Source organism: Lycium ferocissimum, chromosome 3 (genome assembly GCF_029784015.1).
Source record: "Lycium ferocissimum isolate CSIRO_LF1 chromosome 3, AGI_CSIRO_Lferr_CH_V1, whole genome shotgun sequence".
NCBI classification, from domain to species: domain Eukaryota; kingdom Viridiplantae; phylum Streptophyta; class Magnoliopsida; order Solanales; family Solanaceae; genus Lycium; species Lycium ferocissimum.
In genome coordinates this window covers 58,199,154-58,271,242 of record NC_081344.1, presented here as the reverse complement: position 1 = coordinate 58,271,242, position 72,089 = coordinate 58,199,154, and the positions used below count along the sequence as shown (strand labels likewise).

Here is a 72,089-nt window from a genome sequence, read left to right as displayed (position 1 = left end):
CTTATTCGTATGTATCTGCATTTCATGTCATTGGTTGGAATGTGCCTTGTGATAGCATAGATATACCTGTTCATATGTCTACTCCAATCGGAGATTCTGTAATTGTTGATTGAGTCTACCGGTCTTGTTTAGTTACTTTTATGGGGTATGACACTTGGGTAGATTTGATGATCCTTGATACGATGGGCTTTGATATTATATTGGATATGTCCTGGCTTTCTCCCTATCGCGTGATCTTGGACCGTCATGCCAAAACAGTCACCTTAGCCATGCCGGACATTCCTAGACTTGAGTGGAGAAGTACTCTAAGTCCCGCCCAAAGAAGATCATTTCCTTTCTTCGGGAAAAAAAGTTAGTAAGTAAAGGGTGTTTAGAGAATTTAGTGTATGTTCCTGATACGACTGTTGCATCTCCACCCTTTGAGTCTATCCCTGTTATGAGCGAGCTCGCGGAGGTATTCCCGTCGGATCTGCCGGGTATGCCACCTGGCGTGACATTGATTTCTATATCGACGCAGACCCGGGCACTCGTCCTATTTCCATCCCACTATATCGGATGGCACCCGCTGAGTTGAGAGAGCTTAAGGAGCAGTTACAGGATCTATTGAACAAGGGGTTCATTAGACCGAGTGTCTCCCCTTGGGGTGCTCCTATGTTACTTATGAAGAAGAAAGATGGGACTATGAGGATGTGTATTAATTACCGACAGTTGAACAAGGTCACTATTCGAAACAATTGCCCTATGCCTCGTATTGATGATCTGCTTCACCAGCTTCAGGGGGATTCGGTGTTTTCGAAGATTGATTTGCGCTCAGGCTATCACCAGTTGAAGATCAGGGCGGAGGATATTCCGAAGACAGCATTTCGGATGAGATATGGCCACTATGAGTTTCTAGTGATGTTTTTTAGGCTTACAAATGCCACGGCTGTATTTATGACCTTGATGAATGGCATCTTTAGGCCGTTCCTTGATTCCTTTATGATTGTGTTTATTGATGACATTTTGGTGTATTCCAAGAGTATAGAGGAGCATGAGAGCCATCTCCATACTGTTCTTGGGTTGTTGAAGAAACATAGTTTGCTTGCTAAGTTTTCTAAGTGTGAGCTCTGGTTGGCGACTATAGAATTAGGCCATGTGATGTCTAAGGATAGGATTATAGTTGATCTACAGAAGATTGAGGCTATGAGGGGTTGGGTGAGGCCCACTACCGTTACTGGGATTTGTAGTTTTGTGGGTTTGACCAGTTATTACCGCCGCTTTATGAAGGGTTTTGCTACCATTGCTTCGTTCTTGACCAGATTGACCCAGAATGATGTTCCTTCTAGTGGACGGATGATTGTGAGGTAAGCTTTCAAAAGCTCAAGCTTCTTTTGACTGCAACCCCGATCCTAGCATTACCTATGGAAGGTAAAGATTTCGCTGTATATTGCGATGCCTCCTGTATGGGTTTGGGTGCGGTGTTGATGCAGGAGGGTAGAGTGATAGCTTATGCTTCCCGTCAGTTAAAGGTTCATGAGAAGAATTACCCTACCCATGATTTGGAGTTGTTGGTCGTAGTCTTTGCTTTGAAGCTTTGGCGACATTATTGATACGGTGTCCATCGTGAGGGTTTCATCGATCACCGTAGCCTTCAACATGTGTTTACCCAGAGCGATCTTAATTTCAGGCAGCGCCGATGGGTGGAGCTCCTGAAGGACTATGACATCTATATTCTGTATCATCCTGGGAAAGCCAATATGGTGGCCGGTGCCTTGAGTCGCAAGGCAGTAAGCATGGGTAGTTTAGCTTGATTGATTGTTTCTGAGCGTCCGTTGACCATGGAGATTGAGACTCTGGCCAACAGTTTTGCTCGTCTTGATATTTCAGCCTCGGGCAGGATTTTGGCTTATATAGAGGCGAGGTCATCTTTATTGGATCGGACCAGGACTCATCAGTTTGAGAATACTCAGTTGAACAAGATCTGAGATAGGGTTTCAAGAAGTGAGGCCAAGGAGGCAATGATTGATCCTGAGGGCATTCTAAGGAATAGAGGACATGTATGCTTCTCTCGTGTTAGTGATTTGATCCTGTTGATCTTATTTGAGGCCCATAGCTCTCGCTATTCCATTCATCCTGGGGTGACTAAGCTATACCGTAACTTGAGACAGCACTATTGGTGGCGTCGGATGAAGAGAGATATAGTTGATTTGGTGGCTAAGTATGAAAATTGTCAACAGGTAAAGTCTAAGCACCAGCGACCCGGTGGGGTGCTTCAGAGGATGCCCATTCCCGAGTGAAAGTGGGAGAGAATTACCATGGATTTTATCACGAGTCTTCCGAAAACCCTTGGCAAGTTTTATTCTATTTGGGTGACAGTTGATCGGTTGACTAAGTCCGCTCACTTTGTTCTAGTTCAGGTTTCCTATACCGCGGAGAAGTTAGCCAAGATGTACATTCGGGATATTATGAGGTTGCATGGGGTTCTTATTTCTATTGTATCTGATTGGGGTACGATTTTCACTTCCCAGTTCTGGAGGGCGTTTCATGAGGAGTTGGGTACCCGGTTAGATCTCAATCTAACTTTTCATCCCCAGACCGATAGCCACTGTGAGGGGACCATTCAGGTGATCGAGGACATATTGAGAGCGTGTGTTATTGATTTTGGTGGTCATTAGGATTAGCACTTGCCCTTTGTGGAGTTTGCGTACAATAACAGTTATCATTCGAGTATTGGTATGGCGCCTTTTGAGGCCTTGTATGGTAGGAGATGTAGATCTCCGATTAGTTTGTTTGATGAGTTCGAGGCCCGACCTTGGAGTACGAATCTATTGAGAGAGTCCCTTGATATAGTGAGAGTTATTCAGGCCAAGCTTTTGGCAGCTCAGAGTCGGCAAAAGATGTATACGGACCGGAAGGCCCGGGATTTGAAATTTGCTATGAGTGACCAGGTTTTATTGAAGGTATAACCCATGAAGGGTGTTATGAGGTTTGGTAAGAGGGGAAAGTTGATCCCTAGGTATATTGGCCCGTTTGAGATTATAGACTATATCAGTAATGTAGCTTATGAGTTGGCATTGCCGCCAGGCTTGGCTGGAGTTCATCTAGTTTTTCATGTTTCGATGCTAAAGAAATACCATATCGACGGTTTCTACATTGTCCGTTGGGATTCTATATTTGTTGATGATAATTAGACTTATGAGGAGGAGCCTATCGCGATCTTAGAAAGGCAAGTTCGAAAGTTGAGGTCGAAAGAGATTACTTCGGTGCAATGGAAGCACTGTCCTGTTGAGGAGGCTACTTGGGTGACCGAGTCCAACATGCGTAGCTGATATCCTCAGTTATTTACTACTTCAGGTATTTCCCTGACTTCCTTCTTTACTTCGCACGAGGCCGAGCGACGTTTCAATTGGTATTTGATGTAACGACTCGTTTGGTTGTTATAGTCTTTTCGACATTTTTACCTTTTTCGAGCATTGACTAGCGCATTTTTACCCGAAATTGACTTCTGGGTAAACGAACCTTTTTAAAAAATTTGACGATTTCGAGAGGTCTGGATAGTTTCTTATGACTTGTTTGTATATTGGGTTTGGTTCCCAATGCATCTGGAAGTGTTTTAGGACTTGGGTTGGAAATTAGAACTAAGGCGTCGGGGGTTGACTAGGTCAATGAGACCTCTATTGGAAATTCCGAGGCCACGAGCGCGTTCGTAGCGTTTTTTTTTTTTTTGGTGTGTGTGTATGATTTGTAAGCAGATGGCCTTGGGAATAGCCCAGGATTTCAATTAAAAACTTAGAAAAATCGGGGGATTCTAGTACCTGGCGCCCACTATGGCGGCACCACTGTCTTCCTAGCCGCACCGTTGTTGCGGTGTGTTGGCCGCTGGGGCGGCCATGTGTATTGCTGGCCAGACTGCTATGGCGGCCTTAAGGGGACTGTAGCGGCCACGCTACCGTCGTGGCGGTGACGAGCCAGGTAATTTCATTAAGTGTGATTTAAATAAGCCCTTAGACCCTCATTATTTCCCATTTCGAAATTAGAGCTTTGGGGAACAGTAGTTGGAGATATTTTGGAGACATTCTTGGAGGTAAATCTTGCCTAATCCTTTACTCTTCCTTAATCACAATCATCTTAGATTTCCCCCTTCCCTTTAACAATCCCTTAGTGATGGAAGTTGAAAGAGGGTTTTGATGAATTTTTCCTTAGGCTCATGTATGAGCAAATTCTTTGATGTTTATGTTAGATTTTGACTAATCTAACCTTATTAATCATATATCTTCCACTTCTAGCGTTGAACTTTAGAATCAAAGACTTAGGGTTTATACCCAATTTGGGGGTTTCGCTTGAAATCAGAAATTAAGCTAATCTTTGAGTTAAATCAGCAATTAGTAGTTGGGTTATGATCACCTAGTACTTAATTTGGCATTTTACTTTCGAATTTTTCATTTTGCCCTTGTGGGCCCGTTTCCCCAATTTCTAAAGCTAGAATTGACCTAATTTGAATAGTAGCAATATTAGTATCATTTTTCATGATTTCTAATTTAGAATTCGATTATGCTTAGACTGCTTTGGTTTTGAGGTTCAGCGGAAAGGGAACGGAAAAGGGTGAGTTGTTGGTCTTTGCGGTTCGACCATCCCGGTAGGTTATGGCTTAACCTTGGTGAGACTATGTATAGCGAAGTGCATATTTAGATTATATTATCAGAGACAGCATGTGAACCTTCGGGTATGAAGTCGGGTTGGATATTGTCTTAGGTTGGGCCCTGTTGTGTGTTTGGGGCTAGCCACCCCATTATGTGTGATTTGATTGTTCTATTGTGCCGGCTTGTGCCATGAGTTGTTGGTAGATATTGAATTATGTTTTATCAATTTGATTATTATATTATTGTCATACCTATTGTTGGTATTTGTACTTAGATATATTATTAGCGTACCCACTGTTGGACTTGTGATTCGGCTATATTATTGGCATCCCCACTGTTGGTACTTGTGATTCGACTATATTATTGGCATACCCCTTTGTCAGTATTTGTGATTTGGATATATTGTTGGCGTACCCATTGTTGGTACTTGTGATATTGAGCATGATTATTGATGCGATTTATGCATTGCACACACTCTCATTTTCATGATACATTATTGAGGTATTGATGATATTTGATGAAACACTTGATGAGCTGGTCTCAATTTTACTTGAGTGATGTGAGATGGCCGATGTCCGATGTTCATCTCGGAATCGTTGATTAAGTGAAATTGATACTTGATAAAACTCTTTTACTTGAGTGGCATAGGATGGCAGATGTCCGATGATCAATTCTGGAATCGTTATTGCACGGATGATATTCGATGTTAGTTTTGGAATCATTGTTAGTGCATAGACTCCGCAGGTCCCCCAGGGTGGTGCCAGTGAGAACCCCCCGTGGGCAAATATCTGGGGTCCCATCTGTCTGTTGGGCAAAGATCCGAGACGGGTGGCATTTAGACTTCGCGAGTCACGTTGGGTTGTGCTACCAAGACGTCGATATTTCCACCCGGAGTACATGTGTACACCGCATTTGCATGGCATTGCATTGCATTCATACCATCATTGCATTGCATTGTATTATGACTTGATTGAGATGTTTGGTGTTGTATTGTGATGTGGATTAGATCGGATATATACAGACTTGACACGTTTGGGGATTAGATGTTTTATGTAGGTGATGACGAATATTTGGAATTGATTATATTGTCTTATACTTGTTGGTTTATTTTCTTATCTTCTTTACTATCTGAATTGTGTTAGCTATGCTTAGTCGGCCGATTATGCCTATCAGTACTGTTCTTGGTACGCATTCTTTTATGAATGTAGAGTATCAGGTCAGATCCACTTCCGTGACGCGTGGCTGATCGTCGCTTCAGCTTTCTCTTGAGTTTTCAGGGTGAGCATGGCCGTCCGCTGCCTTGAAGACTTTCTATCTTTATGTCCTATTATATTCATAGACATAGACACTTTATGTATTAGTATTCCGAATTGTATGATTTCCCTGTAGATGCTCTTGTGTTATTCAGACTAGACCCTGGGGGTGTTTATCGTCATTACGCACTTTTCTACTACTTTTTATATATATATATATATATATATATATATATATATATATATATATATATATATATAAATCGTGAGACTTACGTATTTATTCAATTTCGTTACTTATTTTCATTCATTTATGTATTTATTCATTGTCGGGTTGAGAGTTCACTTACCGAGGTGGGAAGGTAAGTGCCTTCAAAAACTTAGGAAAAATAGGTCGTGACAACAGCGATGTCATCTTTGGTAGCTGAGATAAAGGAGCGCCAGTATGAGGATCCTATTTTAGTTCATTATCGAGATACAGCTCCACAGAAAGAAAAGGCACCCTTTGTGATTGCAGGGGATGGAGTACTCACGTATCGACGTAGATTATGTATTCTTAATGTTTCAGGGCTTCGTCGACAGGTTATGGGGGAAGCCCATTATTCTCTCTATTCTATTCATTCGGGTACAACAAAAATTTACCATGATATCAAGGAATTGTATTGGTAGGATGGCATGAAAAAGGACATAGCGGAGTTTGTTGCTCAGTGTCCAAATTGCTTGCAAGTTGAGATAGAGCACCAGAAGCCCGGAGGTCTATTGCAAGCTATTGAGATTCCGACATGGAAGTGGGAGGTGATTAATATGGACTTCATTATAGGTTTGCCCCGCACTCAGCCTAAGTATGATTCAAATGGGTCATAGTTGATAGACTTACAAAGTCAGCCCACTTCCTACCTGTCCGAACTAATTATTCAGCTGAAGATTATGTGAAGCTCTACCTTAGAAAGATTGTACAACTTCATGGGGTTCCTACATCTATTATTTTAGATAGAGGAGTGCAGTTCACAGCTAAATTTTGGAGATTTTTCCAGAGCGGATTGGGGACTCAGGTGAGTCTTAGTACTGCATTTCAGCCTCAAACAGATAGGCAAGCTGAGCGTACTATATAGACACTTGAGGATATCTTTGAGGGCTTGTGTAATTGATTTTCAAGGTAGCTGGGATGATCATTTGTCTCTTATTGAGTTTGCGTATAACAACAGTTACCATTCCAGTATTCAGATGGCTCCTTATGAAGCTTTATATGGGCGGAGATGTAGATCACTTATATGGTTCAATGTTAGAGAGAATCACCTAGTAGGCCCAGACTTAGTACAGCAAGTTGTTGACAAGGTGAAGGTGATTCAAGAAAGGCTATTAGCGGCACAGAGCTGACAGAAATTCTATGCAGACAATTGGCGACGCAAGTTAGAGTTTGAGGTAGGCTATTGGGTCTTCCTGAAGAGCTCGCCTATGAAGGGAGTGATGCGATTTGGCAAGAAAGGTAAGTTAAGCCCTCGATACATTAGACCATGCAGGATCATTTGTATAGTGGGTAAGGTAGCATATGAGTTCGAGCTACTTTCTGATCTGGAGTCTGTATATCTAGTATTCCATGTGTCCATACTCTGTAAGTGTATAGGAGACCCCTCAAGAGTTGTACCGGTAGATGATGTTCAGGTAACTGAGCAATTATCATTTGAGGAAACCCCTGTGGCTATATTAGATAGACAAGTCTTTCGGTTGCGGACTAAGGATGTGGCTTCTGTTAAAATGCTCTGAAGGAATAATAATGTTGAAGAAATGACATGGGAAGCAGAAAATGATATGAAGACCAGATATCCACATCTATTCTCATCTTCCGAAGAAGTCCAGCCTTCAGGTATGTGATATACTTATTTTGGTCGTGTGAGGGCATGGTTACTATTGTTTTGTGTAGCCCTGTGATTGGTCGTGTGTGGCCATAATGCTGTATATTTTAGCATGTGCCCCTGTATGGCATTGTATTGGGTTGCTGTGTACAGGTTGGATTGACATAGTTATAGAGGAGACTCTGCCGAAATTTTTACAACGCATGACTTGTATGAACATTCGAGGACGAATGTTTCTAAGGGGGAAAGAATGTTATGCATCTCGTTTGCGTCGTAAGAAAGTCTACGGCTTCCTAGTTGTGTATGCCCTTAATACGAAGATTCGTACCCGATTTTACGAGACATTAAGTGCCTTACCTCACGTATAACGAAGTACAAGTATATGATCCTTACAATACGATAGGATTAGAAGTTAAAAGAATTGAATCAACACAAATCGGAGCAACTCGAAGAATTAGGGAGCACTGACGGTGCAAAGGGACGGACCGTCAACATGTTGTCATGGCGTATTTTCATGCCGTCAACATGCCAAGGCCCCTAAATCTCAGGTGATAGAACGACGGTGCACATCGACGGCCATCAACGTGTTGACGAGCCGTCGACCATATATATATATATATGATGGAACTTTTACTTATATATGTATAACACCAGACTTTTTCCTCCTCATTCTATACTCCTCCAACCAGAGACAAACCCTAATATATCCCTCCCAACCTTTCCCAACATATTAGTGAGATTTTAGCAAGATCCGAGCCTCGTAAACCCGAATTAGTGAAGAGAAAGTTGTTCCTAGTGTTCTATTGAAGTTGTTGAGCTTAGGAGTTGGATTTGGAGTTTGATTCCCAGAGTTCCAGTCCCTTTAAGTTATGTGTTATGATTCTTACCTTTGTTATTAAGTTGATTACCAAGAGTTTAAGTGATTTTAAGTGAAGGAAATACAGTTATGAAAGCGGTAAGTTGATTATGTTTAAAGTTGAGATAAGTTGATTGTGTTTAAAGTTGAGATTAAGGGTTGTTTTGGGAGATGTTTTTGGAATGTGTTTAAAGTTGAGATTAAGGGTTGTTTTGGGAGATGTTTTTGGAATGGATTTGATTATATTTTTCTATGTAAGTATTGGTATTGTTATTGTTGGTATTGTTGTTGATGTTTGGGTTGAATTGGAATTTGAAGGATTGTTAAGTTTGCAGAGGAAGTGCTGTCCGAATCTCGTTAAGTTATAAACTAGTTTAAAGGTTGGAATATAAGCACGTTCTAGTCTAATAGTTGGCATACTTGGTCTTGTGTGTAGATTTGTCAAGCCCTGGACATAAGCATAGTTAGCTTGAGAAGCGGATAAGGTATGTTAAGGCTATCCCTTTTATTCATTTTGGCATGATCCTTATGATATGAACGAAAGAAGTTAACGAGCGAGTTCCAAAGACTCTATTCCTAGATAGTATAGGATCCATTGTATCCTTGATTTCATATGTTTCATGTCTATAGCTTCCAGAGATTTATTATATTGACATACTAGCTTCGTATGTTATTGGGAGATCTTATGTTTCCCTAGGGAGTTCAGAGCATCCTTTTACGAGCCTTTCATGCATTTATATATATGTAAAACTATTTTCTTATACCGCACCGCACTATAGTCAGCCGAGCAGGCACGTAGAAGTGCACACCACCGCAGTAGGTACGGTATGAGATTACCCCGGACGCGGGACAATTTGATATACGGATCGGGCTGTACGTTCCACAGCACTAGCATTTATACTATGATATATGTATATGATTTTGAAAGAAAGCATGCATATCTTACGCCGCAAAGGCCCTTTCAGTTATAGTACCAGACACTTTCAGATATTTAGATTAGCTTTCATGTTTCAGATACCTTTCATGATTCTTATGTATATGTTGCTCTTATGCCTTACATCTTTGGGTACATTATTCGTACGGACTCCACTATTGCTTGGGGGGCTGCGTTCATGCCCGCAGGTTCAGATAGACAGACAGGCGGTCTAGCTTAGTAGGACTTCCACCCAGCAGTAGTCAGTGCGCTCCACTTGGTTTGGAGCCAAAGTCTATTTTGGTATGATATTTTGATATGTATATACGGGTATGACGGGCCTTGTCCCATCCTTTCTACAGCTTTGTATTCCATTAGAGGTCTGTAGATAGTTGTATATAATTGGGATGTTATGTAGCCTTGTCGACTTTTATTTTGTTGTACAGTATATGTAGTGGCTTAGTCGGCTTGCACTATTATCTTCAGCATGTATGTATATATATGATTGTGAAATATTTATGCAGAGTCCATTGTGTTGTTCCTACAGGAGTCAATATAGTTCAGTTGTAGGTCATATATAGGCCATCCTGTTATTTAGTGAAATCCAGGTACTAGTATAAGGGTGTCTGGTCAGCAGAAGTTAGGAACTCGTCATGACTTATCGATTTGGGTTTGACACAGACCCTAGGTGTCATATATGCAAAGAGAAAAGGGGGAGAGGCGACTAGGGGCAAATCCCTAGCGCCGCCCCGCTGTTGTTATGTCCCATCACATTTTGAGCATATAATGTGGGAGAGAATGAAGCATTAATGGATTCGTCCTTTTCTCCACGAAATCCGGCCAAACGATCCCTTAAGGTACAACTTCCTCTATTTTTTATGATTTACGCTGATTACAGTAGTATAGGAATGAATTAAACCGTTGATTTTTTTGTTGCTATTAATTTGGGTCGTGTATTGATGGTTTCAAGTGAAGATTTATGGAAATCCACAAGTCCCACATCGGGGTTTTGAGCCATGAGATGAGTTCTGGGGTTCTCTTTATAGAACCCCATTTTCGCTAGAAGAGAAAGAGGTTGGAACTTTTAAAGGCTTGACACTTCTAATTTTTTTTTTTCAAGATTAAGTTCCATCAGTTATTATTAAGCTTTGACTGAAAGGTTTAAGTTTCCTTAGTTCTAAAAATTTTAATATTTTTATTTGTCGTTTGGTATTGGTGTCTGAGTCTGGTGTTGGAAGCAAAAAGGCATCCAAGTCCATTGCTTGCCCCGGTTGCACTTGAAAAAGGTAATTACTTATTAGTTTATTACTTTCATTTAAATTTATTTCCATATTAGTGTTAGTTTGATGAGATTAAGTGTCTTATGTGTGGTTTAGAATGTAATTCAAATCGGTATGTTTATTTTGATGTGTTAATAATGATTTGTGTGCTAGAATTATGGAAAAGGCGTATTGTGCATTATGCTTGGTTTAACCCTATATATCTCATTTAACAGTACCTGGTTTAGAGGATGTCTAAAGGTTTAGCTTTGTTAAGAAGGGTGTTTGGCTTAATTCTTTTTGTTACATCTAATAGTATGTTTGGTTCAAAGGCTAAGGTCAGGATTAAGAGCTTATTAGGTAATGTGTTTGGTTCAATTCTTGATTCTTCCATTTAGTAGTATGCTCTTTTTTTAAAGTTGGGCTCAAGGGTTAAAGATTTATTAGGTGTTTGGACTTAGTCTGATTCTACTGATTCTACTTAATAGTATGTTTGGTTTGAAGTTTGAAGGTTTGTTATGTGTTGTGCTCAGTCTGATTTCTACTTGTCTTACTTGGTAATGTGTTTGGCTTAAAGGGTGCTTAAAGGCTACAGATTGGTTAAGTAAGATGTTTGGTCTAATTTTGTTTATTCCATTTAGTAGCATACTTGGTTGAAAAGTTGGTCTGAAGAGTTAAAACTTAGTATTTTATTCCACATTAGTAATATGCTGAGTTAAAGGCTTTAAATAATGGCTTTGGGGGAAAGGGTCTGAACTTGGTCAAAATGTTCATTAATATTGCACTTGTCTGATTGCTTTTGATTGTAACAAGCCTTGGAAACTATTGAAATAAACCTCTGAGTGGAATTTGACGAGTAGGAATATGCTTAGGATGATTTGAAAGGTCTTTGACACTATCATAACAAATTGGATTCAAGGCAGCCCTGATATGGCCCTTGCTTGGTCCAAAATGGTCAATCAATTAGTTAAATAGGTTTGTTAAGTGGTAGTGATTGTTATACTTGTTTTAACTTAGTACTGAGAAGCTCAAATCCTGGAAAATAATATTAAGAGAGAACTTTAAACATTAGCAGGGTGTTAAGTCTTTTTTTTTTTTTTTACCATGTGTAGAAATGTCTATGAATGTGCTATGCGTAGAAAAAAAAATTCTTTTAAGATTGATCACATAATATGTGATAATTATAAAGATGGGGGGGGGGGGGGGCAATGGGAAATCTTGATACAAGTCTGTCTATCTTGTCTTTATGAAGCTATTTTGGATGTTTTTTTTTCTTGATGTTGTGGATTGAGTTCTTTAAAGGAATAAGTAATTAAGGCTCAGAAAGGGTTAAGGATAATGTCTCAAGATTTGCTAAGGCTAGAGTAATTGGGATTTGAGTCTGTTTCTGCTTCTTTCTGTGTGAATTGGTCCTAATAGAAGAACATGTGTGTTTCTTTTGAGATGCAGTGTGGTATTAAGAGACAAAACCCTTTCATAATTATAACCTTGGTTTGAAGTTTCTTATAAACATTAGCCTGATATTATTGTTAAAATGCTTATGGCGGGTTTGTCCTAGTGCTATGCTTGAAACTTGGCAACAGAAGTCTTTAAAAGATTGAACATAGTTTCATGAGTCAACTGTGGAAGCTTTGTGATAGAGTTAGTTGTTTTAAACCTTCCTATGGTCCTTAGTGTTGTCACTAACATGAGGATGAGGCCATGGGATGGGGGAAGAGTCTTGGGAGACTGAAAGTTGAGCCTGCACATGAACTGGAGGTAGTGACCAGTGGAACCCAGGATCCCTTTTTGCTGAAAGGAGACTCAGGAAAAAAGAGATGGGGAGGTGATGACACCACCCTGTCCTGTTTCCCTTTCAGGAACCTAAGACTGTTTTCTCATCCCTTTTGACTTTCTCCTCATGATCCTGCGAAACACAAGAGTCTCAAGTGGATTAGAAGAACTTAACTATATGTATAAAAAAAATAAAAAAAAAAGCGAAAAAGGGGGGTACACCTAGAGTTAAATGAACTGTTGTCAGTATTTGTAAAGCCTAAGTCCTGTTTGCTTTCACTATGTCTCCTAAAAGGCTTTAAAATCTGGGGAGTTTGCTTGCCTGAATTTTGTTGTTTGAATTAGGTACTTTTGGTAAGGAGGTAGGACTGATAAATGTATTGGTACTGGTCTAAGTCCATTTCACAAGAAACTAAGTGCCAACTTTGTTGCTTATCATTTGCTTATGTTTGTGATCATGTGTCTTTTATATACTTTTCCTTAGCTTGTTCATCCATGACTTGCACCTGGGAATCTGTCCCTTTGGTTTGTTGTTTGCTGTTGTAACCAGTCTCCTTTGTGATGATTGGATCCTCTTGCTTACAAGAACCTGATCCTGCCATAAATCTATCTTTTTTGTTTTTCTTCCCTTTCTTATTCCTTGGGAAAAGATTCTGATTAGAATAAGTACTTGAAGGGCCATTATTAAGGGCCAAAATTGTCTCAAGATTGTTTTGACTAATTGGGAGTGTTTGTTGTGTGCTTGGGTTGATAAAGGAGAGGCAAGTTTTGAAGCTACCAGGTTTAAATGTATGCTCTGAGTCATAGGCTCTGCCAAGCTTTTTTTTATCTGGAATATGTAAATACATTGCCTAAGGTTTCAATTGCTTGTTGTGTCTTCCCTAGGCCCTTTTGTCCCTCTAATCTGAGGTCCTAGTGACTTGCTTATATGGTTAGTGTCATCCCTTGCTTGTCTTGGGCATCAGCCCTTTGAGAGAATGTTGCGTCTGCTTGTTTACTAATTTGGTTGTGTGTACCCTCGGGGTTAGTTTGAATGAGACTTATGTCATGGTTTGAATCTATGAGGAATATAGACCTTCCTGAGATGAGGCTGGAAATGTACCAAGGCCACATGTCCAAAGAACAACCTTTTAAAGGGGCCTTGGGGAAAGGAGAAGAGAAAAGCTAGGCCCAGCCTGGCTCATAACATTTTCCTTCAGATAAGAGGTCCTATGGCACTTCTGTGGTTTGTGGGGTTGGGTGTTCATTGCCAAGAACTCTGGAACCACATGGATTCTGCTCCTAGGCTTAGTAAGACCCCCCGGTTTAGAGTTAGGTGTCCTGGCAAGATTGATTGTAACTTTGACCAAGTGAAGAATAATTGAGCATCTGTGTTCAAGTTAGAAACAAATTGGAAGGGTAGGCAGAAGTGTAAAACTGGGTTGCTCATTTTCCTTGACCTGGTCTTGTTTACTTGTTCCTAAGAGTACATTAGCTGCCTCTAGTTGACTTTAGGCTTGGTACATAAAACTCAGACAAAGGAAGACCTCAGTCTTGCCCCCTTTCCTGCCATGTCCACATCCCTTGATTGGTTTTGTGTGCTTTCTTACTAGCAAGGTGTAAAATGCTCAAGTTCATTTTATGATAGCATGTTAGTGCAGATCTGCCTCCCTTGTGTGCCACAGCTTGTGTGTCTTCTCATAGTTATGTGTCTTTGATTTATTATCCCAGGTCACCCATATCTGATACTGTAGCTTATGTTGTTTTTCTCTCTATGACCATGTTGCTTTGTCCTTGTCCCATTTATGATTGATAGGCTCAGTTGTGTTATCCCCAAGACCGTGTGTCTTATTCTTTGCCCTTTTGGTTCCTTTTAGTTTGTCTTGGGCCTCTTTCATGAGTGTGTGTTTGGCCATATTTTGTTACTGCAAGTCTATGAATTTATTTGCTCTGGTTCTTGAATTACATTGTGTTGTGAACCTGGACAGTTATGTGGTATTTTATCCTAGAATCTACTTGTGTTCTTGGTGGAAAAATTAGTGTGGGACAAGGTAATTTGAGGTAGCGTCTACTCTTAGCCTTTACTGGTGACCAGCCATGCCTGGGGTTCATGAAACCCCTTGAAACTTGTGCGGCATCGGGAATACGGAATCGACGACTCTCCCTTCCTCTTTGTTACCAAAGACCTACCAATAGGCCTTGTGGCATCCATATATAAGCATTAGCACAGCTGCCTTACTTCATTGACTTGTAGAATATGTTTGATATATATGTATATATTTGATATATATTGCCTTTTTTTTTAGTATAATCGTGATAAGTTCAAAAATTATAAACTAAACGGTTTCCCTTTTTCTTTTTCTCCCTCACCACATGATCACTCAGGTCGGGTTAGCCTGCCTATTAAGCCTCGGGCCCAATAAGGGAAATTCTTTCGTCGAAGATATTGAGTCCGCAAAGACCAATTAAATAGCTTAGCGTGTAGAAGGCCCAACCATGGGTGAAAATGGTTGGCTAGGGGCTTGGTACGCCCCTAGTCTTTACATTTCCTTTATTTGCTTCTTGTCTTTCTTCCATTTTGAGCTTTTATGTATTTGTAAACTTGTAAAAACTCATATCATAGTGGAATCATTATTGTGTGAACTAGTAGTCTTAGGACAACGGTACTTATGCCGTTTAGATTGACTCTAAGTCCCCAAAACCATTTCTTTCAAAAACCCAAATTTAGCGTAACGGTTTTTTTAAAAAAGAAAAAGAGAGGATTAGTTAAACTATTTGACACGTTTTTAAATTTAAAAACAAGGACGAAAAGAGTATTTCAAAAGCCACAAATGTTGCGATGTTGTTCAAGAAAGACGGACTGGTTTTCAAAAAGCTGAAGCATTTTTAAAGAACAAACCAAGTTTGTTTCCAAACTAAGGCTAAAATAAGATAAGTGTTTTAGATCAATTTCAAATGACAAAATCTGATAAATATTAGGCCAAAAACCCCCCACTGATTTTAGCAGAAAAATGAATAAGGCCAGAACTGGCCAAAACAAAAAGGGGATTTTTGGGCCAAGGCCCATTCACGGATAAAAGGGGATATCTCAAAAAAAAAAAAAAAATTAAAACCCAAAGCTCATTTGGGCCCAAAAATAGGTAGGCCTCTTCAAAAAAAAAAAAAATATATATATATATATAGTATTGGGCTAAGCCCAAACACGAGACCAATTTCACAATTTGCCTTAAACAATGCATTTCCTAAAATAAATACATTCGTATTTATGAGTTCTCGGACAAAGTGTTCCCAAGCATATTACACGGATCGAACCAAATAAAGTATGAGTTAAGCATGGACAAAATTAGACATCTAACAGATTATAAGTTTATATTTTCAAATAACATGTATAAAGACGACAACTTTAAACTCATTTTCCAAACGAAATACATCATCCGTATATATAAAAGGGGAAATTATTTTATCCGGATATCATAAATCCGAATCTACGTACCCTATATATAAAGGAACATATTCAAATTCTTTTTCAAAATGATATGCAAAATGACAAGATTTTTGCGAGAATAAACACTAAATAGACAGTTCATGCAAATACTCATACTTTGAAATTCGAAGGTCAACCGTATAGTACGTATCCTTAATACTGGGGTGCCTAACACCTTCCTCAGGGGATCATCAGAACCAATACCTAGAACTCTGGATTACGAAAGATTTTTCATTGTATTTGAATAAACCCTTCACCCCCGGTTCTCCTAATTTCCTAAAAATCATGTGGTGACCCTTTTCAAAAACATAGTCCGAAAGAGCACCAACGAGTTCGTAGTAGCTTTTATGCCTTAACCCGCATAAAAAGCAAACTGTTACAGGAACCACAACCTTAGTTCCTTTACCAATAGTTTACCTTTTGTAACAACAACCCTTAGTCATTCATGAGCAAACTTCAAACCAATTACTATTATATTCCCCTCTCCCTTGAAATATAGACTAATAGTTGAGCATTACACTTAACAAATATATTTCTTCATTGTATTTCCTGTGGGATTCAGCCCCAACCTGGTTGGGTTTTATGTTTGACAGCTACTGCTTACTCCTAATATTGAAGGTTTAATTTCGGCGTATCACTAGGGTACCTATAAATTATTAATATATGTAACTTAAAAATAGTTTACGAAAATAAGTGAGATTCTACGTAAGGGTTCGATTATTCCGAAGGGAAGGTGTTAGGCATCCTTCAGAATCCACAAAATGTGATTCCTGACTAGACCTGATTTAGTTACATGAGGGATGTACAAATAGTGTTTGACCATTAATTACAAAGAATATGAATAAAAGAAGGACTAACATGAATATTTTTATGCAATAAAAATGCGAAGATTTGTACGTATATATAAATAAAAATAGACGTCACAAAATAAATAAAAAATGTGGAAAATGATATGTTTGTGAACAAGTGCGTAAAGGATACACATTAATTACTAAGATTAAAAGAGACCCAATTCTTAAAGAGACAAAAGAATTTTACTTTGTGATTAACGAAGTATGCAGAGAAATGGCTTGTTTAAAATGATTAATAAAAGAATAATTTTGACATATATATATAATTAACAAAAGAATGAAATAAAGGATAAATATTTTAAAACAATTATTGTCCAATGAATAGTAACTTTTGTTTAAAAGAATTCTTTTGATGAATATGAAAGTATTTTTGGAGATGGATGAATGAACATAATGGTTTTGCTTTTGAATGAAAGAACGAGATCAAAGAATGTATATGGTATCTAATTGATCAAGAATTATCTATAACTTAATTAGCTCAAATGTATAACAGGGAATAAATATACAAAGAGTATAACCTACAAATGAAATTTACTACGTCCAATTATATTCAACTTAAAGTGAGTTAACTTATTTAAATAGCTAACATTTTACACCTAATTAACTAACTAATTATGAGATCATATTCTAAAATTTAAATATCGAGGTAAACTATCCTAATTATTTACTAAAGTGTGCTAAGTAATTAAATCAAAACTCTAGCTAAACGTGGTAACTATAAAAATACCACTGATGACAAGTGAATAAATAATATCCACCCGACACCCCCAAAAGTAAAGTTTTTTATTATGTTTTAGGCTTTATACAATTTTAAGAACGTAAAAGTAAGTACAAACAGAGAATCCGAGAAGATCTTTGAGCTTCTTTCAAGCGTATTCTTCGGGAAGTAACTTCGGATACCTGCATAGAACTTAGTAAAAATGTTAGTAGTGGATAAATATTTATCAAAATGAATTATGAAATGATAATAAATATATGTTACAATTAAAAATAAAAATCTGTCATATGTGCAGGGGGGCCTCGAAAATCAACAGAAATTTCTTCATCGGCCAAAAAGTATAGAATGTATTCAATATCCATAAACCAACAAAAAAGTAAAAAAAAAAAAATTAGTTCCTCCCCTTAATATCCCTTTTCAAAAAGTGCATATGTGCAAAGTATTCAGCAAATGAAAAACATGTCAAAAATAAAAACAATAAGTAAACAAAAATACCAAGTATGCAGTAAAAGAGATATGAAAATGTAGAGCAAAACAGTAGAACACCACATTCAAAAGATTTGTGTGTAGTGTCTGTAAGTGTAGAGAAAGAGACGAAAGATTGGAAGCTTCTTTTTTTTTGGTAGGCTATGAGAGATGATGAAAGCTTTTTTTTTTTTTTTTTTTTTTGGAGGTGAATGTGTGAGAGAGAGTTTTTTAAGTGATGGAGATCTTTTCTTTCATTTTTTAGGCAGAGAGACGTGTGAGTTGGGAGATTTTTAGAAAGATAAATGAGAGATTCATGGGTTGAAAAGTGAATGGAGATGGCTAGGTGTGAAGAAAAATGAGGGAGTGGTGAAATAAAAAAGGAAAGAAAAAGAAAAGAGAAGTTGAAAGAGGAAGAAAGAGAATTGATTTGGGAGTAGAAAAAGAAAGATTGTACGGAAAAGGGTCAAAATTACCCCTGAACTTTAGGAAATAGTCCATAAATCTTCGTTATCTTTGGTGCCAATTATACCCTTAACATTATACTATGGGGTCAATTATACCCTTATGTTTAACAGCTACCACGTGGCATCATCCCAGCCCTTCAAAATTATTTTCTCCTCAAATAATTTTTTACCCACTAAAATAACCCAATCCGACCCGATTTTTTTTTTCCAGCTAAGGGGTAATGGGTTGGGTCCGTATCGATTTGGTTTGGAAAAAAAAAAATCGGGTCGGAGTTGGGTTATTTTAGTGGGTAAAAAATTATTTGAAGGAAAATAATTTTGAAGGGGCTGGGATGATATTGATCACGTGGCAAGAATCGTTAGACATAAGGTATAATTGACCCCAATATAACGGTAAGGGTATAATTGGCCCTAAAGTATAACGAAGGGTATGGATGAACTATTTCCCAAAGTTCAGGGGTAATTTTGACCCTTTTCCGAAGATTGAAAAAATGAGGAAGAATTGAGTAAATTTAGGGAATAAGGTGAAAAAGTCAAAAAGAAGAAAACATGTAGGGCTCGCAGAGAAGAAAAAAGAGGAAAAAGAAATCATATGAGCGGTAGATGGGATTTTAATTTTACACTGAACGATAATTCGGTAATTTGCACAAGGTGAATTTTGAAATATCTCTAAATTAATTGTGTTGCGATAAATCCTTCAGGCTTTTCTGTATTAACGAATTGTATTAAAATATAACTAATATACACATAAAAATGCGAGTATTAATATGCAAATTTAAAAAATGTAAATAAAAATGTGATTGATACTTGAAAATGTAATGTGATGTAAAGAAATAAAAATGATTATTTACTGAGATATAATTGCACTGTTGTGCTATATCTATCTGAGATGACTCTGAAAAAGTAATGATTATTGAAATTAATTCAAATGACAATAAATTGAAAAAAATCCTAATCATTGCATAAATAAGGATAAGTATCAATAAATCGTATTAAAATTTGAATAATATGAAAAAGTTGCATTTTGTCTTTGAGACATTAATTTCAAGTAGGATGAGCCAAAATTGGGTGTCAACAATCTCTTTGTTATAAAATAAATAAAATTAGAAGAAGAACATTGTAGAGAAAGAGAGAAGAGAGGAGAATTCTTTATTTCTCTTGAGGGATTGATTTACAATGAAGGAGAGCTTCTATATTTATAGGGAAAAACTGACTTGATCTCAAAGTCACTAGCCCTAATATTTCTCCTAAAGATAGATATCCACAATAATAAATAATATTTATAACACTCCCCCTTAGATGTCTATTTGATAGATAATGTACCTCGTTAAAACCTTACTAGAAAAAACCCAGTGGGAAAAATGCTAGTGAAGGAAAAAGAGTACACATTTTTGATAATATGCCATTTGTTGCCTCATTAAAAACTTTATAAGGAAAACCCCAGTGGGACAAAAACCTTGAAAGGGAAAAAGAGTACAACGCTTATTAACTCCCCCTGATGAGAACTTCAATCCGAAAACTTAAATCTTTACATTTCAATCTTGTGCACCATCTTCTCGAAAGTTGTTGTTGGTAGAGACTTGGCGAATAAATCAGTCATATTATCGCTCGAACAAATCCCTTGCACGTTGATATCACCATTCTTCTGGAATCGTGTGTGAAGAACAATTTTGCTGAATTATGCCTTATTCTTTGGCCTATGTATGCTGCTACATCTTCAGTCTTTGGTTAGAGTTGCATCGGCATATAATATTGTTGAAATCACTCCAAGCGCCTTCATGACTTGCTTTATAAACATATGATATCTTTATATGATTTGAGATCATGTAGAACAACATCGTATGACTGTAATCCCTCATAGTCATAGCAAGAAATATAAATACATCGATTGCATAAAGATATGACACTTAGGACCAAAAATTCTGCAAGTTTCTCATTTCAACTTCTTTTAACAGATAATATACTGCTTTTTGAGAACTCTTCAAGAGTTCCAATAATATTCAAGTCATCAACTTGCACCAACGATATGACAGATTTTGATTTCCACAAAGACGTACGGATAAATAGAGTCATTTGTGCCCTTAGTCAGTGAATATTCATTAAGGTGATAAAATCGCGTTCACCTGGCTTAACTTAATTCATATAAGAATTATGAACAAATTTCTACAACTTGTATATGCTTCAGGCATTTAAAATTCTTCGAAATTTTCATATAATTCGTCAAGTAATTCATATAGGTGTGACAACATCTATTTCTATTTAAATGATGTGACATCTTCGGGTATACGGGACGGAGTTCAATAAGCTTTATGCTTACCAACATGCGTCATTTCACTTGATAATAATTTCTATGTAAGCATGCTTTATAGACATAGAATTTAGATCCTCACAATCTTTTACAATATTGCACTATATTGTACCAAAGACACCGTCGACGATATATTTTATTGAGATCTCATCACTTCTATTACTTTTAGGTACCTAAACGTCTCATGAGGTTTCATGAAGTGTTATGTTGTAGGCTCTTCAAGAGCACATTGCCTCCTTATAACGATCATTGATCATTTGCTCATCTCCCTTTTCAAGGATTATTTCATTTGGAACCGATTGATCTACCATGTTGCATGCATGTTGTATATTTTGTTCTTTAGGGATATTAATATTAGTAGGGGCATTTTGAAGCGAAATATGAAATTAGTTTTGGGTCAGTAAATGTTACATCCCGTATTTTCGTGCGTTAAGTTGCATCATAAGTTAGTCACATAAGCTCAAAGGACATGATTATGTTTGAAGTTATAAGTGTTTACGTTATGTTCAACAAGTGATAAGTAAGTGTCGTGAAGGTTGGAGGTTAAACGAATAGGACAAAAAAAATAAGTTTTGCCAAGTTTGGGATGTTGAACAAGTTATACAGACTGTACGGAGTTTTGGTCATATCCAAGTATGCAAATAAAGAGATCGGTGTATAAAAGTTTTAGGTCTCGAAATAATTTCCGCGGATGAACAGTACACGGTGAACAGGAAGTCGGTGAACAGTACGCGACAGTATACCGAGTTTAACTCACTATTTAAGGGCTAAAACCCCTCATTTTTCAGCCCAAAAAAAAAAAAAAAAAAAAAAGTTCTCCAAACATTTCTCAAATTCTCTAGAAAACTCTCCCAACTTCCGTCCACTAGATTTTAACGCAAATTAAGTGAAATCCCCGAATTTAAGTTTAGACAACACATGGCTGCGATTGTAATATGGAATTGCGGAGGAACTTGGCTTGGATTCAACGTGATAATCGAAAATATTGCAGTTCTAGGGGGTGAAAGGTATGAATCTTTCCTTCTTAGTATTGATTTAAGCTTATCTACGGAGGAAAAGTTACTAAATGAGCATATAAGGAATTTATGGGTCGAGAAATTGGATAAAACATCGTATGGGATGTTTATGGAATATTTTGGTGTTGATAATATTGTTGTTGATGTTGGTATTATTGTTGTTGTTGTTGGTTCTTTGAATTGAGATTTTGGGCTAGGCATATAAACGGGGAGATCTTTCTTTTGAAATTTTGATTCTAGAAAGATTTATTTGGAGGCTTAGGATAAGTATATAACAACGGGCCTAACAATAGTATGAATGGTTTTATATGTAGATTTCAAGACAGGAGGTAGGTTGGAAAGTCGAGAAGCGAGCTTCCAGGTATGTTAAGGCTCGTCCCTTTCTTTCAAAGGCATGATTCCTATGTTTTGATTCCATACAGGACATCCATAATATTTTTACTCCTAGAAATGCCAGAAGTCTATAGTTTCTGAAGAATCTTACGATGACTCCAATCCTAGAGATTTTCAAGCCTAAGGTTCTAGATGATTTCATGACATGACTGAGCGTGCTATATAATATATGGCCTCAGCTTATGTCTGAGTGTGCTATATAACATATGGCCTCAGCTTATGTCTGAGCGTGCTATATAACATATGGCCTCAGCTTATGTCTGAGCGTGCTATATAACATATGGCCTCAGCTTATGTCTGAGCGTGCTATATAACATATGGCCTCAGTTTATGTTATGGATCATTCAAAGTGAGACATGATGGTGGTGATGATTATGGGAGTGATGAAGATCCTTATTATCTAAACGCACCCAGCAAATAAACGAACTCCAAAGACTCTATTCCTAGACAGTGTAGGAGTATTCGTATCTTTGACCTCTTAAGTCCCGAAGGGGCATCCATAGGTTGTGCAATTTCATAATGTTGTCTAATTCCCGAAGGGGACATTCAAAGGGTTTTCTCTTTCCTATGCATTTTACATTTAAACTTTGGAGTCTCGAAGGAGACAAATGAAAAGGGGAAGAAGTTCCCGTTTTATGTTAAAGTTGCTCCGAAGGGGGTCTTTTGATGGTTTTCAAAGATTTTCATGCATTTGCATATTTACATACATGCACGACATCATTTCATGGGGAAGGGAAAAGGGCTAAGGCGTTATATATGCAAACCACCTGATCAGCTGGTATACGATGATTATGATGCCTGAAGGGGCCATTATGCTATTATGCTCGAAGGGGCTGCGAGCAGGGTGAAGGTATGCATTATATATATGTATATATACCTACATATATACATACTCATGCTGCATCAAGAGTTCATATGCGCATGCATGTTTATCAGAGTTGGTTACTGATGCAGTTGAGTGTTACTATTTTATCATCCGAGTCGAGACATCTTGTTTCAGTTCTGCCTTACATACTTGGTACATCATTCGTACTGACGTCCCTTTGCCTGGGGCCGCTGTGTTTCATGCCACGCAGGTGTATACAGATGAGTAGAAGACATTTGGCTATAGGATGTTCCCAGGCTATCAGCTGGATTGGTGAGCTCCATCTCAGTTCGGAGTGTTGCCGAGTCAAAGTACTTATGTTATGGTATTTTGTATATGTTAGAGACTTTGCAGACAGTGTCCTGTGGTATGTTTGTCGAGATGTCGACAGAGTGATGTCAGTTGAGTCATTTGTGTACTTTAAAAGAGTATGTATTTTAGATGATTTCTTTTTGGAAAAGTTTTATGTTCTTAAAAGTTTTTGAAATGACAGGTTTTGATAGAGCGAATGTCTGAGGGTTCGCTCGACTCTGATGAGAGTCGGGTGCCCGTCATGCCCTATCAGAATTGGGGTGTGACAGTAAATGCTTCTAGCATTTAACTTGAATTACTTTTTGAGTGAGGATCATACTAATGATAATTCACAATATATTTCCTAGCTACTTATTCTCTGCCCCTTATGTTAGAAAAACTAACATATATCCCATCTTCTTTGTGGGAATCCATCTTTGTGCATCATGCTAGATTAATTAATCATATACCACACATAAAAAATTAGTAGATGGAAATATCTGGTTCCTAACCCTGAACCAATTGTGAGGGGATAATTTATCATAATTTGTTGGACTGAAGCATAAAAGTGATGTTGTATACAATATATCATATCTCAGACCAGCATATGAAGTTTTGTTCTCATAAGCAATGGTTTAGCTATTTATCGGAGGCATTCAATGCGAAACCAGCTTTGATACAAACCAGCTTTAACAAGATGAATTATCTTGATTACATAATCTGAAAATTGTACTCTCAACTCAATTATTTTGAGCAAGTAACTTTGCATATGTCAAACTGCGGGTTGACATTAAACGCACATGTGACCGTCTTATCGATGCATCTATTTAGGACATCACATAACAGGTGAACGAGCTCATATTCACCTTTTATTTTTACAAAAATTAGGGAATTCAATCCCAACATTAGCTGGTATAATTAACTTATCATGAGAATAAGCAACAGAATTAAATTCTTGAAGAATCTTCTAGTTCTTCAATATATGTCAAATACTCAATCTGCACATCATATTTGAATCGGGATGGCAAAACCGCTCATGCCGATTAATAAAATTATTTATACTAGTAAACTTCAAGTTTACCATGTCATGTGCTATTTGTTTTAGTAAACTTCTGGTTTACTATGGCATGAATTTTTTTTTTTTTTGTACCAATAAACTTCTGATTTACTGTGACATGTGATTTCATCATGCTTATATTTGTGTAGTATAATTTGGAGAATAAAGAGGGTAACCATTCACATACATATTTCTTACCCAATATGGTTTTGAAGATGTTTAATCCTCTAATCATTTATAGCTTCAATATGATAGCCATTTACTTTAGTAAACTTCGAGTTTACTACAACTTGTGTTTTGATCATAACACCTTCGTTTATTACACTCTAGAACGAATGATATAATAATATATAGGCTCTTCGGGAGCTTTTAATTTATTCACCATAATCAGATATTGTTTAGACACTACCGGTATCATGATCTTCTAGATAAATAGTTAGCTCTTCTGGAGTCCTTGATCATTTATTTTGTACTACCAAATATTGCTTAAATACCGCTGGTATTATAAAAGAAATTTTTGTTAAACACTACTGGTGTCAGAGATAAATAATTATTAAATGGACATGTAAAGACAATAGTAGAGTTCCAAATTTGCTATTTCGGGAGCAGATTCTGAGTTTACTACTTCGGGAGTAAATCATAAAATATTTAGAATATTTTTCTCTCAATTATTCTACATCTTCTGGAGGTGAGTCGTGATAACTTCACAACTAATCGCACGTCCGTATTTATAATCTTTACTAAATATCATCACATTCACTTCTGGAAATGGATCTGTATTTTTATTTATAAAAAGTTTTCATTCTTCAGGAATGAAACAGAATCATCTGAGTGTGTCTTAAGCATATCAAATTATAATAGCTTACAACCTCTTTTAAGATATTACTACTTCAGGAGCAAATCAAGACATAAATAAGTGGATTTTTCTCTAACATATCTTCAATTAATCACAAGCCGATAATAATATTATCACTTTTGATAATTAACAAATTTAATTACAATGAAACAAGTAAAATATAATCACTCATGTTGTCATACTACTCTTTCAAATTGTATTTACAAAATTCTAGATATAATCCCACCGGGATTTTTCCTCTTCCTTTCAATTAATAGTTAATCTAATTTTTATAACAATGCGTTGAAACCAATTATGCAGAAACAGTAAATACGATTGTAGTGCCAGCAAAAAGTTCACCCAAAACAGCCGCCCAGTAAACAATTTTCTGTGCTCTATCGTTGTCCGAAAATTGATAGCGTAATTTCATCGACTTAAGGTTACTGATGATTACTTATTTTCATATTTTGTGGATGCAAATCAATTAATAAGTAATCTGTAACCATCACATGCTCACATGCGTATCCGTGTAAATAGAGAAATTATGGTGATTAGATAATATATGAGTGTGACTACTGATTTAAACAAAATTAAAAAGAACTCAAAGTATCCCATGAATCATGTTATTATTTTTGTAAGTGAGAAACTGTTCATACCTGTATGGCTTCTGTATCCGAAAGAAAATGGTCTAACTCACCCTGTTGAAGTAGATATCTAAATTGGTTAGAGACTCGGGCTGATAACGTGTTATAAAATAAATAAAACTAGAAGAAGAACATCGCAGAGAAAGAGGTAAGAGAGGAGAATTCTTTATTTCTCTTGAGGGATTGATTTACAGTGAAGGAGAACTTCTATATTTATAGGGAAAAACTGACTTGATCTTAAAGTCGCTAACCCTAATATTTCTCCTAAAGATAGACATCGACAATAATAAATAATATTTATAACACTCTTACTCAAATTTTAACTCTAGGCCAATAATTATGTGAAGCCGCCCCTGCTACATTGAATAGGCCTCTCCCATTCCTACTATGTACCTAACTATTTTAAAGGGAAAAATAATAATTAAAAGAACTACGCTGGCAGTGATGTGGGACTATTAATTACCAGAGAAGCAAAAAAGTAAGATGTACGCATATATAAAAAAAGTCAACTGAATTTGGTTTAAAGTCTTTAACTCTTCCATTTCCTCCTTAATTAGGGATATATCGTTTATTCTTCCTTAATTCTCTAAGTGGTCGTTTGGTTGCTGGTCGAAATAGTCCCGGGATTATAATCCCGGGACTAATTTATCCCATACAGTGGGATTATTTTATACCATCTAAAAGATGGTATAAAATAATCCCAAAGATAAGTGGGTTAAGAAGGTATAAGGTGGGCTATTCCATAGCTAATTTTTATACATGCAAGGTATAAATTTATTCGGATTATTTTATACCTTATCGTGCAGATATAAAAATTGGCCACGATTCTCTTATACCATGAACCAAACGACCACTAACAGTTGAAGAAATGGTGAGCAAAATTCCATACTTCACCGCTATAACCACCTACTTCAGCTGTGCCATGCTCTTCGCCTTTGGCAAACTTCGTGATACCTTCTCAAAAATCTTCGTTAATTGGTGGCATTCCACTAATCTTCAGGTATATATGCTTGTATTTATTTTTCTATTTCTATCGAACTCTCTCTGTCTCAATTATATGGTACAATTCCAATTTTGAGAGTTCAAGCGTTTAATTTTGACCATAAATTCGAGCATGAAAACTTTGAATTCTTGAAATAAAATTTACATATTTGTAAACTACGCAAAAAGTACTATATGTCACAAAAATCAAGAATTCAAAAAGATGATGTAAAAGATATATGATAAAATTACAGTCAAAGAAAGATTTATTTGAATCTCAAAATCTGAAAGTGCTACATTGGGACAGAAGGAGTATTTCTTTTTCATCTATTTCATGTCATGGCGCCGCTGGTGCTACGCATTCACGTAGCTTGTGTGCCGGGTATTTACTATCTCCCTCCCATCAACATATAGTTTAAGTTACTCTTTCCACAAAAATTTAGACCAATGGGTAGTTTGGAAGGTATTTACCTATTGTATTGTATTGTTAATTTAAAATGTTTGTTTCGATTGTTATTTTAATTTTTATTGTATCATATAGTTAAATTCATCGTCATGTTACAACGAAAAGTCACATTTTATGTCACGACAGATTTAGCGTGGTGTACCTTTTTCTTTTTTCTTTTCTCGATTTGCCTTTGCTTATTATTTAACTAGTTAATTTGTCCAAGCTTCGCGCGGTCGTAAAAAATATAAAAAAGACCAAGTAAGTATTGTAATAAATTTTATAATAAAAATTAATTTGACTAATTAAATAAGCAACATAAACAATACAAATACTATTTGTAAAGTCATAGTCTATAGAGATAGCCTTTGTAGCCCCAAAAAAATATGCATAAGATTTTTCTGGTATCTACAAATTACATTGAATACCACATACAACAACAGTAACAAATTAAATACGCAGTGCAATTCCACAAGTGTGATTTGAGAAGGGTAGGATGTACGCATATCTTAATCCTATCTTTGTAGGGTAGAAAGACTGTTTTCAACAATAATTTAATAACATTTTAATCTGCCGCAAAATTCTTCTGTTTTACAATGCTCAAGATCTTCGTCAACATTCAAGAATGCACCCTCCACATTTGTCACTTCCAACACATATGTCTCTAAGAATAACAATCCTCCTCTCCGCAAATTTTTTAGCATCCTCGGTAGGATATATTGATCACGATCGTATTCCTATCAGCATGGGTAGGACTCCAATTATTTGGGTGCCAATTCTATAAATCTAAAGATGACAAAGACTGACAAAATTAATTACAACATTATTATCTAACATACTAAGTAGGCGTTTGGCCAACCCATGGTTTCAAACCAGCGTTTGGACATACGTTTGGGACCATGGTTTGAAATCATGGTTTCAACTTTTTAAAATATAAAATTTAACCCATAAGTTTATATTTTATAAAAAAAAGACCCATAAGTTGGTAGTTATTTTTAGCAATTACCCCATCAATCATTTACCGATCTCATTAACTTCCACCAACCTTTACTTATATCTACCAACCTTTAATTTATGTGGGAAGATTATACTAAAGAGTAGTTACATTACTATTCATGTTGAATTTTTGTTTTTATTGAACTAAAGTTTGATTAATTGATGTTGCATTTTTTAGAAAGGCCTTCTAGTAGTGTACTAATTTTGTTATAAACTATGATTTGCTCATTTGGTAAGATTATATAAGAATTGAGAATGTTTTGATAGTTTTCACAATTTGTGGGGTTTTTATGTCTATAAGAAAATATACAACTTAAAATGTTCAAATTGTATGTCCAAACATGATTTCAAACGGGGCCTAAGATTATTTGTATCCTATTAACAAATAGAGAATTTTTTTTTTGTCTTGCAAATAATACTTGATCAAATCCTTAAGAGAAAGGTAAATACAAATTCATTACATTATCAGGAATTACAAGAAGCATCAAATTTTCTCTGTTAATACAAAATTAAAGAAACAAACCTCATATATAGCTGAAGAAAGAAGTAGACTCTTATTGGCAGCTAGGAGAAGCAACCTCAGTGTACGTAGTTCGTCTTTTTCATTCCATAGCCTTCAACATAAAGATAGTCCAAATAAATGTAAGCAAAATAAATTTAGCAAGCCACTGATCGATTGCTTTGTTAAAGCTTCTTTTCACTTCAAATATTCATTAATTATACAGTGTACTGACAGTTGTAATTTGTAACTTCCTTTGGCTGCACTCGAGACCCCTAGCATTCTTCAGAAGACGTTGTTGAGGTTGTGTTGGCCAGGACACATGTTGCCTAAGGATGAGGGGAAAAAATAATGGGAATCAGAACTGTGTGAATAAAATATAGGAGCACATCTCATACAAAATACCAACCAAAAACTTCAGTTTTAGTCGGCTTCTCTTCATGATTCCCTGCAAACAATCTACAGGTTTCAAGGATCTAAAATTCCTTGGTTGGTTGCAAACTTTGTTTTGGAATCTTTAAATATACTTACAGTCCTCATCCCCCTATCCCTTCAGATATGCTTTAATAATAGTGTATTATAGTCCAAACCTGATTGTAACACATCTTGGTGTGATCATGCTTTAGTCCTCATCCTCCGATCCCCTCGTGACTCCCTCAAGGATTCCTTATTATCCTCTGCTCCACATCACAATTGATTCAGTCACAGGTTATTAGTCCTTTGATTTGATATCATCATTTTTGGACTCTATTTCATCTGATAAATAGTGGAGTACTAATAACTTTCAGCAGTTACATTTACGAGCAATTTCACTTGAGCAGTTCCAATTATCAATGCATATGACATTTAATTTTGGGAGGGCTAATTGCAATTAGACGGTAATTCATCAATAACCAAAAGTATTAGTCATTTAATAATTTCATTAAAATGATGGAAAAAACCTATAAAATGTCAAAAAAAAAAAAAAAAAAGAAAAGAAAAATGCAAATGCTGACCATAAAGAGGAGTCATATCACTTTGTCTATGCCTAGCTTTATAATATATATAGATATAGATAATGGAATACTATTTTATCCCTTACCTAACTTTTTATAAAATAACTCTACCCCACACCCCAATTTTTCCTTATAATATTGTAGCATCATTTTTAAAATTGATGATGTACGGTATCATGTAATAAAGAAAAATAATACAATCTATCCAAACATTGTATTCATAAAAACTAAAAACATAAAAAAAAAACAAAAAAAACAAAAATAAAAATAAAAAACAATACAATACAATACAATATGATACAATACCATATGATACATTATGAACGATACGTGACAACCATCCAAGATTGTCATGTGGAACCATGCAAGTAAGGTCAACCTCTTCGACAGCTATTTTGCTTGGTGCGTGTGATTTATGATGTATTTTCGAATCTTGAACTTGAAGTTGACTCTTGTTCGATATCTTCTACAGGGATATGCACCCATCAGCGAAGGACATGAACATTTCATTATGCAGTTGTATGCTCGGATTGAGGTAACTTTTGCAACACTTAAGGGGTCATTGGTTTATGGTTAGCAAGTGAATTATTCATATATTTAAGTTAAGATAATTTTTACAATATTTGGTAGTATTTCAGTAGCTATGTATCTAATTCAGCATATCAATTAATTAACTACGGCATTACGTTACCATTTTACGATCCCACATAACTAAAATATGTATTATAAATTATGAGTCAATTATTTTGTATTATTTTTTACATGGTAGAAGATGGAATAATTAATTATATATGAATTAGTAATATATAAATCATTAAATTCTGCATAATTAAATCTTGCATATCTAATCTCTGCATTACCATTCCTTGCATAATTCTAACTATCAACCAAACGACCCCTAAAAGCACCACACTGATGTTTTATACTTTGAATTGTGTAAATCCTCATCAGCTATTTTATGCCCCATATAATGTCATACCGACTCTTGACTAATTTGAAAGAAAATAAGGCCAAATATCATGTAATCTTAGTGATGGTTATACCCACTGTTTTTAAAAGCACCCGTAGAACTTAAATTTAAATAAAAACAAGAGTGGACACTTTCAGCATTCCGCACACACTGATCCAGCAGTAAGTGAACCATGGGGGATAGTACTGCATTGTCCAGAATGTCCCACTATCATGCCATCATTATAATCAAATCAATCTGTACGGAACGTGCCATCGTGCCATAATCATATCAATACGCACTGAATGTCTCATTGTGCCATAACATATTATTCTGCACGGAATATCCCATCATGCCATATTCTCTGATCATAACAGGTAACCGGTACATATGTCATGAAATGAGCATAAATCATGGCAATCATAAGGCATATAAACAGTGCTAGAAATTTATGAATATGCAACTCATGTATCATAAAGTACATGAAACATCTGAGATGGAATCCTAGCATGTGAATAATTGCTAACAATATTTACTAAAGTAGTAAATTAAAGCAAGCTCAGCAAATTATTCAACAGTCAAGAAGCATAGAACAAAACGACTGTTACCCCAACATGCCACTAGATACTCGCATAAACACTCGTCACCTCTTCTACACGTTACCCTCATAGACGTAGTATATTCTAGGCAAAAGTCATAGATAGCCCCCTAAACTTTGCCACATTTTTCTCTGAGGTATCTAAACCGAGAGTTGTACCTATTGGGTATCTAAACTAGTCCAATTCGATCCTATTGGGTACCTCTTTCACAATAATCAGCAAAATTAGGAGAGTGTATTACACTCTCCATGACGTGGCAACTTTGTCAAATGAAAACATGACACGTGGCGGGGGAGGGGGGGGGGGGGGTCCATCATAATAATTAAAAAATAAATTATACAACCCCCCCCCAATTTTCATCTCCCCCCCCCCCCCCGCCCCAACTGCAACCAGCCGCCGCTCCCCCACCACTGGCCGCCGCACCACCACCCCCAACCGCCGTCCTCCCACCTCACCAATAATTTATTCCCCTTTTCTTCTCTTATTTAGATCTATCAATGTCTTTACAAGACCCACCAACCTTTAATGAAAGGTGAGATAAAAAAAAGAGTTATAGTAATGGTGAATTCCCATTTTTTCCGGTGAACAAGATGGTAATGCTACTTTTTAGATCTAAAAAGGGCAAAAAAATGGTGGTAAGAAATAACATCCAATTCATAAATTAATTTTTTATAAATAATTAAAAGAAATGAAGTGTTATAATGAAGAAGAAGAGGAGAAAATAAACATAAAAAAAGGAAGGAAAAAATGGAGCTTCGCCGGAAATGGAGGGGTGGGAAAATAGTTGGATGGAAGAATTGAGGAAGAAGACCGGTCCAGTTGTCTTCCTCCTTTTTTTAAGTTAATTTTTATAAACAAAATATAAAGAAATTAAAAAAAAAAAAAAAAAAAAGAAGAAGAAGAACGAAGAAGACGAAGTGGAGAAGACGAAGTGGGAAGGAGGGGAGATGATCGACGCAAGGGGTAGGGGATCAAAGAGTGGGCCCAATATTTTGTTTTCTTAAATTTAATTAAAGTCAAAGAGGTAAGTTTTTAATCAAAAAAAGAAAAAGAAAATTAACATTTCTGAGTGGGTCACGCGCCCAAGGAAAGTGTAACGACCCATTTGGTCGTTTAGCACTTTTAGGCATAATATTCCTAAAACACCCTTTTCGTGGTCAAATCTTGCTGTCTATAGTCTGCGATAACGGGTGATTCGGTTATTTAATTGACGAGTTTTAGTCCTCATTTGACATGCGAGGACGAATGTTCTAAAGGAGGGGAGAATGTCACACTCCATAATAATCCTTGCTACTTGTATTAAAACAAGAAAGAATGAGTTAAGAAGGTTCAAGGAAAGTTAATCGAGTTAGTAAGAATATCGTTATAAATATGGTTGTCTTAAGTATCTCGAGGTGACACGGTAACCTAAAGGATTTGAAATCGCGTTATGAGTATGTATATGAGGTAATGTGAGTGACCTTTTAAAGTATTTGAGATTATTAGTAATGATATAGAAGATGGACAAAAGATAGGAATATACTTTTTCGATTGGAGTTTCGTCGAAGCTTTGTGAGTTCTACTTATGGTTATTGTGATTCTACGGACCCTTCGAGACATGTATATGAATTGTTATGGATGTAAATGACTGTGTATATGTATGTATAAGAGGTTACATGAGGTTGGAAGAGGATTAGAAGTTAAACGAAATGAATCGGAACAATTTCAGTAAAATCTCGGACCCGATTTTAGCCTATATTGTAGGAGGCATATCTCCTAGTATATGAGGAGTTTTAAGGTGTTTCAAAAGCCTAAAATTAAGTTCATCGAGTCTAGTTTGCAACGCAACAAACAGCTCGTCAAAATGATATCGGGGTAAGGAGATATGGATGATTCAAGTCGGGCTGAGTATTAAGACTATCTCAAGATACAAAGTAGAGACTTTAACTTCCGATTTCGTTTGAAGTCACAATTTATCTACAAATTTTGTTTGGTATAGAAGCATTAATGGAAATTAGGAACTACTTAATTGTGGTGTTAAGTTAAAATTAGTGGCAACAATGAGCCAATATGAGCATTAACATGCCATGTCCAAAAGATGACTCAAAGTCATCTTAAATAAGACTACTATGGGAGACATACAAATATACATTTAAATGTGATTCATCCACTACACTTACATTATATTGTGGACAACCAAATTGAAAGAAAGGAGTATGGAATTCAGCCAAGTGACTGAAAATAAGGCATCCATGTGAGGTATGCATTTGAATATTTAAGCATCTACTACTTTATGAAAGTATACATTGTTTTAGGAGGACATAACATGGTGGAGGGATCATTTCACATTAAATATTGCTCATTCATCTTGGCATAATTACAATGGACAAAGGGTGGTGTATGAATCATTCACCACACATACAATTGTCTTGTAAACAATTGAAAAGAAAGAAGAAAGGAGAAACAAGAAGGTGAGGTTGGCCAAAAGTTGTAGAAAACAAATTAGAAAATTTAAAGTGTAAAGTTAATGGAATGAATCATGCCATAAGTGGAGCATGTGACCAACTTGTAGGCATCAAAGTTGAACCAAATAATGACCAAGAAATCAGCCATCACAATTCATTTCAACTACACAACACAAAGAAAGAAAACTTAAGCCTAGAGAGAGAGAGCATTCGGCCAAGGGGCTGATTTTTGAGCCCTTTGAGTCTTGATCCAAAAATTATTTTTCCAAGGTGTTTCAACCCTTTAGAAGGTCCCTAAAACGTGAAGATAGTCTTTGGAGCAACAAGAACCATTTCCATCTCAAGTCACCAACTCTAGCCAAGTAGAGAAGTCAAGTTGTCAAGGTAAGATCTAACTTTCTTTTCAAGTATTAAGGGTGATGTAGATGTGTGAATATAAGTTGTATGAATGAAATAAGGTGTATTGATGTTGGAACATGATAGTAGTTATGGGGTTATATGTGTTGATGTTGAAGTATGGTTGTAACTTGACGAACATGAATCGCATGCATAAAATCATGAAAGTTGGTGTTGGAATGTTAGTTGGCCGTAGGGACTGTTTTGGTGGAATTAATGGACTGATTTTCTTTAATAAATATGGTTGTTACTATCATAGATCTCATGGTAAAAAGAATGAAAAGAATTGGAAGGTTAAAGGTGAAGTTATGTTAGTATGAAAATGGTTGAATCTATGATTTTATGTGAGAGATGTTGAAGCATGGTGTAGCCGTGTGTGGACTGTTTTGTGAAGAAGTTAGTGAACTGTTTTTACTTGATATTTTGATTGTTATTATCATGAATTTTATGATGGAAAGGAAGGTGTTTAATGGTTGGAGTTGAAACTAAAGTCATTTGTGAGTTGTTTTAAGGATTATAAAAATGACGATATAGCGTAGTTGCGTATGAATTGATGTTGTACTTGTCGTGTGGATAGCTGGTCATAACTTACTAAAATTATATGAAAAGAAGACATGAAATGATGTATAAAAATCGCATGTGGTTGGCTTAGTATGTTCGTAAACGTTTGCAAGAATTCCGAACATCGTTATGTTGTCGGTTAGAGACTGCTTTGGACATGTTGTGGTAGTGGACTGTTTTGGACTTGTGTTTTCATTAAGTTGGAAAGAATAATTATAAGTTAAGAGTATACATCATATTGTATGTTGGATGGGCTGTTATAAGTTGTTACATGCAAACGTTAAGGCTACAAACTAATAAAAGTAACTTGAGAATGTCGAAACCGTATGTGAATCGTTATTGCATGTTATGAATGTGGGTTGTTTAGAATATTGTGTGGGCTGTCCGGATTGGTATTGAACACATAATTATTGATGTTGTATTGGTAGTATGTGGTTGGTTTAGATACAAGAGAAAACGTCGCCTAAACATCTAGAAAGGAGTTACTAACGTTAGAATACGTTTGAATCTCCCTGTAGCTTAACCATAGTTGTTGGCGTCTTAATATAGGTTGAAGTATTATTGGGTAGCGTACACATATTGTGTGACGAATAAGCGCTATAGACCCTGTCCGTTCGGAAGCACTTCAGAAGGAAAAAGCTTTGGCGTGAAAGTTCGTGACACCTGTTCGGCATTGAGGTAGGTTACGGTTTACTTTATGTCTAGACTCCGGTTAGCGAAACGTATGTAAATAGTAGTGATTGACGGGGAAGCATGATAGGCCTTCGGGCATGGTGTGGAGGTAAATTCCATCTAGGTTGGTATTACCAGCTGTTATGTGGGCTTGTCGCCATTATTGTGATACTGTTATGTGGGCTTGTCGCCATTATTGTAATACTGTTATGTGGACTCGTCGCCATTATTACGATATTGTTATGTGAGCTGTCATTGTATTGTGATTTCATGTATTTGATATAATTCTCTCTCTCTTGTTCTCCCTTTGGTCATATGGAAGAGGAAGGTTATTGCGAGAATTGAATATTGAATTGCAATTCCTAGTATGAATCTATGGAACCTATGATTGCGGTGATTATTGAGGTTGATTCCATGCGAGGCATGCATCCCATATTCTATGTGCTATGTGATGTAATTATCACCTAGTTGTATCTTTATCACATACTAGCTCCCTCACCTTATGAAAGGGAAGGGTAATATTGATGATTGAGCCGTGGGCAATAATATGACTTGTACTTGTTTATTGCATATTGGTGATATAATTGAGACCGATATCATGCATGACATGCTTTCATATTACTCTTATGTTGTTATAATGGTGAGGAGAGTGATTGAGAGACTCGAGGTTTTTGCCGGAGATTGAGAGTGACGAGAGAGACTCCGAGGTTTTACGCCGGAGATTGAGAGTGACGAGAGAGACTCGAGGTTTCGCCGGAGATTGTGAGTGTTTGTTGCCCGAGGTTTCTTGCCGGGAACGATGGAGTGTCCGATGCCCGAGGTCTTTGCCGGGATCGTGAGAGTGTGCTCGTGATCCGAGGTTATATTCCGGAGCGAGTGGTACATGGACTTCGCGGGTCCCCCATGGGTCATGACTATGAGGCATTGCCATAGCATGTGTGTACAGGAGTGGAGTGTGAGAGGTGACTACTGCATTGCATAACATTTACATAGCACGACATTGCATTGCATTGCATAGCACTCCATTTGAATGGTCATTCATGTCATTGCATGGCACATTCTCTGATTGATTCTTGATTTGTGAATTACTGAGTTGTTGTTTGTGAGTATTTATTTTAAAGGTTGGATGGAATCGAGGTTTATAGAATTCTCCCTAGGCTTATAATCCGAGATATTGAGATCCCCGTGTGACTATCGTTAATGCAAGACTTTCTCGTGTGCTAGATGTGTATTCGTGTTTGATTACTTATCCGCTTACTTGTTAGTTGCTTCTTGTTTATATGCGTGAACTAACCATTGTCGGCCTATGATACCTACGAGCCTAGTGTTGTGCTCATACTACTCTTGCTACACTCCTTCTGGAGTGTAGAGTTATTTTCCGGTGATGTTCGGAGTCTCACGACCGTTTCGAGGCATTCGTCAAAGACGTTTGGGTGAGCTATTGCAACCCAGAGTCTCTCCTTAGATTTCTGTTGTTCTCTATCCTTAAACGAAGTCGTATCCGATTTGAGTCGTTATCTATTCAAATTGTAAACTTCTTAGAAGCTCTTGTATGAGTCTAGACCAGATTTTGGAAATTTCTTATAATAATAGCATTTATTCCGCATGTTGTATCAAATTAAGGTAGTTATCTGAAGGGTTCGCCCACCAGGGAAGGTTAGTGTGGGTGCCCGCATGATCCATGATTTGGGTCGTGATAGAAAGTGTCACTTTTTTTGTCACATCAGCAAAAAGTATTTATGTGGTACAAATTCAGAGAGGTTTAGGTACCCAATAGGTACAACCCTCGGTTTAGGTACCTCAGAGAAAAATGTGGCAAAGTTTAGGGGGCTATCTATGACTTTTGCCTATATTCTAATTATCACTCAGGAAAAGTCCCCCATCAAAGTCAAAGTCTTAACTTACCTCGGTTAAAGCAAAGCTTTAACCTTCTCAAAGCTCTACCGTATCCGGAATCCATCAAGCGAGTCCAGTCCATTCAAAAGATTACTCTAAGGGCTTAAAAGAGTCATAAATACTCGTATAGCACTATGATATGAAACCCGATCAAAAGTCAACTAAAAAATCAAACCCGAGACTTAGGCTTGAAATTAAAAATTGATGTGATCAGACCTCTCTATAACAGCATCCGCATATAGCAGCACCTCGGTGTAATAGCTTAGTTTTTTCGGAACCGATTTTTTATCTTATATTTTACTTCTCTATAACAGAATATACTTTACCTATAACGAAAACAACCAACTTTTATCAGTACACTCTTTGTTAAATTATCCCCCATATAACAGCTATCTTCTTTTTTTGGTAATATAATAATTAAACATCTTTATAAAAATTGAATATCTATTATTACCAATAATAAAAGTAGAGAGTTGACCAAATATTTGATCCTTTAATACATTATTTATGACAAAGAATATCATATAAATGTATTTTCATCATTAAAAGATTTTTCTAGTGTGATTAAGCTTAGAATTTGGAATTTAAAATGAAAAATTAAATTTTATGCATCTTTTTTGCCTATAACAGCTAAATATTATTTAAACATCAATGTTGTTATAGGTATATACAGTTATTCTCTATAATAGCCAAAAAATTCTAGACTCAATGATGTTGTTATAGAGATGTTTGACTGTATTTTAATGTTACTTACAACCTCTCGAGTCTAAATCCATTGTTAGACGTAAAATCCGGAGTCAATTCCATAGCGAAATCATCAAAATACACTTTCTTGAGTTTAGGTCTAGAACTCCTAATTTTGCCTGCTCCCTCCGTCCCAATTTATATTATGTAGTTTTATTAGGTACAGAGTTTAAGAAATAAAGGAAGACTTTTGAATCTTGTGGTTTAAAACAAGCCAAAAATGTTTGTGTGGTTATAGATCATATCACTAAGTGTAAAAAATAAAGTTTACAGTTAAATTGTTGCCAAATAAGGAAATGTGTCATTCTTTTTTGGACTGACTAAAAAGGAAAGTGTGTCATATAAATTGGGACAGAGGGAGTATTTTTTTTTTTTTAGGCATAATAATCCATGGAAATTGAAGACATAAATAAAATTCAATGTTAGAACAAACTTACCCAATGTTTGTAGGTGAAAATCCTCTCAAGAAACCGAGCTCCCAAAGTCTAAAATGGTGGAAATAATTGCATGATTGTCCAGAAAATTTGATATTTATACCTGAGCGAGGTGGCCATCACAATTGCAATGATCCTCCTTGCTATTACGAAGAAGACCGGCACAGCCAACCTACGCGATTGCGGATTGAGGGGCGCGTCCGCAAAGCACACTCCAAACTTCATCGCAATCGCGCCATGAGGCTCTCGAACACGAAGGGTACTGTTGCACCGACAAGAATCTGCAACTGCTATCTTGATTCCCAATGAGTCAAAACCCCAAACACGCCCCCCCCCCTCCCCCCCCCCCTCGACCCGCTCATGTCCCATTCCGAATATCCAAACAAGTCCAAACCCTTAATTCGAACCTATTTGAAGTTTTGAACCATGAATTCAAACTTATTTACTCAAATTGTTGACCTTGGTCGACTCTATGAACTTAAGGCTTCAAGTTGATAAGTGTGCATACCAAAATGCTCTCGGGCCTATTGAGACCCGAATAACCCATACCCGTAAGTTACAAATCACCAAATGATCCTGCGAAAAGTCTCAAAGCGTGAAGCAGAATGTTAAATCTAAGAATAAGGAATTGAGTTGTTACATCTTTCCCACTTAAAACATCGTTCATCTTCTAACGTGCCTGGAATGGTACCGAAACTGCTGAATAGTCCAAAACACCCATTATAACTCCTTATTGGCATCCTTATGAAAAGATTATATAAATAGACTCACTGGAACACTTTAATTGTTGAACCCTCCCTTAACTTAGCTCAAAAACTTATATTTCGATTATTCATAGCCAAAACTTTCCCAAACGTCCATTTCTCGTTTATTTGAACTGTCTCAGTTCAAATTACCTATTTTTTTATTATAACCCGATTTTCGGACATAATTGCTTGATATGACGAATACCTTCATGACCACAGTAATACCTCAGCTACAACTACCACCCATTGCCAAACCTATATCAATAAAGTACCCCGATTACACCTAGTTATTCTTCCACACTCTCCATTACCATTACTGATACCTAGAATCCTTAGAAACAAGTTATCCTTACCATAACCTAAATCATGCATTCCCCTTGTCGGAAGGAAAATCTTGCCCACTCTAAGCTGCCTTGAAGAAATTCTTGTCCCTAGCTGATCCTATCCGAGGCTGATTGTGCTGATTTCAAATCTGTTAGCTTCGTTTCATTGTCTTTGAAACTATTGATCCAACAACTGAGGTCAAATTACACATAAATCCTCAAATGACATGATTTGTTCACCATGCTAGTAACTATCCTTTTATGCCAAATTTGTAGAAAAATAACTGATCACCCCAACGACTTTCCATATCCTCAACACATCACCGGTTATCTGTCTAACTAATTTGAATTGTTCGTATAATTTTTATCCTAAAAGTTGAATCAACTCAGTTGATAAAACACAAGGATACCTGATAAACCGATCATATCTCCACTGTAAGTTGCCTCCCTATTGAATCCGATGAAAATAGACAACTTGTTCAACGGTAAACCTTCCTGATGATATATACATATGACACCTGGCAATAAATGAGCAAATGATCTGATATAAAGTCCGCGATCTCCTAAGTATTATGAGTAGTCACCCGAACTATCCCAAATCATTCCAAACAAGGTATTAAGTGTTTCATATATCTATTGTGGACTTTCCGTCTTCCGCTCATGAATAACCAACTTTATGCTAATATTTCCGATCTCAAATACTGAATTCTACCTAATTCGTCAATTTAAGAGCAGATCAACTATATATACCTTATGACATCACTCTCAATTCACCCCTATCACGCAACACTGATCCAATTTCATGGAACCTAAATACAACGAATACTTCAATACGTGACCTTCTGGTGCTATTCACCAAATGTCACGCCCCAAAACCCACCCTGGAGGCAACAAGCATCCGATGCTATGAACAACACCGAAAGAACCTAATAAAATCAATAAACGTCTAATCTATTTTAACACTCTTTCAGCATTTAGTTAAACAAGTCATTAAGATTAAATGAAAACATGCTCACACTTATAAAGTAACCAGTGGAAGTCTAATATAACTACTTAGTTATATATGTGGCAAAATGCCTAACAAGCCATAGGAGACTTCAACAATCTACCCACAATTCTGACAACTAACTATGGAGTTTCTAAGATAAATAAATGAATGGACTAACTTCGAGACATAGTCTGCGAATTTAAACAATAAAACTAGACAGATGGGTTGTCCCACAAACAAGGGTACAGTCTCACCTATAAGTCTAGAAAGCAAGTTCTTCTACTCCGTACGTGTATCACGAACCAACTCTTCTTCATTACCTAACATACCATCAAAAATAACAATGGTATGCCTGAGTACTGGGTACTCAGTGATTGTCTCCGGGACAATATTAATAGCAAAATATATAAGTAATACGTGTAATTAAAAATCGTATTAAGAACCAGTTCAAAACAAATGATAACATCCTATGAACTTCCAGTATAAGTCAACGATGAAGAAATAATCTATTTGAATCCTTAAGTCGTTCCCATTACCTTAAGTTCTTTCCAAAAATAGTTCAAAATATAAAAGTAAAGTAAATCATCAAACTTAGTAAAAATTATCCGTAAGAAACATATAGCGAGGAAATGCATCAAGTTCAACTCATTTACCATTTACCATATTAAGTCTTTCACTTACGAACCAGAAATCATGAACTCAAGATCATCAACAAGTCACTCATAGGCAACCAAAGAATAACACATGCCAATACAGGCCCAAATCAATAAAATGAAGGGACGAACACTTAAGGTTCCCTAAACTGCATAGAAGCACCACATTGGGGCTATCAACCCATGATGGCTACCCTTCCTCTTGAAGAAGTAGGCAAAGACCACACCGGGGCTACAAACCCTCGATGAACACTCTTCCTCCCGAATGGCTAGGCATGAACCATAGCGGGGCTATCAACCCTCAACGGTCACTCTTCCTTCCGAATGTCTAGGCAACCCCACTAGGATCCATAGTGACTACCCTTCCTCCAGAGTAGCTAGGGCAAACACAAACAATAAAAATCATGGAATATTAGCTGAATCACAAGTCATGGCTTGGAAGACGAATCTCAAATCATGGCATGGAAGACGAATCACAAGTCACAACATGATAGCCACATTGTTCATTATGAATTATGTTCATCGTCCCGATATTAGGGTAGATCAAGTCATTAATCAGTTTAGAAACCATGTTCAATCATTAATCAACTTTCAACTCATAAAAACCCGTTCATATGGCAATACACATTAAAGACCAAAGCTTTAGAAACCAAGCTCAATCATCCCATAATAGGGGAAAATCATTTTTAAAGATTATAACTTTATAAATCAATTCAATCGTCCCATAGTAGGGGCAAAACAATTCGAAGATCACGTCTTTCAAAATCAAGATAAGTCATCCCTTATAAGGGGGTGAAGCATGTTCAAAGTTCAAAGCTTTATAATTCAATTTCAATTGTCCCTTGATAGAGAAATTGCGGATACATACATGTAATATAATACACATAAGATTTAATGAGGGCTTGTCCCTCACGCAGACAAACCTTGCAAACTAAACCATTTTTAAAGGTTGAAAAGTATGTTCGAAAAGAGACATACCTCATTTCGCGCTATATTGAAACCAAATTGATTTTCCGAGGTTTAACAATCACGCTACAATTGATTTAGATGAGAAAGATTATAACTTTACACTTTTCTTTTGAATTCCCATCCTTTTTTAAAACTAGGTTTTTAAGACAATTTCGCGTTCTTGCTTCCATGCGATTCTGATATAACCTAATTGGAAACTCTAAGAAAATCAAACAAAAAAAGGAAATTAAAAGGATATATTAGAATTAGGGATGAGAAGATTAGAGGATAGAAGCAAGACCCAAAGGATAGTAAATCTATGGACAAACATGGGTATATGAAGCCCAAATCCTTCCAATTGGATTCAACCCTAAGAGCCTACACTATTTGAATTCAAGGAATTACCCAATTTGAAGATCCACAAATGAGCAATCCAATACGAACTTAATGGAAAATTATTCAATTAGCAACTAAGAAATCACACTTAGTCAACCAAATAATCTATATTAATCGCTACTTAACAATCTCTCAAACTCACAAGTTTTTCATCAATATTTAAGGTAAGAAGCAAATGAAGACTAAATGTGCTATTTATAGTCTTGACATTATAACAAAGGCCCTAAAGTGGCTCTTTGCGAAAATAGCCCCAACATGGGTCTTTAATGCTCCAATTGTCCAATGCTTGCAATTATGACCTCCACTTGTAATCTTAGCCTTGAATTGAATTCTTAGCCAAGCTTTGCACCCTTTAGCCATAATTTGTACTTCTAGCCTCTTTGCACTCCTAGCCACTTTGAGTAGTAGCCTCCTCATCCACTTGTCAAGCTATCTTCCAAGCGCTACATGCTCTCTTATGTGGGTCGACAAGAGGATTCAACATCCTTCTTGGCATCCTTGAACCATTTGTGCCATTTATGCCCTTTAGGATCATATTATCCTCCCCTTCTTGAAAATGATTCATCCTCGAATCCAAACCTTGCAAAGACCACGAGAAGATAGATGAAAACATATTCCTCAAGGCATGAAGGTTAGCACACAAAGAAATAATCACACTTTCATGCCAAGGACACACAAACTTGTGGTACAACCAAGTATAAATAAGTATAGGGTACCAAGAAGTTAGTCCCTCCAAAGATTATGAAATGAGGAAAAAGTATCATTAATCACAAATGTTTCAATTCCAAGTCATGACAAGGGAAGGCAATACCAGGATTAAAGACTAAAACATTTCCCAAGTCATTTAGCATGCACTCACTATCCATCATAAATTCAAGTAGTGGCACAAAGCAAGACTCACATGCACAAAGGTGGTAAAGAATTGAACCACATAAAACGACTTGCTCATCTATAGTGTTATAATCCTTCAAGAGGAGGTTTCTGTCACAAGGAAAAGTGTCATCTTCCCATGGTGTTTTCCCATAGAACTTGAGATGTCCGAATGTGACTACATTCTTCCCAACACAAGACATATAGTTGTGCACATCACTATTAGCAATCATGTCACTATCAAACAAAACATTATCCTTAAAGAGAGAATATGCAACTAAAAGATGGGAATTAAGGCAAGCAAATCCACTCACTAAAGGAACAATAGAAGCACAAGCGTCAACATTAGGTGGATGCAAATTGATCTTGCAAAAAGACTCAATCCGGTCATCATAAGGATCAATTAGTGTGTGAGAACTCTTAGACATCATCATTAATTAGCAATGAATCACCATGTTCCAAAAAATACAAAACTCTATCCTTACTCAATTGGTCATTAGTCACAATATCCAAGTTCATTAGAGTGTAAGGATTAGCTTTATTACCTTATAGCTCATGTTCATAACCTTTGTCACCTTGGTCAATTCCCTTGCATTAGCTTTCCTCTTCGAAGGAGGTTTGAAATACTTTACTTTCCAAAGTAACTTGGTAACCTTTGGACATTGTTTCCCTAGGATAATTATCCTCAAGAGTACCTACAAAAGAAAGAAGACAACTAGAAGAAGTAGAAAGGTTAGAAGGGTTAGCCTGAGTTGGTGACAACCCCTACACATCACTACACATAACCTCTCCACCCAACATGCCCTTCGAACAAAAGTTTGGTTTGGCAACCATACACCTTTTTCTCTTCTCTTGAGTTGAACCTTGTCCTCCTTAAGCAACCAAGGTCCCCTTTTCACTCATCTCTATGCCCCTTATGAAGTTCCTTCATGATTCTATAGTCTTCACTCACTTCGTATGGAGTCAATGGAGCAAGGGTAAATTTCTTACCATCTAACATAAACGAGTACTTGTTAGATCTTCTTCTATGTTGAGCATCTCTTTCAAATTGCCAAGGTCTCTCAAGAAACAAATGACACGCTTGTATTGGGACCACATCATATAAGATTTCATCTTGATACCTACCAATGCTAAACTTGATAACAGCTTTCTTGGTTACCTTCATTTCACCACATTCATTGAACCATTGGAGCTTGTAGGGACTAAGGCGTTTTCTTGTGGGGAATTTCATATTCTCTAACAAGAATTAGCTCACCGCATTGGTACAACTCCCACCATCAATTATTAATGAACAAACCTTGTCCACTATCTTACATCCAGCATGAAATAGATTTTCTCTTTGATCAAGCCCTTCTCTAGCTATAGCACCCATGGCTCGTCGCACTACAATAGCAAAGTTAATTTTTTTTTCCAACCTCTCTTCATCACCACCATCAGAATCTCCCTCATGCTCACTCTTCTCCGCTTCATCATCACTACCAACCCCGCCCTTATTTTCCTCATCGATTTGGTACCCATCTTGTAAGACCAAAATTGTCCTCCTATTGCGAAAATCACTTGCAGTATGTCCTCTACCTTGACATTTGAAATGTTGAATAGTAGATGGACGAGGATAGTTAGGTTTAGAATTGTTACCTCCTTTGGATTTATCATCTCCTTTGGCGTTGTAGTCAAATTTGGCTTGAGACACTTGAGTGGTGGTCTTCGGCTTCTCCTAAGTGGAAGTTTTCCACTTATCTTTACTTTTGTTCCATGTTGAATATGTATTATTATTTGCCTTGTAATCCCTCTATTCCTTCATCAGCTTCAACCTTGGAAGCATCATGAAACGCTTCCTTTAGACTTCTATAAGTTTGTAGCCTCATAGGTTTGGATATCTCCTGATTTAAGTTAGCTACAAATCATATGAGAGTGTAGTTCAAGTGATCCTCTATTTTGGACTTCATTATCAAATTTTTGGACTCATCAAAGTACTCCTCAACACTCTTGGAGCCTTGCTTCAACATGTATACTTTCTTAAGAACTTTTTGATAGTAGGTAGGAGGCAAGTACTTTGTCTCCATGAGCTCAATCAAGTCATTCCACGTAGGAAGATCAAAGATACATTGTTGAGCTCTTTCTAGCTTCTTGGATTCCCACCAAGTTGATGCATGTCCCTCAAATTGAGTGAGGGCATACTTTATATTCAAAGCCTCCGACGCATTATTAGTGAGGAATATCCTCTCACTTTGCAATTTCCATTCAAGGAACTCCTCCGAATCACTACTTCCCGTGAACTTGGGAAGTGTTACCTTAATGGTATTCAAATTCTGATCGTTGTCTTCACGAGCTTCATTGACTTGCCATCTCCCTTGGTTTGCATGAGCTTGGAACCTAGCATCATGGCTTTGGAACCTAGAAAATGCACCTTTCCTTCTTCTACCCCGATTGTTCATCTTTCCATATCTTCCTTCTTGACAATTCTCGTCCCACCACTTCTCTTGTTGTATCTCCTCACACTCTACGTTATCTAACAGGTCTTGGTATTAGTTTTGGTAGGGATCTTGTTATTGGTTTTGGGGAGGTGCTTGTGATAGTGTATTTTGCGGGGTTCTTTGTGGTATTTGTTCGTTTTGATTGGTTTGGTAGACTTGGGGATAAGTTTGTCGATTGGTGTTTTGGAAGGTGCGTGGTTTGTTTTATGGAGCTTTTAGGGTAGGTGAAGAGGTTTCCAGGGGATAGCACAAGGCCCGTGCTTTCCCCAGTGTAAGTGTTGGGGTAGTCTCCACATTCTTACCCAAATCTCCTTCAACTTGAAAGCGGGGAGTGCCCACTCTACTTGAACTCTCCAAACTCCCTATCCTCCCTTCAATTCCCATTAACTTTGAGGACTACTCCGTTAATTGCTTAAGATCCATGTTCTCAATCCTTACCCCATTTATGTGCTCTTTTGAAGCAGTTGATGAATCGCTTGACCAATTAAATTCACATGGTTACTTATCCTTTGTGGTAGAATGGATTCTTGTTTAGATGAATGAAGGACGACTCAAAGCAAATGGACAAGAGCCAAAGAAGTTTCAACAAAATAAATGGAAAAACTTAAAAAAGAAATAGCACAAACAAACAACGGACTCAAGAACTAGCTAACAACTATGTAGGATGATTATAAGTTGTTAGGTAGTTAGGAGAATCAAAGAAGTGAATTAGAAGTCAACAGGGATGATTCAATCGATGAAATCTTACCTTGTACTCGGGAAATTATGCGGTTGGAAATCAAGCTTTATACGGTCCGTATAATTTTTGACGGACCGTAGAATTGTTCCGTCAAATGTTTCTGAGACTTTTGTATTTTCTACGATCTTGACAACATGGTATTTGATAGACCGTAGGAAATCATACAATCTACATAATTATACCATCAACGAGCAACAGTAAGCAATTTTGTTGGCTTGATTTTGACGTTGTATATTGACGGTCCGTGAAATTTTATACGGTCCGTACAATGGACCATATACCAGTTCTGGTGGTGACGTTTTGTACTCGAATTTCGTGGATCTTGGGTCAAATTTTTGACCTTGTTGACTTCCTTGGGCCCATAAAACCTAGTAATTACCCTTTTTAGCTGATTTAGCACCTTTTTCACTTGGACTTGGAAATTTGTAGATCAAACCTTCTGTTTTGGTCTTCTTCCTCAAGATAAATTTATGAATGTGCTCAAAAACATGAACATTCAAAATTTCAAGTCCCTTAATTCCAACTCGTTTTTCCTCCAACCTTCGGATATCGGCTCCTCTTTGATAGGAGAACAAAGCCCAATACCTATTGAAGTCAATTTCAATCCAAATCAACAAGACCCAATTATGTTACTTCAATCTTTGGTGAACCTTCAATGGTGAATTTCTTAAAACACCTTCAAACTCCACCAACTTCGGATTTAGATGTATTCCACCTCAACAAACTCAAATCCAACTTCAAAAACACTCGAATCAAACCATAATTGCAATTTTCCATCTTTTTTTGGGAATTTCATTTTTTTTTTCGGTCAAACTAAGAAGAACCTAGGATTGGAAATTGTAGGAACAATCTCTTAGCCTAAGCTCTGATACCAAATGATATAACCTAATTGGAAGCTCTAAGAAAATCAAACAAATAAAGATGAAATTAAAAGGATAGATTAGAATTGGGGATGAGAAGATTAAAGGATAGAAGCAAGACCAAAGCATAGTAAATCTATGGACTAACTTGGGTATATGAATCTCAAATACTTCCACTAGGATTTAACTCTAAGAACCTATACTATTTGAATTCAAGGAATTACCCAATTTGAAGATCCACAAATGAGCAAATCCAATATGAACTCAATGGAAATGATTCAATTATCAACTAAGAAATCACACTTAGTCAACTAAACAAACTATATTAATCTTTGCTTTACAATCTCTCAAACTCACAAGTCTTTCATAAATATTCAAGGTAAGGAGCAAATGAAGACTAAATATCTATTTATAGTCTTGATATTACAACAAAGGCCCTAAAGTGGCTCTTTGCGAAAATAGCCCCAACATGGGTCTTCAATGCTCCAATTGTCCAATGCTTGCAATTATGACCTCCATTTATAATCTTAGCCTTGAATTGAATTCTTAGCCAAGCTTCGCACCCTTTTGCCATAATTTGCACTTCTAGCCGCTTTGCGCTCTTTCCAAGCTATATTTCAAGCGTTGTATGCTCTCTTATGTGGGTCCACAAGAGGCTCCAACGTCCTTCTTAGGATCCTTGAACCATTTGTGCCATTTATGCCCTTTAGGATTATATCATATTCACCCATAGATTCTAACGGTATATAGACGATATATAAACCCAAAACAATCCATATTACTATACTTAAATTTCATTAACTTACCTCACAATAAATTCCCAACAACTTTCCTCTTCCACCATTATTGAATCGAATTTTCACAATATATGAAATAGGTGTGAGGTTTCTAGTGTTAATCTTCGTTAGATTAAGGTAAAAATCATAGGAATTGATCAAGAACTTACTTTAGATGTGTTGGGGAAGTCTTAGGGTTGTTTTATCTCAAAAAGTCGTTTTTCAAGGGTTTTATACGAAGTTGGAATGTCTGATAAAAGAAATTTAAAGTTAATTGAATTTATAGGATGGGATATTTTGGACCACCTCGTTGAGCGAGGTCTATAGCATGACCCTATCTCGCTTTGAGCTTAGCTTAGCGGGCTCCTAGGTCCATTTTATGCTTAGCCATTTTTTCTGAAATTTTTCATTTTGGGACCCTACACCTCTCTGAGCGAGGTCCATAGCATGACCCTATCTCATGTGAGCTTAGCTCAGCGAGCTCCTAGGTCCATTTTCACACTTAGTCAGAATTTTACTTTTTTTCAACTTTGTCAACAGCATTCAGCAAAATGGGCATAACTCCTAGCGCAGAGCTCCATTTGAGTCTACCGTAAAATGATGGAAAGTTATTTCAAAGATCTACAGCTTACATAGTTTGAGTTTTCTCAGATTCCTAGTGTAACTACTCAAAAACTGGGCATAAGTCAGGACTACCGCAAACTTAGATGATTTTAAGAACTCTTACGAACTTCACTATTTTGTTTGACTTCGAAACGATTATCCTTTACCCAATTTCATCCCAAAAGGATTCATATACCTAATATGTCACATCAACACTCATTATACACCTTCACACCTAACTCGAATTTATAGAGTGTTGCACCTAACCTGTTCACCATCCAAACACTTCGAAGCAAGGCAAATGGCCTAATACACTATACCTCTCAACCAAATATCCAAGCAAGATATCTTGTTACACTTTTCAGATCCAATGTATCAAAAAAATGCAAATCACATCTTTTGTTTTTGCGAGGTTCACACCCCAACTATCACTTGTTCCCTTTTTCTACCCAAACTATCACTTTTCACGAGTTTCATAATTTGACTATCATTATCTATGTATTAAAACACACCTTGAAGTTGACTAGGTCAACTATCAACTTTCCTGTTTCCTACCTGAACTATCAACATCTACTCGATTACATAGATAGTGATAGTTTGGGTAAGAAAAGGGAACAACTGATAGTTGAAGTGTGAAAATCGCGAGAATGTGATATTTTGTATGTGTTTTTGACCATTATCTAAAATCTATAGTAACTCCAAGTAGGATGCGATAAGGTGCCTCTATCCCCTAATGTAGATTCACCAGTATGCAGGCAGTCCATGGCACCAATTGCTGCAAACGTTTATTTTCCATGAGAAACATAAAAATACCTGCACTAAGTATAAATGCGATAACTTTTTAGTTGTTAGTGTGGAAACCATAAAAACACAGTAATTAACATGGTTCGGATCGATATGATCCTAGTCCACGGAGAATGGCCGACACTTTCATTAATATCAAGGGAGAAAGTAAGTTACAAGTGTGAATACTCTTAGGTTCTATGTTCTGTCCTTAATAAGTCCTAGCTAGCATATATTTATACTACTAGGTCTAATCCTTTCCTAAAAAAAATCTAAATCCCAATCACATTCGAAAACTAACAAAGAAAAAAAAGTTTCTTTTTATTTCTTTCCTCTTTTGAGTAGGAATTGACTTGAATATCTTCTCAACTTCACAATCTCCACTTTGAGATGAATTTCGAGCTTCCATAGGAATGTCATTCAGTCCAATGTCTCTAAGCCCACATGAGCTAACTCCATGTAGGAAACAAGAGACACTAATCGAAATCTTGTACATACTAGTAGCTCTACCATGCCCCTCGTTCTCCATCCTGACGCATCAGTTGATGCGAACTCCTTCCAAATTCATACAATGACTGAACTTGACAAGAGGAACCACTTTGATCAACATATCCACTGCGTTGTCCTTTGTGTCAACCTTCAAGAACTTAATTATGCCTTATTTAATAACATCATGAATAAAATGGAATCCGATATCAATGTGTTTGGTGCGATCATGAAATCTCTGATTTTTTATCAAGTGAATAGCACTCTCGCTATCACATTTTAGAGTTGGTTCATGTTGAGCCCTACTCAATTTTGACACCAAACCTTTCAACCATATAGCCGCCTTTATTGCTTCTGTTGCCGCTATATATTCAGCTTCTGTTGTGGACAAAGCAACTATAGATCGGGGAGAGTTGCCTTCCAACTTATGGCACTAACTGTAAGAGTAAAAATATATCCCGTTGTTGATCTCTTTCTATCAAGATCACCTGCAAAATCAGAATCCACATAACCAAGGACTGAGAAACCTTCATTTCGCATCCTACAAAAGTTATACCAACATTCAAAGAACCTTTAAGATATCTCAATATCCACTTAATTTCTTCCCAATATGTCTTACCTGGATTAGACACGAATCGACTTACCACACTTACTGCTTGAGTAATATCAGGCCGAGTGCAAACTATGGCATACATAATGCTACCAACTGCACTAGAATAAGGAACTTTTGCCATGTACTCCACGTCTTCCTTTGATTGCGGTGCCTTCAAAGAAAAAAGTCTGAAATGTTGTGCTAAAGGTAAAGTAACGAGTTTACATTTATCCACGGAAAACCTCTGAAGTACCTTCTTAATATACTTCTTCTATGAAAGATGTACCTCACTATTCTTCCTGTGAATCTCCATTCCGAGGATTTTCTTAGCTTTACCTAAATCTTTCATGTCAAACTCCTTACTTAGGAGTTTCTTCAAATCATCTATCTCTATCATACTAGTAGTAGCAATAAGCATATCATCAACATATAACAATAAATAAATATTTGAATTACCAGACACTGTCATGTGATACACGCAACTATCAAATGCACTTCTCGAGAAACCTTTAGCAATCATGAACACATAAAATCTCTTATACCACTGGCGTGGTGACTGTTTCAAACCATGCAAAGATTTTTTCTCAATTGACAAACATGGTCTTCTTTTTCTTTTGTTTCATGAAGATCACCTATTTAAGTTTACTATGTAAGAATGTAGTCTTAACATCAAGCTGACAAAGTTTTAAGTCATAATGGGCAACCAAAGCTAGTACCAAACGAATTGAGCTATGCTTCACGACTGGTGAGAAAATCTCATTGTAGTCGATTACCTCCTTCTGACAAAAGCCCTTAGCAACCAATCTCGCTTAGTATCTAGCATCTTCTACACCCAGAATGCCATCCTTTTTTCTAAAGACCCATTTGCAATCAACAGTTCTCTTCCCCTTTGGTAGAATCACCAAATCCTATATCTGTTTCTTGTGCAGAGACTCCATCTCTTTGGTCATGGCTAAACGCTATTGATCAGCTTCACCACACATAGTAGCTTCTGTATAGCTTGAGGGTTGCAGATCCTTTATTTCCTCCTCGGCAGTAGCTAATGCATGGGCCACAAGATTAGCTTGCGAAGGCTGAGGATAATATTTTGGATTAGACTTTGGAGTTTGTTTGTCCCTTCCAATAGCTATATTGTATGGTTCATCTTCAGGTACTACTGTGTGAGCTTTTTCATTATCTGACTCCATCTGAGTCATTTCATCCTCTTGCTCGGTGAGTTTCACATTTTTCTCCACAGTTTCTGTTGTAAGAACTTTCTGTCCTGCAAACTCAATAGAAGTCTTTCCAGGATCAAGAATAAGGGCTTCATCAAAAGTAACATCTCTACTGATTACAAACTTAAGAGGATCTAAACTTCATATTCTATATCCTTTTACCCCTTCAGCATATCCCATGAATAAACCTTTTCTAGCTCTAGGTTCTAGTTTTCCATCACTTACATGATAATAAGCGGGACATCTAAAGATTCTTAAGTACGAGTAATCAGACGGTTTACCTGACCATACCTCATTTGGAGTTTTGAAGTCAAGAGCTGATATTGGAGAATGATTAACAACATAACAAGCAAGATTTATCGCTTTTGCCTTAACTCCTTAGGCACCTTGACATTAGAGAGCATACATCGTACTTTCTTAAGAAGAGTGTAGTTCATCCTTTCAGCTACTCCATTCTGTTGTGGTGTATGCCTAATAGTTCTATGTCTCATTACACAATGAATTTTGCAGAAATTGTCAAAACTCTTCATTACAAAACTCCAAGCCATTATCTGTTCGAAGACACTTAATCTTTCTGTCACATTGATTTTCAATTAATGTCTTCCAGTTTTTGAAATTCTCAAAGACATCACTTTTAGCCTTTAAGACAGATACCCAAACCTTGAGTGAAAAATCATCAATGAAAGTAAGAAGATACCTCTTTCCACCCTTGGATGGACCCTATAAATCTGAATGAATGTAATGAATTACCCCTTCGATTTTATGCTTTCCCGTGCTAAAGCTGACCCGTTCATGCTTTCCAAGGGCACGATGCTCACAAAAATCAAGTGTACTAATATTCTCACATTTCAAAAGGTTTAGGTTGCTCAAAATTGCCAACCCCCTCTCACTCATGTGACCTAATCTTATATGCCACATCTTAGCTTTCTCATCATCTGATAATTGTGAGGTTGCAACATTCGCAATACCTAGAATGGTGCTACCCATAAGTACATAAAGACCACCCTCCAGTTTGTCCTTTAACATGACCAGAGAACCCTTGGTCACCTTGCAGATTCCCCCTTCACCCGTATGCTTATATCCAAGCTTATCAAGAGTACCAAGTCTTTTTCACATCAGGAACATGTCGAATATTAGACAATGTTCTTATGATGCTTTCATGACACCGTATACGGGCTGAACTATTGCCTTCTATTTCACATACTGCATCGTTACCCATAAGCACAGTCCCACTCGTCTCAATTGTACCTAGTAAACCAATCTTTTCTGAAGCACATGTGAAAGGTACAAGCTGAATCTAAAATCCATTTGTGTGCCTAAGTGTCATCTGTTGAAGCAGTTAGCACAAAATCTTCTTCAGATTCTGAGCTACCTGAACCATAGATGCATTGGCTGTTGTTTTATCAATCTTCTTATTCGGGCAATCCCTCTCAAAGTGACCATTTTGATGACAACCCCAACATTTAGCATCCTTCCTACTCACCCTTTTCCTAGACTTTGACCTAACTACTGATTTGCCTCTCTCTCTTTGGCTCGAGCGACCTCTCACCGTCAAACCCTCACCATGGTCCTCTTTCTCACCATTGTTGATATGGTTTTTTATTCATTCGAATTCAATGCATGTCTTACCATCTGTAACGTGACAACCTCCTTACTGTACATCATTGAATTAACTACATCTTTATATCTTTGGTGATAATGAAAACAGTAGAGTGCACGCTAGTTCTTCATCTCCCACTTTAATAGCATCATGAGTAAGATCCATAGACAATTTATTAAAAGCATCAAGATGATCTTATAAAGTTGTGCCTGTCTTCATCTTGAAGGTGTGTCAACGCTGCCAGCATTCTAGTTGCTACTGATTTCTTTTGGTAGATATTTTCAAGTTACTTCATAAAGTCGCAGCTGTTTTCTCGGTACTGACTTCACAAAACACGCTATCTGATAAGGATAATTGAATTGCGCTAAACGCATCCATCTCTATCTTTTGCTTCTCGGCGTCTTTCGTATTTTCGGGATACGAGTCATCCAAAGCATAGACTGATCCTTCTCTCCATTGCAACGCCATGATCTTGATCTTCCAGATGTTGAAGTTATTACTTCGCCCATTAAAATTTGCTACCTCAAACTTCATAGATGCCATAGTCTCCTCGTCTCATAGATCTCACGACCTGTAGGCACATGATACCAATTGTCAACGCGAAAATGATAAAAACACAATAATTAACGTGGTTCGGATCGATGCGATCCTAGTCCACGAAGAACAGCCGACACTTTTATTAATATCAAGGGAGAAAGTAAGTTACAAGATTGAATACTCTTAGGTTTTATGTTCTGTCCTTAATAAATCCTAGCTAGCATGCATTTATACTATCAGGTCTAATCCTTTCATAGAAAGAATCTACATCCCAATCACATTCGAAAACCAACAAAGAAAAAAAAAAGTTTCCTTTTATTTCTTTCCTCTTTTGAGTAGGAATTGGCTTGAATATCTTCTCAACTTCACATTAGTTTTGGTCAATAATTTTATGTCGTACTGTTGCAGGATTGTTTTGAACGACCAATATGTAGTCCTCCGGATGCTTGGTTTGATGTGGTGCACCGTGTGGCCAATGACAACAACAAAGTACTAAAGTGAGTATTGATAACTTATTTTTTCGTCATTTATTTTAACTATTTGTACCGTGTTCTAGTTTTTTCATTGAACGTACCAAAGGTGTGGTCTAATACATAGTTGGTGATAATTCATGTAAGAAAAGAAAACAACTGACTTGAGATGTGAAACTCGTAAAAAAGTGATAGTTCAGATGTATTTTTGACCATCAACCAAATTTTGTATAACACATGTATTTAATTCGAAGTAACTGTATTGAAATGCTTTTTATTTACTCAATCAAAAGAAATGCAAATTATGCAGGCGGACGAAAAAAGTTTCGAGGTGCCTGAACTTGGGATCATATAATTATCTTGGTTTTGCTGCATCTGATGAATATTGTTCACCTCACATAATTGAGTGTTTGAAAACATTTTCCGCAAGCACTTGTAGTACTCGTGTTGATGGAGGTAGGCGTGGTGTAAAGTTTCACATATGCGTATCTCCGGAAGGGGAAAAGGCTCAAATTTGCCCCTGAATATGCGAAATGGAACAAATTTGTACTCCGTTATTAGTTGGCGTCAACTATGCCCTCGTCGTTACCGGGGTCAAATTTACCCCTGAACTATGTGAAATAGAAAAATCTGCCATAATTTTAAAACAGTGAAAGCTTAGCACCCGGTGATGTCATGTGTCATGCAATTAAGGATTAATCTTTTAAAACGGAGGGTAAATTACAATCTTTCGCATTGTTCTGAGGCAAATTTGACCCTTCCCCTAATGTTCAGTTTTCGAATTTTCTTGTTCCTCCTTTGTCTTCCCGTCACTACCTCTACCACCAAGGAGCCTTCTTCTTATAATAAATCATTATTTTCTAAAACAGGCACCACAATATTACATACTGAATTAGAAGAGTATGTTGCTAAATTTGTTGGAAAACCAGCTGCTATTGTTTTTGGCATGGGTTATGTAACAAACTCAGCCGTGCTTCCTGTCCTGATAGGAGAGGTACATAGAGTTACTATTGTATTATTGTGTTTTACTTTTCATTTTTATTTAGCTTCGAATATTATCATTGCAGGGAGGTTTGATTATTAGTGATTCTCTGAGTTACTATTGTATTATTGTGTTTTACTTTTCATTTTTATTTAGCTTCGAATATTATCACTGCAGGGAGGTTTGATTATTAGTGATTCTCTGAACCATGGCTCTATTATCAACGGAGCTAGAGGATCTGGAGCCTCCATACGTGTTTTTCAACATAACAGTAAGTTCATACTTCTTCCGTCCCAATTTAATTATGTGACACCCTTTCTTTTTTAGTATGTCCCGAAAAGAAGGGTGAGTTTATTCGGGAAAGTTTTATCCAAAAGAAAGTGAATAAGAGGTTGGTAATTAATTACCAATCTCAACTTACCTCTCGATGATCAGCTCTTTTGTTGGCATAGAATGCTAATTTCACCTTTCTATAACTAGAAACAACTTAACTTTCAATTTCTCTTTTACCCTTAATGAAATGATTTATAGCCACACAAATGTCTAAGATTTGTTTTAGACCACAAATTTCAAAAGTCTGTCTTTCTTTCCTGAACTTTGTGTCAAGTCAAATGATGGTAAAATATGTCCCTTCTCCTTGCGGGTAGTAATATGTTCAGATGACGAGGTATATTGTCTCACACCCTTCCTTCTTTAGCACCGTCGCATTTGGAGAAAGTTTTACGAGAGAATATTGCTGAGGGACAACCAAGAACTCATAGCAGGTGGACTAAGATAATTGTTGTGGTGGAAGGCATATATAGCATGGAAGGGGAGCTTTGCAAGCTTTCAGAGATTATTGACATATGCAAGAAGTACAAGGTATATATAGTGCATTGAAGCTATTTTCATCTTGACAACTTTATGATTTTTCTAAGAAGAAGAAGAACAACTTCAACTTCTTAACAGACACGGTAATCATCTTCACTTCTGGTCCACACTCAGTTTTATTATCAGGACATACGACTATATTTCTATTATATACCTTTTGGGCTTTGCTTGGCTTATTTCTTATGCGTCATTTACTACTAAAATATAGGAATTAGCGACGGACAAGTTCTGTAGCTAAACAAAAAAATCGGTCATTAATCATGTTTAGCGACAAATTAACGTCGAATTATCAAAAATTCTGTTTGCTACTAGCTATTCAACACGGATTAACGACGAAATTCATAGCTAATTCCATTTTTGTTTTTTTGGTAGTGATTTGTAAGTCTAATCTTCTTGTTGCAGGCATATGTTTATCTGGACGAGGCTCACAGCATTGGGGCAGTCGGTAAAACAGGAAAGGGGGTATGTGAGTTCTTGGGAGTTGATAATGCAAATGTGGATGTTATGATGGGAACTTTCACAAAGTCATTTGGATCCTGTGGGGGTTATATTGCGGGATCCAAGGTATGTTTTTTTGATCATTCTTATGGAAATGCTAGTGAACTAGCTTTATAATTAATTTGATGCTTCTCTGCCAATAAATAGTTGAAATGACTCAAGAAAATGTAATGATCAATGCAATCATATGGTTTTCTAGTTGAATTACATCATCAAATTGAAGTTGTAACCTATCTGTGCTATTCTAGAGTATAATTAGATTTCATCCTGGCTATGCTATTTTGTTATATCACACAGCTCGATAGTTGGTCCTATTTGTGAACTATTGATGTTTCCATAGACGCATTTCGTATCAGTGAAGACCAGCTAAAGCAAACATTACGCTAACTTTCATCCAAGGGTATGTAGAAATTATATGTACTCCCTCCGTCCCATGTGATATACTTTCCTTTTTAGTCTGTAAAAAAAATTGATACATAAATTAGAGTCACACAAAAATATATGACTTGTTTTAGACCACAAGTTTCAAAATTTCTTTTTTTTTCTTAAACTCCGTGTTTGGTCAAACTATATCACATAAATTGGGATGGAAGGAGTGCATAGTTTCTCTTTTGTGTATGAACTGCCTATGATCATTACACTTCATTGGTTGTTGGATTTTACTTACATGGAGACCCTGGATTTGTTATAAGAATAAAATGACGATTGCATATTGGTCCCCTTGTTTTGGAGCAACCGTTAGTAGGAAGTGTATTTCTGAGCTATTTGACCAGTTGTAGGGCATTTTTGACCCAAAAACATAACATAGGGCAAATCTGACCTATTTCGAATAGTTTAGGGACATTTTTGGTCTTTTCCCTTACCTTTATTCTAATTTACCTTCCACTTTTGGATCCAGGGTGCTCAGGAGCTCTTCTTTTGGTAGATTTGACAGTGTTATTTGTAATATATGGTTCTAACATTAATACAACAATTTCAGGAACTTATTGAATATTTGAAGCACACTTGCCCAGCACATCTATATGGAATATCCATATCACCTCCAGCTGCCCAACAAATAATTTCTGCTATTAAGGTTATGCTTGGTGAAGATGGTTCCAATAGAGGTCAAAAATTCTTTCTTAAGTTTATGTGCACTTTACAGTATATATATTTAGGGTGGATTTCTCATATGATCACTCAACTAATTGTTATTATTTCAGAAAGTCACTTTTTTTTTTCTTAATTCCAATTCCCTCCAATAAAAAACGTGACTTTATGAGATAATAACTATTAGTTGAGTGAACATATGAGAAATCAACTCGTATATTTGTGATAATGTCATTCTGATTCTTACTGTTGGTAAAACAATATGGTATATTGATCATTACTTTCTTACTACAGGAGCACAGAAAATAGCGCGCCTACGTGACAATTGCAACTTCTTCCGTTCTGAACTGCAGAAGATGGGCTTCGATGTTCTGGGAGACTATGATTCACCCGTGATGCCCATCATGCTCTATAATATTGCAAAACTACCTGCTTTTTCACGAGAGTGTCTTAAACAGAACGTACACTTTCTTCTCTTGTTATTTCAGCTTTATCCTTATCTAGCTAATTCTTGGTGAAAAGAATGTCTATTCATGATTTTTTCCACTTGCATATCATCGATTTTTTAATGGCAGAATATCTAAAAATCTGCATAAATTTGATGCGTTTTAATCAAATGCCCCTTAAATTATGTCAGGTTCTAATTACCCTTGTGCTTGGCTCTTTTATAATTGTTATCCCCTCAAAAAATAACTGGTCCGGATTACCCTCACGTACTTGGATATTCTGATTTCAAATGACGTTTGGGGCGTGATAATGTAAAATAACTGCACACAATATTATTTTGATGTGTAAAAAAATCTAAAATACCATTTCCTTTATCCTAATCTCCTTCCATATAACTTCTTTATTCCTCCATTAAAATACAGTCCAATTTTTCCTTCTTTTACCCTTTTTCTTTTGAAGGGGTAACAATTATAGAAAAGACAAGTATAGGAGATAATTAGGACCTGTTATTATTTTAGCAGGTAATGATTATAAAATATTCAAGTACAAGGAGTAATTAAGACCAAGTATAATTTAAGGGGATTTAAATAAAATACGTCAAGTTTAGAGTTCTTTGGGTATTCTGTCATGTTTTAGTACTCACTGCATTGTCTGTTACCATAGGTAGCCGTTGTGGTAGTTGCTTTTCCAGCTACCCCTTTACTTTTGGCCAGAGCACGCTTATGTATTTCTGCTGCCCACTCAAGGGAAGATCTCATCAAAGCATTAGAGGTTAGAAATTGCTCTTGCATTTATTTGCCCTTTCAATTGATGATTGTTCTCTTATGCGCTCTACTCTCATTATGGACTTCATGTAGCTGGCTTTTACTAGAATCTTTTTCAATTAGAAAATTTTCTACTTTTTTGTCTCTTAACTCTCAACTCAATGCATCATAGACTGACGAGTCTATGACAAGTTAACAAAGCTAATAGGATTTGACTTACTGAATGTCATGCTTAATTGAAAGTTCTTCCTGTGTCCTGAGAGAATCTGGAATGTTAGCGATATATAGGTTGAATTCATAGGGGAATATGAAATTTAGAGTTAGTGGATTCATAATAATTGTGATCATATTAAGTGTATACATTGTTTGTTGGAAGCAATGGCTGTAATTGAACCCACAAAACCTAGCTTAGATTTGCCTCTAGTTGAACGTTTGCACACCGGTAGCTAGTGAGATGAGTTGGTCACTTTTCACTTTCTTCAGATAAAGACATTCCACTCATACATTCTTTTCATCTTGTGTAGAACCAGAGCTAAGGTATTAAATATGTTTCACTTAGATGTGACACATTTTGGTCATATTTCCCTAATTCATCCTGGCGTGGGGATGGGGGGTGGGGGTTGAGTAACTACATTGTGAATACTTACGAGCTGATCATATATTGGGAACTCCCATCTCCATGACAAGAAAAAAAAAAAAAACACGAAAAATAATAATAAGAAATTACTCCCTCTATCACAATTTATGTGACAATTTTCGCTTATCGAGATTAAAAGTAAGTGAACTTTGTAAATATATTTTTTCAACGTATTGACATGAAAAAATTGCAAGTTATAATATTTTTCATATAGTTTTTGAATAAGAAAATTTTAGTTTTAAACTATTGAGTTGATCTAATCCAATTTAACTTCGAAGATTAGTCGAATTAACTTGTCACGACCTATTTTACCTAAGCCATGCGGGCACTTACCTTTCTCACCTCGGTAAGCGAACCCTCAACCCAACGATAACTAAAGACATGAATAATTAAATCAAGCAATGGAAAAGAATAAATACGTAAGTCTCACGATAATATATATGGTAGAATAGTGCGGAATAAGGAAAATACCCCCAGGGTCTAGTCTATGTCATACAAGAGCATCTAATGAAAAATATACAAGTCTGAAACAATATTACATAAATCTATGTCTTAGAATAACAAAAGTAAGACATAAAATGGATGAGTCTTCAAGGCAGCTAACGTCCATACTCACCCTGGAAACTCGTAACAAAGCTGAAGATGACGATCAGCCACGAGAGATGGAAGCAGACCCAACCTGATACTCTGCATTCACAAAGGAATGCAGCAAGTGCAGGTCAATACAAAACAACGGTACTGGTAGGCATCATCGGCCGACTAAGCATAGCTAACATAATTCAAACAATAAAGCAAGATAGGCAGGCAAACCAACAAGTATAAGTCAAACATAATAGAAGTCAAGTACCCGTCATCGCTTAAGTGAAGCATCTAATCCCAATCGCACCAAGTCTCTATATATCAAGTCTGAGTCCAACATCACAAATACAACTTCAAATCACCTCCAAATCAAGCCGTGAGGCAATGCAGTGCAATAATGTATGGATGCAATGCAATTCCATGCAAATGTTGTGTACACATGTACTCCGGACGGAAATATCGACATCTCGGTAGCACAACCCAAGGTGACTCGCGAAGTCTAAGTGCCACTCGTCCCGGATATTTACCGTAATAGACGGGACCTCGGATCTTTGGCCACGGGGTTCTCCCCACCACCCCGGGGGACCCGCGGAGTCCATGCACTCACTCAATCCACGATTTCGAAACGAACATCGGATATCGGACTCTCACATCACTCAAGTAAAAACCAAGCCCAAGTTCATCACGAACATCGGATTGTTTCATCAAGTATTATAAAAGATCTCAACAAGATATCATGAAAGAAGAGTGTGTGCAATGCATGTATCAACACTAATAATCATGCTCCACTAATAATCATGCTCAATATCACAAGTACCAACAATGGATACGCCAATAATATATCCGAATTACAAGTACCAACAGAGGGTACGCCAACAATATCATGAGAGTCACAAGTACCAACGGTGGGTATGCCAACAATATCGTAATCAAGATGGAACGACAAATTCCAATATCTACTAACAACACGTGGCATCAAGCCAACACAATAGAACAATCAAATCACAACACAACGGGATAGTTAGCCCCAAACACACAACAGGGCCCAACCTAAGGCAATATCCAACCCAACTTCATACCCGAAGGTTCACATGCTGTCTCCAACAATATCATCTAAATATATATTTCACTACACGAAGTCTCACCAAGGGTAAGCCATAACCTACCTGGATGGCCAAACCGCAAACACCTACAACTCACTCATTTGCCTTGCCTTTCTGCTAAGCCTCAGAACCAAAGTAGTCTAAGCATAATCGAAATCTAGATTAGAAATCATGAAGAATGATCTAATATTGCTATCTTTCAGTTTAGGTCAAGCCCAACCCTAGAAATTAGGGAAACGGGGCCCACAAGGCCAAAACGAAAATTTTGAGAGCAAAATATCAAATTAAGCACTAGGTGATCATAACTCAACTACTAATTTCTGATTTAACTCAAGGATAGACCCAATTTCTGATTTCAAGCAAAACCCCCAAATTTGGGTATAAACCCTAGCTTTTTTATTCAAGAATTTAACTCTAATAATGGAAGATAAGTGATTAACAACCTTAGATTCATCAAAATCTAGCATATAAACCCCATCAATTTCATCATTAATAAGCCTAGATAGAACATTCATCAAAACCCACTTTCGCCATCCATTACTAAAGAATTTCTAAGGAAGAAGGAATCTATGATGATTAGGAACAAAGAATTAGTGAAGGGATTAGCAAAACTTACCACCAAGAGCTTTCTCCAATGACCTTCTAAAACAGTCCCCACTAGCTCACTTTCTGAAATGATATTAAATGATAGACTAAGGGCTTATTTAAAACACACTTAATGAAATAACAGGCCTGCTACCGCCACGACGGTAACGGGGTCGTAATGGCGGCGCTGCAACAGACTGTCCCAGTAGTTTGGGCCAAATCCCACTTGGCTGCCCCAGAGGCCATCACGCCTCAACAGCGGCGCCGCTGGGACGGCATTGGTGCCGCCAATGCAGGCACCAGGTACCAGAATCCCACCAGATTTTCTAAATCTCAAACGAAATCCCGAACCACTCCCGAGGTCATCTGCTCATAAACCACAGACACAGACCCACAAAAAATACGCTACGAACGCGCTCATGGGCTCGAAATTTCCAATGGAGGTCTCGTTGACCGGGTCAACCCCCGATACCTTAATTTCTAATTTCCCAACCCAAGTTCCAAAATGCATCCGAGTTAATTGGGAACCAAACCAGATATACAAACCAGTTCTAAACGACCATCCGGACCTATCGGAATCGACGGATTTTCAAAAAAGGCCTGTTTACCCAAAAGTCAATTTTGGGTCAACTATTTTTCACTTAAGCCCAATTTCACAAAAAGTTGTCCGAATCCGATCTAGACACCTCGGGAAGCGTACCAACTGTTCCCTCCGGTCAAAAGTGAGCTAACCAAGCTCGGAAAAGGGCGAAAATGTCGGAAAGTCTATAACGAGCAAACAGGTCATTACATAACTCTTGATAATCGAAAATTGTCACATAAATCATTACAGAGGGAGTAATTAAACGCTGAGATACCTTGCTTTATGTTATCTTTATGTATTTAGAACTCTTATACAAGAATTATAACGTGGAAAACGTATATAGGTTTCTCAATTATATATGCTGGTGAAAATATTATTATCTAATTAGCTACTGTAGTATATCTAATGAGGAAGAAAATCAATGTAACTGCTTGCTAGTTGCTGAAAAGTTCTTGCTTTTTGGCCAGGTTATCAGCAGAGTTGGTGATCTAGTGGGTATTAAATACTTGTCTGCTGAGCCCAAGAAAAAGCAGCTGCTGGAAGAAAACCAAGCTTAACAGTTGATGCTTTGTGTTATTGCTTTGAAAAAGACGGAATTACTAATTCTAAACTTATGTATTAAAGCTTTAAAGTGGACTACAACTTACGTTCTAATTTTAGAATGCAAATATTCTAAATTAGTTAATTATTTGTTTGACAAAAAAACAATCCAATTTAATCTATATAACTAAACTGACAAATTTTCCATCTAGTGAAACTTTGATGCTTTACTTCTATAAGTAATGATTAACACTACAAATTTCAAATTTTAAAATACTCTAAGAAATAATAAAATAGATACTTATCAAGTGGATTCATTTTACTATGGGAGAATAGTACTTTTGAATTGGGTCATTGCTAAAGTTTAATTTTGATCTCTGTGATATATAATTAAGCACGTTAGTTTAATCTTCAATTAAATAAATAAGTATTTTTAGTCCAATATCTAACGGAACTTAACATCATGAACAGATTATTTACTACTAGGAAGGGTAAATCGAGTATTTTCCATACTAATTTTAGTATTAGGCGTTGAACATTTATATTTCTTACTGTTTTTTGCATACTTTGTGTCTCAATTACGTGGCACGGTTTAAATTTTGAGAGTCAAATTCTTAATTTTGACAGTTAATTCGGACATAAAATCCTTAAAAAATTTAAATAAAATAAAATTTGAAAACTACATAGGAATCATTGTACTTTAGATTACAATGATTAACAAGTAGAAACATTTCAAAATAGAACATACCCAGCGAAATCCCACAACTGGGGTCTGGGGACAATGGTGTGTACGCAACCTTACTCCTACCTTGTGAAGGTAGAGAGGTTGTTTCCTATAAACCCTCGGCTTGAGTAAAGCCTGTCAAACAAGTATGAAAAGAAAATACAGTGAAAGGATAATGGAGAAAAGAACAGTGGCAACAACAAATAATACAATAAGCAAACTAAAGAGAAACAAAAGGTAATTATAAAATCGAAAAATAATAGTAAAAAAAAAAAAAAAACTGGTAAGGGAAACTAGAAAAGCGCACGACTGTCCACTAACCTCTATCCTAATTTTAGACCTCCATATTCTCCTAATTAGGTTCATGTCCTCAGTGAGTTAATAGGAGTGTCATATCCTGTCTAATCACTTCTCCCCATATATTTCTTCGACCTACCTCTACATCTACTTGTCCCCACACCCACCATAGCGAGCCTCTCACACCTCCTCATTGGGGCGTCTGTGAATCTCCTCTTCATATGCCTGAATCACCTCAGTCTTGCCTCCTTCGTCTGGTCCACCACGGAGGTCACTCTTACCTTGTCCCGAATATCTTCGTTCCTAATCCAATCTCTCCTGGTATGCCCCACACATCCATTTCAACATCCTCATTTCTGCTACTTGCTTTTTTACGGATGTGCGAGTTCTTGACCGGCCAACATTTCGTCCTATACAACATAGCTGGTCGAACAACCACTTTATAAAACTTACCTTTAAGTCCTCATGGCACATTCGTATCACACAAAACACCGGGTGCGAGCCTCTATTTCATCCACCCCGCTCCGATATAATGTGTAACATCCTCGTCAATCTCACCATTATATTGGATTATAGACCCAAGATACTTGAAACTTCATCTCTTGGAGATGATCTAATTATCAATCCTCAATTCTACATCCGTCTCGTGAGTAATGACTGAACTTGCAATCTAAGTACTTTATCTTAGTCCTGCTCAACCTGAACCCTTTAGACTCAAGGGTCTGTCTCCAAATCTCCAGCTTATCATTAACTCCGATGCGTGTCTCCTCTATTAATACTATGTCATCCGTAAATAACATACACCATGAAACCTCCGCTTAGATATGTTGCATCAGATCATCCATCACCAAGGCAAATAAAATGTATAAATAATTAAGATCAAAGGAAAACTGATCTTAATTACAATTCCTTCCAATCCCTTTCTTGATCAATTTTCATAGGCGGCGTCAATCAAGTTGCCTTGGTTCTTCAACCTCTATCACTTTTATATGATTTTTTTACGAAGCTCTCCAATGAGTATTCTATGTTTGCGTATCTGTAGTGGCTCACTTGACTTTGGTGGGTGGTGATAGGTACATGAAGTTGCGAAAAATACTTGGAACTTCTCATAGTATGTAGGTGTGTCAAAGAACACTATTGTTCACTACTAGAAAATAGGCCTATAGCAACGGTTTTTTAGCAACAGTTATTCAACCGTTGCAATAGAGTATATGTTGCATCGGTTTTAACCGTTGCAAAGACACTTTGACCTCACAACACATTTATAAAATTAAACCGTCGCGTTAGTCAGATAACCGATGCTATAGACGTACATTTAGTAACGGGTATTGGAACCGTTGCAATAGATTATTCTATTGCAACAGTCATATAAGAAAATTTAGCTATTGGGACAGTTTACTTTCCCCCAATATTCCCCCCTAATATTTTTCCCTCCACTTATTCTATTGGACCCGCCAAAACCCCCATTTTTTAATTAAAAAATAATGACCAATTCACTGACCGTATGTGAATAAACATATCAATGGAAACATTTCATCAAATATTTCTTCTCAGTTGAAGCTTTTAACAATATGGGTTTTCTCTAGCAATGTGACTAATTTATTCTCATTTGAAGTTTCTCTAGCAAAATTCATCTTTTTCTTCAGCTAATTAGTCTTCTTGCTTTTTGCATCTACAGGTTTGCTCCATGAAATTTAAGTTTCCCCTCTCTCTTAACATTTATTATTGTTGTAGTATTTTTAAAAATCAGAAATTCTATGAGTTTGTTTGTGGATTTTTAGTTTCTTGGTGTGATAAGAATGTTAACTTTATGTAGTCTAGCTATGGAATTGTTGATTTTCGTACAGCATCTTGAATCTGTGAAATGCGTTTTTTTTTTTTTTGGAAACAAAATATCTACTGCATTTGGTTGTGAATTTTAATTTTTGGGTGTGAAAAAAAAGGGATATCTAAGTAGTGTAGCTGTAGAATTTACCTTTTTCTTTCATTTTCTTGGATCATTGTTGAAATTTGTGTTTGGGTTTTTGTGGAAACAAAAATCTTGCATTTGTTTGTGGATTTTAGTTTATGGGTGTGATAAAATGTGATCTTTATGTAGTCTAGTTGTGGAGTTGTTTTTACTTCCATTTTCTTGGGATCATCCTTCAAAGTTGAGAACTGGATTTTTAAGGAAAGAAAGGTTCTTCTGCATTTGCATGTTTTTGTTTGTGGATTTTAGTTTGTGGATTTGATAAAAATGGGAACTTTATGTAGTCTAGCCATGGAATTGTTATTTTTCTTCCATTTTGTTGAATCATTCTTGAAAGTCTAGGTTTTTGTAGAAAGAAAATATCTTCAGCATTTGTTTGTGGATTTTAGTTTCTGGATATGATAAATATGTGATCTTTATGTAGTCTAGCTGTGGAATTATTTTTTTTTTGTTTTTTTTTTTTGGTTTTGTTGGATCATTCTTCAAACCAGAGAACTAAATCTTTGTGGGAAAAAAATCATTTGCATTTGTTTGTGGATTTGATAAAAATGTGATCTCTATGTAGTCTAACCATGGAATTATTCTTTTTCTTGGATCATTCTTCAAAGAAAAACATTGGGTTGATGGGGAAAAGTGATACTTTTCTCTTTTTGTATGCATTTCTGCTGAAATTTGCTATTTGAATTTTGATTTTGATGTTATGCTCGTGTCACGTAGGATATTCAATGGATACTATAGATAAAAGTTGGATGGATCTCCGAAGATCCACTAATGAGTATGATCGTGGAGTGAAGTATTTTCTTGATAAGGCATTTGAACGAGCTTCTCAAGGAAATGAAATACTATGCCCTTGTAAAAAGTGCTTTAATCGGTATTGGCATACTCGAACGGTGGTGGAGAATCACTTGTTTGGTTATGGATTTGTTAATGGATACACCAAATGGGTTTTCCATGGAGAAGGGTTTTCTTCAACAAATATGCCGCATCCAACCAATGATGATGAAACTTCCGACATGCATGACGATATCGATGGACTACTTTATGATACTTTTAGGAATGTAGAAGGTGATGTCTTTGCATGAAGGAGTGAGAGAGGGACCATCTGAAGATGCAAAGAGATTTTTCAAATTAGTTGAGGAAGGGAAACAAGAGTTGTACCCAGGGTGTAAGAATTTTTCTAAGTTGAGTTTCACCATTCGGTTGTACTTGTTTAAATGCATTCACGGGTTGAGTAATGTAGCCTTTTCAGACTTATTAGACTTGATAAAAGAGGCATTTCCATTTGCTCAGCTACCCGAGTCTTTCAACAAGGCAAAAAAGGTGATAAAAGATTTGGGCCTTGGTTATGAGAAAATTCATGCATGTCCTAACGACTGTATGCTATTTTGGAATGACAATGCGAAGATAGATAATTGCTCTGTGTGTGGTTCTTCCAGATGGAAGAATGTTCGTGATGATTTGACTAATAAGAACACTAAAATCCCAGCAAAGGTTTTAAGGTACTTCCCTTTAAAGCCTAGGATTCAGAGGATTTATGTGTTCTGAAACATCTGTAGCCATGAGATGGCATGCTCTTGAACGACCCAAAGATGGGAATTTAAGACATCTGGCGATGGGGAAGCTTGGAAGGATTTTGATTCATTGCACGGATTTCTCTAAAGATCCTTGTAATGTTTGATTGGGTCTTTCAAGTGATGGTTTCAATCCATTCGAACCATGAGCATTTCCCATAGTACATGGCCGGTTATGTTAATGAACTATAATTTGCCACCATGGATTTGCATAAGCGGAGTATATAATGTTGTCAATGATCATTCCGGGTCCATCGTCTCACGGAAACAATATAGATGTGTTCCTACAACCACTAATTGCGAGTTGAAGGAACTATGGGAAATGGGAGTGGAAACATATGATCTTTGAAACTAACCAAACATTTCTAATGCGTGCAGCTTTATTGTAGACAGTTAGTGATTTTCCAGCACTAGCAATGCTTTCCGGATGGAGCACTAAGGGGAAATGGGCATGCCCCACCTGTAATTATGATACTTGCTCTCAATATCTCAAACATAGTCATAAGATGTGTTGCTTGGGTCATCGAGCATTTTTACCTCCTGATCATCCGTTAGAAGAGATAAGAAATCATTTGATGGTAAAGAGGAGCATAAAGCTGCACCTACTCCTTATCGAGCATAGAAGTGCTTGAAGAGCTACGTGAATTCAATAATGTCTTTGGGAAGGGCGAAAGAAAAGGGCTCGGAAGAGTGATGGTCCATGGAAGAAAAGATCCATATTTTTTAAATTGCCATATTGGGCACATAACAAATTGAGGCACAATCTTGACGTGATGCACATAGAGAAGAATATATGTGATAGTTTGCTTGGGACTTTGTTAGATGTACCTGGAAAGTCCAAAGATCATGTAAATTCTCGCTATGACTTGCACGAGATGGGGATACGCAAGGAGCTTCAACCATTTAAAGATGATAAGAATGGTAAAATTCATCGGCTAAAGCTTGTTTCTCTATGAAACCAGGAGGAGAAAAGGTTGTTTTACTTTGTTTTAAAAAATGTCAAATTACCAAAAGGTGTGCCTACAATATATCACATCGTGTGCAAATGGAGGAGATGAAAGTATCAGGATATAAGAGCCATGATGCTCATTTCATAATGTAGTACTTGCTTCAGGTTGCGGTTAGAAAAGTGTTACCCAAGAATGTGTCTTTGGCCCTGATTAGGTTGGGGAATTATTTTAGAACCATTTGTAGTAAGGTTATAAGAAGAAGAAGAGATCTTGATAAAATGAAGGCTGAAATCATAGATATAGTATGTGACCTTGAAAAGATTTTTCCTCCAACCTTTTTTGATATAATGACACGTTTGCCTATCCATTTAGTAGATGAAATTAAGCTTGGGGGTCGGTTCATTTGCGTTGGATGTATCCTAATGAGAGAAACATGTGTAAGTACAAGGGTTCGTTCGGAATCGATCCAATCCGAAGGATCAATAGCGGAGAGTTTTCGGCCGAAGAGTGTTTGACCTTTTGTTCAAGATACCTACGTGATGGGGTGAAGACAAGATTTAGTAGGTATCGGACGAGGATGAAGATGTTCAAACAAAGGGAAATGATTTTTCACATATATTTCCTAAGATAGGCCATCCAATTAGAAGTAAGAAGAAAAGGAAAGGCAAGACATTTGACATGGATAGTCATCAGTGGGTTGAAGCACATCGGTATGCTTTGTTCAATAGTGGAGATGAACAAGTAGAGACGTTTATCAAGTAAGAAAAAATAGTCATTTGAATTTTGAACTTTATTTATTATGATAATGTGTTTTAAATTTCATTTTTATATACCTAATGATTAATATAACATACATGCTTGCGGGGAACATAAGAGTATAATTGATAAACGTGGTAGAGGAAATGCGTAGGACAAAATCACGAATTCATAGTCGAGAATTTGGTGATTGGTTAAAAGAGAAAGTTAAAACAATTAAAGTGCCCAATCATATAATATGGCTATCTTATGGGCCTAATGTAGTGGCCAGAAGATATACTGGATATTTCATCAATGGATACCGATTTCATACGATGAAACGGGATGCCTCATGCAAGACTCAAAATAGTGGAGTGAGTTTGTCAACAACAACTGATAGTTTTGCTAGTGCCAGAGACCAAAATCCCGTTGATGGAATGGTTACCTATTATGGAGTTATTCAAGATATCATTGAGATTGATTATTGGGGTTGTTTTAGTGTTGTACTTATTAGATGTGATTGGTTTCATAATGAAGTCGATGGCTATGGGTTGACTCCGGTATACTTCAATAAAAAATGCAGCTCGGACGACCCTTTTGTACTCGCATCTCAAGTGCATCAAGTTTTTTATGTGGAGGATCCAATTGAGAAAGGGGTTTATTATGCAAGAAATAAAGTCCCGGTTTATTTGTATGAATTGGAGGAAGAGAATTGTCCTAATATTGAAGAAACATTTTGGAGGAGCCTAATGATGACATTGGCTCATCGAAAGATTCTTGGATGTCGATGTCGGATGGTCGAGAGAAGATCTCCGTTGATATCATTGATGTGTCTTCCTTGCACAACATTCACAAGATGTATCTATGGAAACATCGGAAGAGGAGGGCGACTTCGATGATACCGATTGGGATTGGATGGAGCGATGATTGACAAAGAATCTTTTGAACTTGTACAAATATATACCCTTCATCAATTTTTGTAGTGAATAATAAATTCCCTTTTATAATGATGTGAATTGAAAAGTGGACTCCGTTTACTATCTCTTATTCTCTTTCTTTCGTATATTCATTTTGAGAAAATTATTTTTATTGATGAGAAACTTATTAAGTCTTTTTTTCTTATATTCATATGCAGTATCCATATTTCTGCAATATCTCCGAGGAATCTTTAACTTCACAGGAGACCAACAAAAATTCAGGTTCTAGTCTTTCACTCTATCTCTTAGTTATTTTCCTTCAAATCTAAGAACAAGAAGCAAAACTTTGTTATCATGTTATTGATAAACGATATCTCTTTTCTTCTGCGTAAATAGATGCGCAGAGATTTTTTCCTTTAATTTTCCTTTGTTATAATTATGTTGGACTTCAAAATATTTGGTCTATCTTTAATTTGACCTTTGAACTTTTTCATGTTTTTATCTTCCGAAACTTTGATTTGCTCTCGATTTATGTATTGAAACTTCATGAATCCAACTCATTAATCTTTTGCTCCCGCATAAACTTTTTTTTTGGCTCTCGATTTATGTATTGAGCATATTCCTCATTCATTGAATCATCCAAAAAAACTCATTAATCTTTTGCTCCTGCATAATCTTTTTTTTTTTTTTTTGGCAATACATTGTAAATATTATCATACCAACAGATTTCATATTTACCCCTAAGAAGAACTAGTTCCCTGAACTCCAGATGGTGTTAAGCAGAACATAGCCTCAATTTCTAGTTACAAGTTCTGTCCAACAAAACCAGTACATTGCCTTGCTATTTTCCGACTTCTATACTTACTTATTCTTGCTATAACTCTATATTTATATCTTGTCCCTTGAATATCTTGGCATTTCTAGCTTGCCAAGTGTGATATAGCACAGCTCCATGGCTTGCTGCCAGTACTTGTCTTTTAAACTTGCTCCAGTGTTTGGTGTTGACCTTCTGATCTGTAGAATTGAGTGAACCTGCTCTAGTTGCATTGTTATCCCCAACCAAGTCTGGATAAAGCTTGCCAAACCTCTATTGCCTAGGCACAATCCACAAACAAGTGTGTTGTTTCAGGCCTGTATGTTCCACATAGTACACATAGATCATCCTCACATGCAATCCCCATTTTCATCAGTCTGGTCCTTGTAAGCAGTCTTTGCTTCATAGCTAGCCACATTAGTATGTATATGTGGCAACAAGACTTTGCTCCATATCAGCTAAGTTTCTTCTATTTTTTGTCTGTCGCCTAGTAATGCAAGATAGCTGTTAGTCAATGAATACTTGCTATTTGAGGTTAAACCATATCTGTCTTGTTGGTACCAGGATATCCTGCATAATCTTCTGAGAAATCTGAGGCTATGCAGAAATGCTTTGTATTCACTGATAATACTTACAGATGCAGTGGTAGTGTATTTATACACATGCACCACTCGTATAGCACACTTCTAATGCATGAAGGAAACTAGTCTATGATAGAGTTATACATTTAACTAAACTCTAATACTTAAGCTTATCACAACTACTTAACAATAACAATAATAAGAATGTACTTATCCTAAGTAACCTTATCATGATTAGTGATCTTATCATGATCTTGAACACTTCCCCTCAAGCTAATTGGTGGTA

The 72,089-nt window shown here is 36.7% G+C and overlaps 1 protein-coding gene across 2 annotated transcripts; it reads left to right on the top strand.

Annotated features, from left to right (window-relative positions):
• The first annotated feature begins 26,758 nt into the window (after positions 1 to 26,758).
• On the top strand, positions 26,759 to 63,449 carry LOC132050310 (long chain base biosynthesis protein 2a-like). Of its 2 annotated transcripts, XM_059441509.1 has the most exons (12): positions 26,759 to 26,899; positions 30,288 to 30,350; positions 54,507 to 54,595; positions 54,879 to 55,024; positions 55,438 to 55,562; positions 55,728 to 55,821; positions 56,248 to 56,411; positions 56,823 to 56,984; positions 57,898 to 58,024; positions 58,302 to 58,468; positions 59,118 to 59,225; positions 63,173 to 63,449. In XM_059441509.1, the coding sequence occupies exons 1-12, from the start codon at positions 26,768 to 26,770 to the stop codon at positions 63,260 to 63,262; spliced, it is 1,467 nt and encodes a 488-aa protein (XP_059297492.1). In that variant the 5' UTR covers positions 26,759 to 26,767; the 3' UTR covers positions 63,263 to 63,449. The 2 variants fall into 2 exon arrangements, with proteins under 2 accessions (XP_059297492.1, XP_059297493.1); XM_059441510.1 differs by lacking the exons at positions 26,759 to 26,899; positions 54,879 to 55,024 and having other exon boundaries at positions 30,319 to 30,350.
• Positions 63,450 to 72,089: the final 8,640 nt, after the last annotated feature.

Coding starts and splice junctions, on each gene's coding strand:
- LOC132050310 (XM_059441509.1), top strand. CDS start 26,768: ATGGTGAGCAAAATTCCATACTTCACCGCTATAACCACCTACTTCAGC. Junction 26,900..30,287: donor GGCATTCCACTAATCTTCAG/GTATATATGCTT, acceptor TATCTTCTACAG/GGATATGCACCCATCAGCGA. Junction 30,351..54,506: donor AGTTGTATGCTCGGATTGAG/GTAACTTTTGCA, acceptor GTACTGTTGCAG/GATTGTTTTGAACGACCAAT.